The following is a 72089-nucleotide window of genomic DNA, read 5'->3' on the forward strand; positions in this document are numbered from 1 at the left end:
TTTGTCTCGATAAACTTCCATTGGTTTGTTTTCTTTTCCTTGCACTTTGATGAAAGGGACGATGCTCCGAGCTGGCAGGTTCCCCGGGCAGGGTGGGCAGAGCCCTACAGCGGAGCATTGTTTCAAAAACCAAGGTTGAAGTGGCAGGAAGGAGCGCCGTGTGCTTCCAGACACATCGAGGAAAGGACGGGGGAATCATTATTCATTGTCTCAGCCAGTAAGGTTGTGTCCTTTCCGTACACCCCTGGCAAATGGAGCTCTTCCTGCTGATCAGACTCACAGATTAATGTCTCATTTGAATTTTCCCCTCCAAAGCCCGAAGGCTGCCACATTTTATCAATGGCAAGGAAATAATGCAGGAGGAGTGTGTAGAAGTAAAATAGAGTAAAGTGAGGGGTATGGGCACTTTAAGGAGCTGCGACATGTAGAGTAACATTGAGCAAAAGAAACCTCTACCCATAGAATGGCATAATTGGACACCCCCTGCACTATAAATCGAATTATTATTATAACAAGATTGGGGGCATTCATTACAATTTAAATCACTTTAGAGTTCTAGACGTCTTGATTACTTTGATGATGGCTTGAGCTCACCTCCTGTTTCCAGGCAACATTTCAATGAGCCGGCATCAATTTAATATAGATGTTGAAATTTAGGAATTATTTACAATGCTAAGAAATGCCTACATACAGCACATACACCTCACATTATAATTCCTTAACAGCTACTGCTTGTTTGTCTGTGTGATTGATATTGTTATCAATTTGTTTGAAGACTGCTCATTGGGTTATACATCAAGCAGTTTAAGTTCATATGATACTATTCGAATTAAGCGCTAGTGCACGTGGACCTTAGCATTCGCTATATCTGACTTGTCCTACATGATAATCCACTCAAAATAAGCTTATTTCCTACAATCACACTTAAACCTTATAAGGATTCAACACCATCATGGGTCGAGGAGACACAAAATCTGGGGGAAGGACTGAGGGGCCACAGAAGATGGCCGGGATAGCCTTAAGACGTCTGGACAATGCACCACAAATCGCGACTGGCCTTAGTACTAAAACCTTACTACTAAAACCTGTAGGTCCTTAAAATCAGGCATAAAAACGATCAGAGGGTTCTAGTAAGATGCTGAAATTAGAAAATATGTTTTTTTTGTAAAATGTTACTAGTCTTCCGACACTGATAAAGCACTGCTGAGGGAAGTTGATTCTACCTGGCATTCTTGGGGGCAGATTTACAAGCCCCTTGCGTGACTTTTGCGCTGCAGTTGCGTCACTTTTTTGACGCAACAGCGGCGCAAACAATGCGGCCTATTTACAATGTGACGCATCTAGGGAGATGCGTCACGTTGTAAAGCCCTGCATCACATTATACCTGCGTCAGGTATAATGTATGCAGGGTGGGCGTTCCCACGCAGGAAGGCCTCGTAAAAGTGACTCAGTGAAATCTACAAGATTTCACTGCGCCACTTTTAGGACGTCACTGCGTCAAAACCTTACGCCTGCTTCAAGCAGGCGTAAGTAGTGACGCAGTGTAGTGGAAATAGGCCTCAACATGCATTGCTGGAGTTGCGTCGTGCTTGTGACACGACTCCAGCAATGCGTGACTTTTCCGCCAACTGATGCGTCAGAATTTCTGACGCATCTGTCAATCCTTGCGCCATAGTGCGCTGTATTGTAAATACGGCGCATCTATGGTGGCGCAAGGGTTTCTAAGGGTGGCGCAGAGAAAGTGACGCATCTGTACAGATGCGTCACCTTCTTGTAAATCTGCCCCTAAGTATCTTGACTTGAGGCACAAGAAAGTATTAATAAAGGCCACGCTGTGGATGACACAACAACGCTGACAAAACACTGAAGAAAAGCTCACACTGCACGAGTCTTCTAGTGCAGAGAAGATGCTGCTGGAACAAGTTATTACTACCTTGGACCACAGTACCTCTCCAAAAGCACTTATAGATGCATCTTTCATGATTATGATTATGTAAGGCTTACAAGACACTTCTGGAAATACCAGATTGCTCCTAGAGGCCTCAAGTGCTGACTAGACACTGCTGTGAGAAATGTGACGCTCACACTGATGGAGTCCTGCAGTACTGAGATGGTACTGCTGCATGAAGCTTTCTGTTCTGTAGTTCCCTATCAGAGAGACGGATTTGAGTTTACCCTACAAGTTACAGTGATTGTTTGAGTGCTGCGTTAACTAACCTCTGTAGCTGGTGTCTGTGTCACATGGGATTACAGTCTTATAACTCCATGCCCTGGGATTCTGTGGGTACACTGCAGAATCTTTAGCAGCAAATGGTGGTGCTGTTGGGTAAGAAGGCTAGGATGGCCTCTCGCTCCATGCTTTGGAGAACAGCACCGCTGTGACCCAAGTGTACCTCATGGTGTTGCTGGCCTGGCTTGCTTTTGATGTGGCTGCAGAGTGGGCCAGACTGGTGATAGGCTGGAAGCCGTTCCTGACAACCCAGACATCTGGCTTGCCAGGCGGCACATCCAGGTCCCAGGGATGCAGCTGAACATGTCTGACTGCAGTACTGCATAGGATACTGCGGAAATACATGTTCCTGTCCCTTTGTGGCTATGCTATTGTGTTTGGTGAGCTGTCCAACTAGGCCTCCCTTTTGCAAATGGTCATGGTCAGGACCCCAGGCGTAGATACTGGTATGGTGGCACTTTGAAGACTTGAGGCCAAGGATGCTTGAATGTGAGATGTACATCCTAAGAAGTGCTGCCCGGTTCTTCACTGCACCATGCGGCATTTGGTGCAATGACTTCACACGAACATTGATAACGTACAGTAGGTGGCTTTCAGGAGATAGAGTTATTTGGGATTCTGAAACAAATAATCTAGTGGGGCCTTTCATCAATGTTCTTATTGCAAGGATCCACTGTACTTACACTTTAAACAAAGTTTAAACAAATGCTCTCCTTACTTTTGCTAAGGAGCAAACTATTAGAATTAAATAATGTGAAACTAGATTGGCATGAACTGCACAGATCCTATGAAACTATCCTATTTATTCCAGACATCCAATACTGGCAGAGCTGAGATCCTTCCTATTTTCCCAAGATGTGACTTCATTTGCAGATACCTAACGATCCTTTGGTATATTATTAACTTCTGTTCTTTCCTTTAGTTTCTTGCACCACTGGACTATGAGCAATACAAATGACAACACAGAGATAATCAAATCAAACAAACAAATCAGATGGTTTTTGAAAGCAGTAGTTTATAAATATCAGCTCTAAATTGCAGCAAACACTTTCTCCAGGAGGCTTGGGAGGTACCTAAGAAACTTTGAAAACCGGGTGCCAAACAGGGCATTTTGATACACTATTTTCACATAAATTTGACATTCTAATGGGCTAATCATTACATTTCTCAAACCTTTCATAAGCCTGACACTGATTGGTTCATAGATGTTGGGTTGCCAGGGTTTGCAGCTGCGACCCCTGGCTTACCCTTGCAACCCCTGGCACTGCCTTTGCAACCCCTGGCGTCAGAGGTGGCCAAATCAGTGCAAAGCACACAGAAGGAGCCTCAGCATTCCTTATTGCCTGCCTGTTTTTCATTATACTAATAGTGAATAGCATTCTGTTTTTTACTATTATTGTAATAAAAAAATTAAGCACACTTAGTAGCTATGGTGGGAGCTGTTGGTGGTAAAAATGGTTTTGAAATGTATGTTTTATGCATTCTTGCAGATGAGAGTGTCTTTAAGTGAGAGGTAGCGTGCATATGTGAGTGAAAAAGGTTCTGTATTTTTAAGCATGTGTGTGTGTCAGTGAAAGTGGGTGAGTCAAGTGAAAGTTAGTGAGTGAGAGTGTGTAACATTGAGGCCCAGATTTAATATTCTTTGACGAAAGGAAACGCTGCACCAAAGTCGCTGTGTTGCCTTGCATCAAAGAGGGAGAGAAAAAGTTGTCATATCCAATAAAATATGTCACATTTTTTCTCTCCCTGTGTGCTTGCGCACATTTGGTATCCATGTGCTAACACTCATACCTTTGTGCCAGAGTGCAAGGTGGGAGCATTCTCTGAAACATAGGTTTTGTATTGGAAGGGATCCCTTTCAGTACAAAAACTATCCTTTAAGGCTTTTTGTCCACTTGTATGTGTGCTGTACAATGCAGCATACATTCAAATTTGATAAAACAAGAAGAAACAAGAACATTTCTCCTTGTTACGCCTGCCTTCAGGAGGCATAAGATTTTGGCGCAAATTTCTTGCTCCCAATGTTTGTAGATAGGGTTTACGTCAAAATCCATGGGTGGTTGCATGGGAACACCCAAGCACCACCCATGGAATGACCTCTGGATACAAATAATGCAAAATAGTGCATAGCACACCTTTGCATTACATATCGATACTATCCAACGCAAATCCTCAATTGTTGTGATGTTATGGTCATGTGACATGCCTTCCTCAAAACATCAGGGGTGATATGATGTCACTTTCGATGATGCCATTAATATCAAAGGATATGTGATGTTACTTCCACTGCCCCTGGCATTTTGGTGATTTGACGTCCATGGATTTGTCCAAAGAGTTTGACAGCAAACTTGTGGATTGTTGTAGCACAATCCCATATAAACTGTCTCAAATGTTTATGTAAATGAAGTTTCACATGGCTACTGCTTTTCGTAGCATTTTTCTTCATTTTACATTTCACTTCTTTTCGTTTTTCCATACTGCCGCTTTCATGTGGGTTCCCAGTTATAAGTGTGATTGAGAATTTTCTACAAAGGGGCATAGAGAAAAACTAAAACAAATTACACAAATTTCACAATCTTAGGCTGCTGAAAGAGAGTTACCAATTTTACATGCATGTTGGGCCCTTCCTCTCACTTACAGTGCGACTGACATTGCAGGGCCCGATTCAGCCACACTGTGAGTGCAATGCGGGACCTACTTGACTCATAGAAGTATTGTGGAATTTATCTTTGCTCTCAAACTCAAAAACACAGGCTGAGCATGAATGATAAGCCCTCATGCACATTGTGGGCCTGATTCTAAAAGTCCACTTTGTAGTGCGTTTTGTAGTTGTAGTAATACAAAGCGTGCTACAAAATCAAAATTTTACCCATACTTATGTGTGCGGAGACTTCAGCCCCGGATGTGGAGTGTCTGCCCATGTACTTGTTCTTTAGTTATTACTCATTTAACTTCCCACCCTATACCCCAACAAACCTAACACAAAATATAATGAGAATACATCAGTACTACTTAATTTACATATAATCAAATACAATGTATTCAATAATTCTTAAGATATTGGTGTGTAACAATATTTAATTTCTGATATTTCTGTCTCCCGATATTTTAAACTCAGTATTTTGTCCAAACATCGATCAACAAGCACATTTCAAAGTTCTCATGAGCTTTGCAAATAATTTACAGTCCAAACACAGCTTGGTATTAAAAAGATAGTACAGCTTTATTGCCCCATTGCTGCACGTTAGAGGGTGCAAATAGACGGCTTTTAATCAAATATGCATAATGCTCTAATGCAACACAAAAATCATTTTGTGAAAAATCCTTAACAATTTCACTCAACAGTCAAAAACTGTAACAATGGAAAACTCTTCTGAAAGTACTCTGTAAGATGCTTGAGAATCTTCTAGAGGTACTCATAAACACTGTATGTTCACGAAGACTGTAATGACCATGAAGTGATCAGGTAGAATGGAATATGGTTTTTGATTTGGGAAATTGTGAGTGGGGACAGCAATATTGCTTCTTGATGTAACAGTTAGCTAATGAACTCTTCTGGCATGGTAGTCAGTACTGTTATGTCTGGGAAGGGTGGTCATGCTCGAGATTGTAGGTGATTTGTTAGCTGGTTTCAGGGTCAAAGCAGGTTGTGTCAAGAGAGATGAGGACAAGAATTGGGTTTCAGGAAATGAGAGACCAATGTTGCCTAACAGCCTTTTATTCGCAATGGCCAGACATTATCATGGTCCTACTCATGTGGAAAGAGACGCAATGGTCCGGTTGTTCAGGCAGACTTGGTTCAAACCAAGGTTTAGATTGATGGCTGAAGCATTGTGCCACACATGTGTTGTGTGTCAACAGAATAATGTGGGAAAAAGGACCTAAGTAACACTGAGTCACATAGGGAGGTCAAGAGGTCCTTTCAACAGGATTCCGTTGGGTTTTATTGAGATGCCTGTGTGCAATGGATTGAGGTACGTGCAGGATGTTGTGTGTATCTTTTCACAGTGAGTTAAGACATAGCCCACACTATGGATCGATAGTCTCACAGTAGCAAAGCTTTTGTTGAGGAAGTTATACCCAGATTTAGCTTCCCAACTTCTTTGGAATCTGACCGAGGCACACACTTTAATAATGAATCCTGAGGATGCTGTGGCTGCTTTACAAGTTAAAGAGACTGCATTGTATCTGCAGACCTGAGGCTTTGGGTCTTGTGGAGCAGGTCAATAGGACTTTAAAATCCAGGCTTGCAAAAATGTGTGGCTCTACATCTTTGAAATGGCCTGATGCATTGCCACTTGTGTTGATGAGTATACGCAGCATAGCTGATAAAAGGACAGGATTGGCCCCCCAGAGATCATTATGGGTAGAGCAATGAGGTTGCTAGCCGTGCTTGCAAATGAGTTTGTGAGCATTACTGATGATCTTGATTACTGCAAAGCACTAGCTGGTGTGATGCATTCTGCTTCTCATCAGGTTGAAGCCGCTATAGCCCCATCTCTGCAGGAGCAGTGCCATGTCCTCAGCCCCAGTGACTGGGTCCTGGTGAAAAAACATGCACAAAAGAGTTGCCTGCAGCCTCATTGGCATAGGCTTGCCAGGAGATCCTTGTCACCATGACTGATGTGAAGTGCGTAGTTCTCCCTAACTGGCTGCATGCTGCCCACACTTACATAGTTCTGTGTCCCCTTGATGACATAACAGCACCTCTCCCAGAAGCAGTGGTGGTCGAGAGGCCACAGGAGCAGGTTAGTCAAGCTGTTAGGAACCAGCAAGAATCTGAAGCATCACTTGTTCTGCCTGAGAGGGGTCCTGGAGAGTTGGTTGTCGAAGTTGAAAACGAAGGGGCCAATCCTATGGTTGTGACTGAAAAAGAGCCTGGTGCTGTAGAATCATGAGTGGCTGCAAGAGAACGTTGGTTGAGAAGGCAGGAGAGGGGGAGACTAGACCTGCAGGGAGAAGATGACCTTCCAGTCATCCCAAAGGATTCCGAGCTGAGTGATGGAGAAGAAGAGGGAAATACACTCAGAAGGTCACAGCGGGCAAGAGTGACTTGTCGATGGTACTCTTCCCCTGAATGGACTTACTTCATAGCAAATGACAGGGAGAATGAGTTCTGGGAATTCTGGAATCATTGTGAAAATTCAACTGAAACTTCAGGGACTTGATCTTCAGTTTGATCTCACATTTGCAATTCATTTGTTTTGTGAAACTGAGTGCCTTCGAACATCTTATTCTGGATGTGGCTGAGTTTTCTTCCTTGGATGCGAATGAGTTCCTTGTGCTAGTTGATGAACTGAAACACTTCATTCTGGAACTGATTGTCAGTGAACTTGAACCACTTATCATTAGAGACATTTAAATAGAAGTTGTAGTGAAGAAAGAAGATTCACAAAGACTTTGTATATAATTTTACTGCATATCATTTGAACTTAGAGTTGTTGCTTGCACAGGTGGAAATCAACAACAAGCATTGGCATAGCCAATAGGTCTCGCCTTTGGGACCTTATAAGTGTTTACCCATGCAACAGTTGCATAACTAAATACTTATAAGGTCCCAAAAGCGAGACCCATTGGCTATGCCAAGTGGCCGTGCGGCCGCAAAAGTGAAAGTAATCGCAGAAAAGCGCAGCGCGCGCGCCCTCCGCACATGCACTGTAGGTCTAGGCTGGCCTGGTAGCACTTTTTGGAGCCCTCTCAAACAGTCTCGCCAGATCAGCGCATGCGCTGGGTCAGGCGAGACCTAAAAAAGACTCTTACTGTACGTTTCACCCAACGGTTTAGATTTTATCTAAGAAATGGAAGCCAATTCTAATACTAACAGGTGTAGATACATTATAGCAGGCTAATAGCAGCACTAATAGCTGTAGTTGTCATATTAATTATCGTGCTTATAAGATTATATTCAGGGACATACAATTTAGTAAAGCTAAGCCTACTGTTGTTCATACTACACCACATCCTGCTGATAATAGCTTACGGTTGTGGGGGATTAGGAAAGTGCCTATAGATCTATCAAAGTGAGATTATGCTTCAAGCACTTATTTTAGATTGCTGTATGAATATATTGACACTATTAATTTGAGAGATTGTTACATGTGCACTCAATTGCCTGTGTCATTTGCAGAGGGAATAACGTACCATCATATCCCTTTGACATATGGAATTTCCTGCAGCCTTTTATTGAGATTGTTCTATAGACAGGGCAGTTTTCAATATTATTGTTTTTTATTATTTTTCGAACTATGATTTAGTTCTTTCAGAAGTCCCTAAGTTCAAATATTTGAATAAGAATCCTTATTTCAAAGACGCTGACATTGCAGGCAAGCATTTCTCGTCTCTTAAGTCAACGGACATTGCATACAGCCATAGGCATAATTTGACCTGTTCCATGTCAGATATGGAGAAGAAATTCTTGAATTTGGTGGAGGACAGAAGGGGAGCTCTGGAGCTCAAACCTGAAACTGATAACGATCCTAAGAAACACCATAAGTGTAAAAGTGAATAAATTGAACATCAGGTGAAGGGAAATTTACCTGCCTTAACCTTAGATTGGCAACATAAGGGAAAGCGGTGAATTACATGTTGATGAAAGTTATATAGAGCCGTTATTTTCAGGACCAAGTCACTGTGAACATGTTTTTGAGGCGAAAGGGAAGAATGACATTTTCTTATAGGAACAGAACCCTGTGATTCCTGGAGTGTATTTTATTGTAGACAGTATGCATATATTTTAAATTACCCCATGAATGGCATGGTAGATGTTATCTTGGTATAGTTTTCCTGAACAATTCTCATGTGGAACATTTCAATGATCCTGAATGGGAAAAAAATATATAAAACTAGGCAAGGTGTTAGTGCAGCTGAAGTGTTAGGAGATCATTTTGGTGCAATAATCCCATCTGTAGGTGTGATTCTGAATGATCTCAAAATAGAAAGCTTTCTATAATTGTGGATAAAGTGGCAACTAGTACTGCAAATTCTTTACTGCTTGTAAATATTGAGATGTTTGCGATAAGGTCTATGTTTTTAAAGAACCGACTTGCTTTAGATCTTTTACTTGCAAAGGAGGGTACAGTCTGCAGGATGCACAAGGTACAGCAATGCTGTACTAATATCCCAGACAAAAGTCAGGATCTGGAGAAATATATCTGGAATATATCTAGGTTGACAAAAGATTTTAGGGGCATATCATCAAGGGCTGGTGATATAATTATCGCCGCTTTAGCGTCTGTTTTAGGGCGAAAAGCGGCGTTAATTATATCGCATTATTCGCAAGGACCTGCTAGCGCGTGTTTCCTTGATTCAGCTTCCGTTTTGTTCACGCCTCGTTTTGCATCTCTAATGAGATGCAAAGAAGGCGTGCCTGACAAAACACCATGGGAAAATATCGCTACCCCAGCTTCGTGATATCATCAACGAGGGGTAGCGATATTTTATATCTTGTTAACTATGCCTTACGTCTAACGTGCTAACGTGCTAACGTCTGTTAAATTCCTGACTAAGGCATAGCTAACATGGGAGGTGGATTATGGTGATACGACCACAGGGTCGTATCACCAAGGCTATCTCCGTTTTGGGGGCAATATCGCTGGTTTTCCAGCGATTTTGGCCCATTTCCCTGGTTAGCGCTGGAATTCTATCGCCCTGGAGTAACGCGTTGTTGATAACGCGCTAACCGGGCGATAAATTCCAGCGATAGACGGCGATAAATATAAAAGTGCTAAGTGCGCTTTGCGATATTTATCGCCGTCTGTTGCTGATATGCCCCTTAAACAGTTACAAGTGACAGGAGCTTCGGAAGCCATTGGAAATAAATTGCTTATGATAGGTAAAAGGTTTGGGAGCCTGGGAAGTGGAATCTTGGGTGCTATCTTGAAACACATTTCGATCATTGATCTTTGTGTAATATTCCTATTGTTAGAGTTAGAGGAGAGCCAGAGTAATTACTACAACAACATGAAACGTCTAGAGGATTCTAGGTGAAAGATGCTAAACACCACAAGGTTTTAGATGGTCCGTTTGATAACATCAGATTGTAATCTGTGATGACTTGATTCACCAGCAGAAGGCAGGACTGGAGCAGCGTAATTTTGGCTCCACCCTTTTATGTTTAATTAGGCCACATATAAGTGTAAGTATGGTCTCATGTACTCATGTGATGGAACCTTATTAATGCAGTGCACTTGAACAGTTACGGACAGTGCATCTACTGTGTAATCTTGACATTTATACAAGTGTGTACATTAACGTTTTCTTTACAGTAACCACAAGTTGCGGTTCTCACATATATCTATATCTGTTTGTATTGAATAACATTGTATTCCTTATATCTTCACTAATTTTTTTTATTAATGCTCTCTATTTATTTTATAACTGAAAATGTATCCATTTGAATAGTGCTCTACATCCATATTGTAACTGTATATGTATCTGTAATCATGCATTTAAAACTTTTACTGAAATCCTTGCTCTACTAAAGTTCACCAAACTCCTAAACCTTTGGATTTCGCAATGCTTAACTTTTAATGTGAAGGCTTGCTTTGGATGCAATGTTTTTCTTTCCTCTGCAGGTGCAGCTGCATTAGCTTGTGGTAGAATAAAGGCACATTGTGTGAACGAGATTATGAGGCTCAAAAGGAGTATCTCTTGGCAAGGAAATTGAAACTCCTTTAAGGGCTTACGACACAGGTCGACCCAGCCCCACTACCTTGCTACCAAAGCATCCCAACAGAATCGTTCCCAAACGATTGACCTCCTGCCCGCAAGCTCTTCCCCCTAAAATGGATATGGAAACTCTGTACCCCAGAGCAGCCAAACTAAGTCAGAGCATCCATAACTCCATTCTGGAACTAAAGAACCTGCTTGACATCACTGAACTCTCCTTCTCGAATTTCAAGCTCCCGCAGGACTCTACTCCCCCCTTTCACGAGCCCCTCCATCACCTGTTACCACTATCCCTGAGACACCTTCGCCCTCGCAAGCAGCCCTGCCACCTCTCAGAGGAGGAAATCCTAGCCCTCCTCCTTACTTACAAATCTGCCCCTGTAACCCCAAGTCCGCTAGACCTCACGGAGGAGAAATTCTAGCCCTACTTACAAATCTGCCCCGGTAACCCCAAGTCCACTAGACTTGAGTGACGAACACACTATCCGCACGGTTGAAATCAACACCAACAGATCAGCTACCCTCCGCAACAGAGGAGTTGTTGATAGCAACCTGGTGCTAGTACCCTTTTCCGCTCCAACTCACGACACTCACCCCGACACCCCTCTGTCTGGCCTCCTAATTAGCTGCCGCTCAGCAGTAAAGCATGCCGCTGATGTCGCCAATCTCATCCTGAGCCAAAAATCTGACTTAGCAATCCTGACCGAATCTTGGCTCAATGAATCCTCATCTCCCTGACTAGACCTCTTAGTCCCTCCCAACTATAATATTGCAAGGCTGGACAGGCAATCAAAAAAAGGGGGGGAGGAATTGCCTGCATCTACTGCTCTAACCTCCTTGTAACTGAACTTCTGGCAGAACCCACAGACTCCTGTGAATACCTTGCCCTTTCCATATGCAGCAACGCCACCCAACTGTGTAGACTGCACATCTTTTACCACCCCCTAGGCATGAATGACACCTTCACTGACCACCTCATAGAAATCATCACAGCCAAGGTTTTCTGGAGAGATTAACCAGAATTGAGGCTAATTTAGCGTTGACTAACACGTTATGGGAAAGGTAGTTATTGAGAGAATCAACTTCCCAGGTTTCCACCTCAATCTCACCTAACGAGCCATCAATGCCTCTCCATCGTCCTTCAAATAAACCTTATGAATCCCAGGCACTACAGGCCATCATATGAATCTCACTGCATACCCGATGACGAGGGATGCTACAAGGCCAACCCAATTTCTATCCCAGAGGAATATCTATCCGTCCTCCCCCTCGGTTACCACTCTACCCAAGGCCCCACAGTCACAGAGAACACTATGGGAATCAGACTTTTCTAACCTATCTTTGAGGGCGAATGTAATGTCGAACGGAATGGCCGAGAAGACCCACAAGGGTGCATTCCTGTTACGAGATTAGTCCTGCCACCAGTAGCGTACCCTTATGTGATCATTCTGGCTAATACTCCTGAGTTAAAAAGCAATCAAAAGGAATCAACTGATCAATTAATTTTCAAAACATGACATTATATTAATTAGCACATGAAGGGATGGGCGGAATTGTTTTCCAGTATTATAATAGCGAGAAGAGTGGGCTGGGTGGGAAATTCAGATACATTTTAAGTCGCACCTTATGGCACAGAGCCACTCAAGATTATTATCCAAGGGCCCAACCCCAGACACCCAGATGTTCACACTGCCGTTAGGCTTCTTCTACAAACCAGTAATCCAAAACCTTTGGTGACATGGGCCAAGAGATAATTTCCGTCCTCCGTACCCGAGGCAAGTAACCAATCCCCTGCCAACTAGCAACTGATTCACGGTATTGGCAGCTCTCGAAGCCTGCGATCGACAGAGAATCAATAGGATGATTCCCAACCCTGCATTTAGCTGTGTTATAGAAGATCCAAAGCATTATTTGCATAGTATGGTGATAAAAGACAGCTCAAGCTCATTGTAAGGAATACTGCAGAGTTAGGCTCAAAATTGACTGATCAAGAATGGATTAAGTGCATAACCGCTTATGATCTGATATGTCTACAAAAGACATGGCAAACAGGACCTATCCATTTAGATGGTTATTGTTCATTTTATACACCCGCCCTTCCATGAAAATCAGGTCATGCGAGAGGGGGCATTCTAACATTGATGAAAAACACCCTTACATTTGAAGTTTTGTCCACCCATAACAACTCCCCTTTTTATAACGTATTACATCTCAAAGGTCCAGAAGGCAACACTGTGCTCCTAATTTATTATTAAAATAATAATTTTGTGGGCTAAATGACTAATGTTGTCAACTTACTTGACGGAAAAATGTATGTGTTATTTAAGGACCTTGAGAAGATACCTAGCATTTTATGGTTGGGTGATTTTAATGCACACAGTTTGCTGTTTTTTAAATAAATCAATATGCGGATTAACCGATGAGGCAGGAGAGGCTATCCATCATTTTTCCTATAACCTTCATGGCCACTCTCATAACTGACTTCTCATTATTAAAGATCTAGAAATCATGAATCCTATTGCCATGAGCACAGGAATGCTACAAAACAACTTTGGTAATAATTGCCAGGGCACAAACATTGATTATTTGATAGCTTCTGTACCTCTGAAGAGCTCTATTCTTGATATCAAAATTAATATTTTACATTTTAGTGACCTTGCAGCCATATCCTGTCAACTGGTCTGGGAAGGCATTCATCCACAGCAGACAAGGCATATAAAACCCCACATTACAAGAAAAAAGGGGCTTGTCCTTAAGTGGGGCAAGATTAACAAGGAGTAAATGATTCCCCTGTTTGTTGCAAATTGCCTTCACATTAACATTGACCGAACTAGGGTGATGACAGTTTTTGAGATAATATTGGACGAAGTAAAGAACAATTTAATAATAAATGGCCCAGATATTATCTCCTCAGCCACTAGGTGGTTCGATCAAGCCTGCACTAGACCTTTATCAAATTTACATAAGGCCCTTAGGACCAACTCAAGAGCTGCTGATCAAGTCAAGCTCTTGCACCAACAGTACAAAGATGCTAGAAAGGCCAGAATAAAAACATGGATGGAGGAGGCCTGGGAACAACTCTATCAGCCTTTCACCACAAATAACTCTAAGGATTTCTGGACGGTAATTAACGCCCATTTTTTTAAAGCACCCCAGGACTGTAACTTAGATACTCATGTGGAAGAAGCATTCACATACTCCTCTATGCAGATGATGCAGTGCTTATTGCACATACCGGCCTAGAGCTTAGGAAACTCTTAGAGTTATTTGTGAATTTTATGCAAAAATTAGACTTACAAACCAATGAGGCAAAGTCTTTTGTTTTAGTCACTGGTCGTAAGGAGAAGAAGGCACCATCTTTCCAGATAGCATTCCAGAAAGTAGCATAGACGGACACCTTCTCTTATTTAAGTGTGATATTCGATAGAATGACAACATGGTTCCATATGATGACTAATAGGGGTCTAATGTTAGAAAAAAGTATCGCTGCCCTATACTCTTTTATCAAAAAGTTAGGTTTGAAGCTGTTAAAAAGTGTATATGGCTAAATCTATCTCAGTAGCTACCTACAGGGCAGGTGTATGGGGACATACTAACTCATCGGATCTCCAAATCATTGAAGACACCTTCTGGAAAAAACTGGGAGGTCTCCCCAAAAGCTGCTCAAACTTCAATTTATCTTTGAAACCCCAAGTAAATGCTCAACTATCTCAAAAAAAGCAATTAAAATTCAATTTTTCAATCAATGGCAAATGAAAATATAAAATTAACAGCACCAAACATATAGTACGATCCTATCTAGAAGGGCTGTTTCTCAATGTGGGGTCAACCTCATACTTACTCTCTGTGAAAAATCAATGCCATAGATTTATATTACTTTAGGTTCCGATTAAATCTTATCCCCTGCATGTTGGGTCACCCAGCGGGAATTTGTTTTTTACAAGCGCTTCCGCTTTGCCCATGTGACACTGTGTCATTGAAATCTAACCATGTTTTTCTTTGTACGTTTTATTCAGAACACTGTAAAAGATTCATATTCCCAATTGTGTGCAAATACAAATTTAGACATTGCTGCCCAGGAACGTTCTTTTTACAATTGTTGCCTGATCACTTTATTTGGTATTGTGTTGCATCCTTTCTATGTCTTTCTTTTAGGACTAGGAGAATTGTATACTAGTCTGGAATGAATTATAAGTTTTTATCTGTTTTTATGAATGTTTTTGTTTGTATATTTGAATTTTTATTAGCTTTAAGAATATGGATTGAATAAAGTGAATTGATTGATTGATTGACTACTTTCCAAGTGGAATAAGGGGAAGGGAAGAATCCAAGGACGTTGTATTGCAGCTACTGAATTCCTTATTTGCTTTCTGTTACTGAGAATCAATTTTATATGTTGTTTCGGATATACTTTAGTGATTCTGTATTTTTATACTATGTTTCTTTGACTGATTTATAGCCCACTTTGAATTTATAATAAATCCATACTTAAACCCATCAATCAAGTCTGAGCTTTACTGTGTGACCAAATGTGTTACACTGCAATTGGTAAATTGTAGTTGATCCTACCTCCTTTTATTTCTCAGGCACCTACAAACTTCCATTGTAGGGGGCCAAGAAGAAAAAGTCCACGTACTATGCATTCTAAGTATTTAGTACAAAGAACTGTCTTTTATCCCTATTAGCCATACCGCTATAACTTTTTAATCTCCACGGAGGGTGTGATTGGTTGATTTTTTAGTCAACTGAAATCAATAGTGCACAAAATGTCTTTGGCTGGTGAGTAAGATTTTCATGATGTTTAACCCCATTCAATTCCATGGGAGGCATTTGGGGGCATATTATCAACGGCCAGCGATAATTATCGCTGGCCATGCTTAGCGATAAACTTTTTTATTGCAGGCTATCTCTGGAATGTATTGCCCTGGTAGCGCGTTATTAACAACGCGTTTCTCCAGGGCGATAAAAATTCCAGAGATAGCGAGGTTATCTCCGTTTTTTAGGGAACATCGCTCGTTTTCCAGCGATTTTCCCTGCAAAACAGCGATAACCTTGCTGATACAACCCTGTGGTCATATCAGCATAATCCACTCCCTATGTAAAGCATAGGTAAGTCTGGATTTTAGCAGACGTTAGTTTTCGCCTAAATCTAAGGTGTGCTAAAATCCTGTGGGCTGCGTTGTAAATATCGCGATGTGAACATCAACGATATTTGCAAGGTTGTCCATCTGGGGAACGACAAGTGATGCCCACTTTGCATCTCATTAGAGATGCAAATGGAGGCGTTGGGAAAAAGGGTGCTAACATGCGATTATGCATGTTAGCACCCGCTTGTAAATAGGGCGATATTTTTATCTCTGCTTTTTTGGCTTTTTAAGCCAAAAAAGCGGAGGTAAAGCCCTTTTAAATATGCCCCATGGCTTGTTCATAGAGAGACTATGAGTATAAGGAGAGAAAACTTATTTCTTTATCACATGCATTTTAACTGTCAAGACTTGAGGCAGTTGATCCTCCATGAAAATTCCCCAGACTCTTATGTGAACTCTGAGCATTCAGAGCACAGAAGCAACATGTGATTCTAGGGCCTTCTCCTTCTGACCCCTAATGCTCTACATGCACCATGTTCAAGAAATCTCTTTCGCATAAATCTTGCCAACGAACCCTGGCGCAATGGTTTGGTACAATCATTAATATCACCAGCATGAATCTATCAAACATTTTTGTAGTCCTCTGAGGGTATATTATTAATGTAGATGCTTTCTATTTAATAAGCCACTTCCTTCTTTGGTAGCCAGAGACTTATAGTCCTCACATAAAAATTTTCACCGCTGAAGAGTGTGTTGTAAACGACTTCCGGGTTGAAGTAACCGATCTAGGTGTTTGCTCCATTCATTTGTGAGCCTTTCTCAATGCAGAGGAACACCATATACAGAGCTTTTGATTATTCAAACTGGAAATTTTAACAAATAGTTTTATACTGAATACCATAGGCACCCTAATATTCTTAGATTCCTCTGACCCTCTTAAACCCTCAAAACCAGGCATGGCTCTTTTCTATTTGTTCTAGGGAGCAGGGTCAATTATAGGGAGCATCCCTCTTGCCTTACGAGAGAATGTCTTCATTTTGAAAGTTTGCCAATTTCACCAGTTACTGAAAGTGTGCCAAAAGCACACTTTCAGTGGAGTGTATCCTCTCACTAAATAAGTGGGCTTTAACCTCTCACCAGGTCTGAGTAACAATAAGGGAATAGTGTCTTTTTTCAGGGGTATTTGAGCTCATGTCCCAAGAAGAGCCCTTTCCGTACTGCTTAAAAAGGCACCCTAGGAAATCTCACAATGGGAACCGACCTGGGGCAAATTATCACCTTAGAGGTAAATTATCACCTACAAAATGCCTGAAAAACAGATTCCGCCAAAGTCTGAAAATCAGGCTGTGTGTAGTCTCTTTCCTTCAGCACCTAACTCACAACTGCTCAAAAACCCATTATCCTCAGATTTCTAAGTCCTGACTGACTTGAATATCTGTCTTTACATCGCAGAGTTTACTCCGCGAGGCAAGCACAACGCGGTTGTTACAACGACCGCGTTGTCACAATGCCCTACCTTTACAACGCAAGTCGTTACAACGACTTGCCCTAGATGGCGCGCTGGACTTAGGTACAGTATGATTTACTATTCCAACTCCAGTGTGTGCAACACTAGGGAAAGTGCTCGAATAGTAAATCATACTATTCCTTATCCTAGAGCGTCATCTAGCGCAAGTCGTTGTAACGACTTGCGATGTAAAGGTAGTGCGTTGGGACAACGCGGTCGTTGTAACGACTGCGTTGTGTTTGCATCGTGGAGTAAAATCCATGATGTAAACATTGTTTCACGGATGACTTACCCTCCAAATAGCTTACAGCCATACAAACAATGGGAGAGCAAGACCATGCAGGCACACAACTATAATGATCACTGCTTTCACTAAATGCCATCCTCTTACTTCATAGAGATCTCTGTGGATAATTCAACATAAAATACTCCCTGAATCAGGACATATGGAGTGTATTAATATAGCCTTATAGCCCGCCGTAGCGGGCTATACCGGCTCTTAAAGCCCTGCTGCAGCGTTAAAGGCCCGAGCCGAAGGCGAGGGACTTTAACAAAAGCAGCGGGACTTTAATAGCGGTATAGCCCTGCTACGAAGGGCTATAAGGCTATTAGCACATTCTGCCACTAGAGGGCAGAATGTTCTAACAAATTAAACAAAGGCTTCTCGAAGCTCGAGGAGATTTAAATCCCCTTGAGCTTCGAGAGGCTTTTGTAAAACATTGGAATGTTGCTCTGCGGGCCTTTACCGGCCCGTAGAAGCACGGAGCACTCCATTGTCTACAATGGAGTGCTCCACATTACAATGTTCTAATATAGATTAGAACATTGGAATGTTGGAAGCTCCATTGAAAACAATGGAGTGCTCCGTGTTTATAATGGCTGGTATAAGCCCGGTGCTCCAACATTCCAATGTTTCTTTGTTCACAGCTCTGGCTGTGAACAAAGGCTTCAGGGAGCCTGAGGGGATTTGAATCCCCTCGCGCTCCCTGAAGGCTTTGTTTTATTTGTTAGAACATTCTGCCCTCTAGTGGCATAATGTTCTAATAGCCTTATAGCCCTTCGTAGCAGGGCTATACCGGCTACTAAAGTCCCTCTGCTTTGTTGAAGTCCCTCGCCTTCGGCTCGGGCCTTTAACGATGCAGCAGGCCTTTAATAGCCGGTATAGCCCGCTACGGCGGGCTATACGGCTATAGTGACCTATGATCAGTAGTCTCTCGCAGGTATTCCAGTTCATCTTGTCATACCAGAGCTCAGTCAGACAAATTCACCTCTTTTTGTACTGTTTCCACACCCCATGTATCAAATGTGTGCATCTGTCTTGCACATTTCCATCAATTGTATGATCCTGAAGTATGCTCAGAATATAGACATCTTCTTAGGTTATGTGAGTTCTGTGATTATTATTTGCTGGATTCAAACTAGTTTGTTGATGTTGTGTTTGGTTGCATTTGGACAATGGCCAAAAACTTGGACTAGATTAATGTATTGTTTAGTGATTCATGATATTGGATATTGGTCAGGTAGATCCTGTTATGGATCTGCAATTAGGCATATGAATGTGAGCACCAAAGAGCATTGCTGTCAGTTTTATTCTGCTCATTTGTAAATCTGCAAAATACATGTTTAGAAATGGCTTTGACTACTGGAGGTAAGCAATTTTCACTATCCACTTTCTTGCTAATATCCTTTTAGTAAAGTTTTCTCAAAGATCAACACTAAGAGGGTGCTCTTAAGAGAAACTAGCTTATTAAACTAAATGGCAAATGTCTCATGTTTTGCACCTGGACTAATTGCGTCAATTCCACATGGTGTGCACCGGATAGTGTGACGGACAGGAGCTCAGCGAGTACTTAGGTAACAACAATAAACCGCCCGCTCCCAACCCTCAGCAGGACTCAAAAATCACATCTCAGGATCTAAATATCTGCCTGACAGAACAAAAACAGCTCAGGCTGGAGTATAAAGAAACTGCGCCTTTAAGGCTGTTGCACATTAACTAAATAATATATCAGATGCTTATGTCAAACATGCCAGCGGTACTGAAAGTGTGCAAAGTTTCCACTAAGGGTTTTTGTTACTTAATTTTCCTCTGGAGATTAGAGGAAGCCAGATATTCTGTTCCTTGCTGGAACTTGGCTGGTAGCCATCTCGTTTTCTCTCACACACACATACACATACACACACTCTCATCCCAACCCACCCTTCTTCTCGGCTGTAAATCACGTGGACGCACATTCGCTCCTATTTCTCATGTCGAGCAGGCTGAGGGGCTGGGAAGGGAGGCAGGTTCAGGGCCGCAGAACGATATAAAACAGGACTGCTCGTTTCCAGTGGCCGCAGCGCCCCTTTGCCCGAGGTTAAGGTGTCGTTGTGTCCTGTTTAACATCAAGCCTGTCAAAAATACTGCACATTAGACCCTTTAAAAGCAGTTAATAGCAGTGAGACAGAAACAGTGGGCGTGGCCTAACTATTGTGTCCACTTATTTAAAGGGGGCGTTCTCCCCAAGCATGCATTGTGCTCCAAGTAATGTTAACAATGTAATATGTGCCTTTCTTTCGCTTGAAAAGTGTCAGGGAACAGAAAAAAGCCAGAAAGATAGAGGCTGTCAAGTAGTAAGTGTCAACAGATAATTTTTGAAAAAAGTAAGAGAACTTACTGTGAGAAAAAACAAAGTGACAACATGATAGTTTTTGGGAGTTTGTATTTTGGGCTGGTCATTGACCAAAATGTAAAGGGTGGAACTTTCCCTTTAAGGAGTTTGCATAATGCAACATATGGCAGCACCTTGTGCTAGAGGGGATCCTTACGAATGCTGGAAATTGCCATAGCACCGTGGGGGCTGCAGGTGATGTCATAAACCAACACATTAAGTCGGGATTTTCAAATCTAGAGATTTGCTCCCAGATATCGACCCTGACTCCTGACTGATGCTTCCCCAGCCCAAATGGCCTTTTAAAGACATTGGCCTGGTGTCTTATCTACTGATTCCCCTCCAGCCGAGCCCATCTCTCAATAATTAAAATCTTACTTTTAAAATATCACATCTCCTCAGTGCAGATCATAATGCCTCTGAAAAGCAGAGTTGGAACTCATTTATCTTAAATTTCTTCCCGACAAACCATTTTGAAAATCAGCTTGAAAATCTGCAATCCCGCCTATTCGCCACACATTGATATAGTAGATCTGTTTAACTAGGTTCCCTACTGCAGGGCAATATCCTACTCCAAAAGATCAAAAGATCAAATAGTATGTGTTGTTAATCATTTTCAGCTAAATTACTAAATCAGAATCATCATAACCAAAAACTGGAAAATTCTTAATGCACATGGAGATGAGGATCTGAAATTACCCTTAGTAGCCTATAGGAGAAACAAAAATCTCAGTGACATGCTTGTACACACAAGACAAGAAGCCCGTAACCCATACCAGCAGACTACTCTTACGGGCCTCCCCTCCATTTTAGGAAATCACAGATGTGGCTCCTGCCATACGTGTGATACAGCTATAGTTACTAACATCCTGTCCTATAAAGGGAAAAACATTAATCTTAGAGATCTCAGTAACTGTAGGAGTCACAGTGTCATATATATCATCCTATGTCCATGTGAGTTGGCCTACATAGGGGAAACGAGTCGTGAGTTTCGCACTAGATACAGTGAGCACAAATCGGCCATTCGAACAAATAAACTTTCGGCTCCGATTGTTGCACACTGTTCAGAAATGGGCCATGGGGAAAATGATCTGCATTGGTGCATCCTTGAAAAGGTTAAACCCAAGCCAGGACTATCTACCGAAATAATCAGTAAAAGGAGGGAAACCTTCTGGATTTTTACAATCAACAAGGGTAAAGGAGAGACTAAATGAAGAGATTATTTGGAACATTACTAAGCGTTATGCATAGTCCTGACACCTCTGTAACATCCATGGTGTGTCTACAGGTTCTTATTTCCTGCAAGTGTTTTCTTTACATGTCTTCTCCAGGAATAATAAACACAGCAAGGTCATGTTTTGTATAAATGCTCCAGAAAGGACATGCGGATTGGCTTCCAAGTCCTTTATTTGCTGTACAGTGTTCAATTTTTATTGCACACCAGTGACTATTGTTGTCACTTCTATGATGAAATTCTGGCATAGTTTTATCCTATTTTCATGTAAGTAACCCACACTAATAGGCTCCACATTGTGATATGGAGAGCCAAATATTGAAAAGTCATTTTTTACCTACTTCGACTGTTTAGCTGTATCCGCATCCTGTGCTATGATTCGTGACTGCCTCTCTATTCTCCAAAGGTCAGCTTTACTCCATACTCGATTAGCGTCTTGCAGAAATATGGCAACTGTGGTGGGCAATTCCTACATCGCGGCTTGCAGATTACAGCCGTAGTTGACCCAAAATGGCGCTCAGGAACAGCTATGAAACTGTTAACAAATTAAGTTTAGTATCATAGGAACATAGATTATCAGTGACACCCTAGTGTCTAGTATGTTACCGTGCTGATTGACAGTGCGCGTCACACAGCAAACTATATAAGATAATATTAAGTGTCAGTTTTTCACGTGTCTTTTAACAAGTGAAATATTTTCCCTTGTTAGTATCACATACCTGGGAGTATTGCGATTTTTCACCTCTGTTATTCTCATCCTGGTGTAGAGTTATCTTAAGCAATCCTCTTACACATTCGGTTACACACCATACTAAGATGGCGCAGATACTAATGATGAAACTGCCGTGACTTTGCCGTGTGTAACTCCCACATTCATACGCATCATTATGCGGCACGTTCTGCACATACGCAGTCTACTATTTAAAGATCGATCCCACAACTGCCAGGTTCTGCAGCAATGGAGGAACGCGGAGCTGTTAGAAGGACCCATTTGTAAAAATTGGTGAGGAACCGGCCAGAGATCTGGTTAGCATTATTCGCTCCCTATTTTTAGGTCTCGCCTGAGCCAGCGCATGCGGTGTCCTGGCGCGACATTTAGTGAGTGGGCTTTAAAAAGCCGACCACAGCTTTTTGTGTTACGAGCAGAGGCGCCATCTGGCTTTCCTCTCTCGTCATGGCTCATTAAGTGCATCGCTCGCGGGCACCCTTACACCCCGTGATCACTTTTACTTTGGCGGCCGCATCACTTTGACGGCCGCGCGGCCAATGCATGTTTTACCTGTCGCATGCTTCCCTCTGCCTTTCCCTTTTTCTCTTCTCTTTCTCCTGTGTTCTGTTGCTTCCATCCTCTGTCGCTCTTGTTCTTGCTCTATTACCCTCTCGCCTCACTCTTTTTGACATCTCTCCTTGTTTCTCTCTCCCACAGCCATTCTTCTCTCTCTCTTTCTCGTCCCCTCCTCTTTCCCTTTCTCTGTTTCTTCCCCCCTCTGTACGTACATGCGGCTTGTGATAAACAGGCGGATGGACCGCAGCTTCTGTTGCTTGGTCGGGGGCAGAGTCAGAGACACCGTCGTGTCTCGGTGACATTCCGCAGGACAGACTCAGCCTCGCTCCTAAGGCTGACATAAACTGCTCCAGCGCACACTGGCGCTCAGACATCAGAAGAATGGGTCTTAACGCTGAGTACCGTTTTCAGATGTTCCTCAGTTTGTGCGCTACTGTTTTTTTGTTTCACAAACGGTGAAACAAATTATGTTTATTTGCTATATAGATGAACATGCAGGCACCAGTGACCCTCTTGTTGCGCTAGGGAAATCGCAAGACAGTTCAGAGGTATATTATTCAAGTAATGGTGAGAATGGCAGTGCTAATATAAGAACTGAGAAGGATAGTAATGTAGCAATAAGAAGTGCATGATGGTGTTAGTATAGCGCTGCTATTCTTATATTATTGTCTCTCCTCTTGTTATGCTATATAGTACATGCTCTTATTAATTATTGTGGTTATTAGCATGACTATTTTGCTAATAATAATAAAAATAATAAAAAAATGTATTATACTATCAATAATACCCCGCGTATTGCAGAATACTAGTTAATAGCCAATAAACAAATATTTCCATTCCAAATTAGATACTGACGCTCAGTCGTGTGGTTCGTATTAGTCAAAGGTTGACATGGATATTTGGCACCTGGACATAAACCGGGCAGGTAGGCACTGTCGGGTGAGTGGAGAGAGGAATGGCCTTTGTCCTCAGGGCTGTGGTAAGTAAGCTCAGGCGTGCACCCATTGCCCCGGCCTTCAAGCTGCGCGCTGGTCCTCGGGCTTCCGGCACAACACAGCCCCTTCTGCCTCTTTCTAAGTTTGGTCGGACCAGTGATGCTCGTGTTTCAATCAATAGTACCATAAAATAATCCAGAAAGCTTCCTTCGTGCGCAGAAATTGTTTTCCTCAAATTTGTGGGTCCGTCTGAGACTGACTAATAAACCTAGAATTGGTGTACAACTCCTACCTTGAAATGATGAATTCAAACAAAAAGTTTGTATTTGCAAACATGTCTCGTATTTCTGTTTGTGTCTCTTTGAGGCTTACGCAAGTGCTGTGCCTTGTGCTGTTTGAACACTGTATGCATGTATGTGATGCGCATTCTGGGTGGCCCTATGCGTGCGTGGACTACTTGAGGGTAGGTGCGCATGATGTATGTTATGTGTTTGTGCTGCATATCTGATGCTCATGTGTGTATTCTGGGGCGTGTTGTTTGGTCTGTGTCTGGCTGGGAAGAGCGGTGTGTTTGTGTGTGTGGTATATGTGGTGCGCGTAGGTGCTGCACGCTGTGTTTTTATGTGTCATGCGCTTAGTGTATTAGTTTGATTAGTGTCAGATGTGGGGAGAGGAATGTGAAGCGTGCGCTGCTTGCTGTGTGTAACATCTATGCTATGTGACATGCTTACAAATAAGTCTGTGTAGTATGTGCGATGGATTTAGTGTGACCAATGTAAAGTGTGCCTTTGTGGAATGAACTTCATATGGCCTGCTGTCCTTGTATGTGGCGTGTGTTAAAGTATGTCGCATTCACTCTGTGTATAATTTTTTATATCTGCAGTGTGGAGTGATTTTCATGTGTGGTATGCGATGTCGCATTTGCCTTCTATGCTGTGTGTGTAGTTCGTATGTGGGTAATGTTGGTATGTACGTGCATGCCACATTTGCTTTGTGTAGTCTGCATTTTGTCTGGATGTGGGGGTAGGCCGTTTATGTGTGTCACTTTTGCTTTGCATGATGTACTGTATGTGGGGTTTGTATCTCTGTGTAGGGAGCGTCGGGGGTGTGCATCTTTGTGTAGTTGTGCATGGCACATTTGCTTTGTTTAGTCGATGTTGTGTCTCTCGATGTAAGGTAGGCCTGTCTCACTGTCACTTTTTCTTCGTGTGGCATATAGTCAGTGGGGTTTGTCTCTCTGTGTGGGGTATGTCGGGGTGTGCGTGTTTGTGTACTTGTGCATTCCACGTTTGCTTTGTGTGATGTGGTTTTCGTGTTGACGTGAGGTAAGTTGCTGTGTATTTACCTATCTATGCGAGCCAAGTTTGCTTCCTGCTGTGCACGTAGTTTGCGTCTGTGCCGTGTGTGTCTGCGGGCGCGCACATACGTGCACGGCAGAGTCTGCGGGCTGGGGGTTGGCGTATCTCTCGGCCGCAGTCTCATTCTTGCAGTTCGTTCTCCTTGAGGGCCTGTTCTTTGTCTGCGAATGCCCCCAGCCGGCAGATGATTTGAAGTATATTTTAGGGGAAACAAATCTGCTTTTAAATATCTATTGACCTACGGTTGGAAAGGAGGACAATGCGTAGGCGGGGCGCGGAGTAAAGCGGCCCTGCCCTGCTATCACACTGCATCACTCAGCGCCACCACAGCATCACTCAGCGCCACCACAGCATCGCTCAGTGCCACAACAATATCACTCAGCACCACCGCAGCATCACTCAGCATCACCACAGCATCACTTAACACCACCACAGCATCACTCAGCGTCACCACTACATCACTCAGTGTGACCACAGCATCACTCAGCGCCACAACAGCATCACTCAGCGCCACCACAGCATCCCTCAGTGCCACCACAGCATCACTCAGCGCCACAACAGCATCACTCAGCGCCACCACAGCATCACTCAGCACCACCACAGCATCACTCAGTGCCACAACAATATCACTCAGCACCACCACAGCATCACTCAGCACAACATGAGTATCATTCAGCATCACCTCAGCATCGTCTCCACACCAGTCACCACCACCACCACCACTACCACTTCAGCATCACTCAGCACCACCTCAGCCTGCTCTCGGAATCTGGCTAGTGTTATAATACAGGTACTAGTTCCCAACCTTCACCCTCCGATTGTTTATGCCCCCTCAAAAAAAAAGCTTTAGCAAACAACCATTGGAATAGGCAGAAACAAGTTGCCAGCATTGCAAGAACAAAAGGAAAATGAGGAATATTTTTATTGTAAATACTTTTTTTAATACGGTTGTTCAGTTGTACATAATGCCTTCTTGGTCATATATAAGGTAACAAAAATGCTTCTGACACTTTTTTATTATAACTTTTCAGCATGCTGCACAGCAGCCACACTTCCCTACAGCACAGCGTGAAGACATTGGTAAAGTCAATAGCTCTGGATAAACACTTATAATGCCCCAAAGGTGAGAACTATTGGCTATGCCGGTGCTTGTTTAATATTAGTGGGTGTAGGGCCGGCTTACTCATTGCGTGTTGTAACAACCAGCAGGAACCACGGGAGGACATGTTCCCTTAGTACACCTTGGTATATAGTATACGTTCCCAGAAGTTAGATACAGGAAGGTCATTTCACCATCTGTGAACGTGCGTAATATACTAATTTGCCTCAAACACAAGGGTACCTCTGTAAGTTGATATCTGACTACTATGTTGCCTAGTGTGGGTGCCCGTCGGGGAGTTTCTGTTAGCTTTTAAATTACAGGCCTCATTTGTATATGGTATGTGTTACCACCCATGAGGGCACATCTTCACAGGCCATTACCACCTTTTTTAACGACTATCTTGCCTTTAGGAATTGTTCCGGGAGGCTACACCTACTGAGTATTTTGGACCACACTGTGGGGTTATCTCCTCTCACGGTGGCTGACTACGTCTCTTATTTAGAGACCAGATAATATACAGAAGACATAAGACCCGGCAATATATGCAATCATGTGAGTATGAGAGCATAACAACCGTAAATACAGTAGGTCAGCGTAGGATAAGGAATTGTTTTCACATCTATGAATAATTTTTTCTCTAGAACATTCGTGATTTAACCTCTGCCTTGGTCCTGCACTGACTTAGATAAGAAACACTGAAGGTGACACGTACATTTTATTACGTGGTACAGTTTCATCAATATGTTAGCATTTAGAACATATTGACCTTGCAGATTAATCTATAGTAACTTGACACCTGCCATTCTATTCATTATAGAAAACAAAGTATTGTGACATTCACTCTCGATAAAGACTCCATTGTTCCATTCTTCAACTTGGAATTCACAACACAAGAAACTTGTAAGTCAAGCCCTGGTTCGCCCTATAATACACAGAGAATAAGAGGTGTTATCGCACCATGGGAGCTTTGCAGGTTTCGTATGCGGGTTCCCACAGTCAGCTATACTGATTTCTTGCGTTTTACTTTCATGCACAATATATCGTTTCCTCACTACTTGGAACCCCTCAAAGTAAGTATGAGAGGCTCCAAGAAGATATTAGAGCTCGCACCTATCAATCAATCAATTCATTTGTAGAGCGCACTACTCACCCGTGAGGGTCTCAAGGCGCTGGGGGGTGGGTGTGCTGCTACTGCTCGAACAGCCAGGTCTTAAAGAGTCTCCTGAAGGCAAGTAGGTCTTGGGTCTGTCGCAGGCGGGTGGGGAGGGTGTTCCAGGTTTTTGCGGCCAGGTGGGAGAATGATCTGCCCCCGGCGGTTGCTCTTCTGATGCTGGAGACGGTGGCGAGGTCAGCAGAGCGGAGCTGGCAGTTCGGGGTGTAGAAGGTGAGTCTTTCATTGAGGTATGCTGGTCTGGTGTTGTGCATTGCTTTGTGGGCGTGAGTGAGGAGCTTGAAGGGGATCCTCTTGTTGACGGGGAGCCAGTGCAGGTCTTTTAGGTGGGCTGCGATGTGGCTGTGGTGGGGGATGTCGAGGATGAGGCGTGCAGAGGCGTTCTGTATGCGTTGTAGTCGTTTCTGGAGTTCGACCGAGGTTCCTGCGTAGAGAGCGTTGCCGTAGTCCAGCCTACTGCTGACGAGGGCCTGGGTGACCGTCCTTCTGGTTCCGGTGGGGATCCATTTGTAGATCTTGTGGAGCATGCAGAGGGTGTTGAAGCAGGAGGAGGAGACGGTGTTTACTTGCTGGGTCATAGACAGCGCAGAGTCCAGGATGACCCCCAGGTTGCTTGCGTGGTCAGTGGGAGTTGGTGCAGTTCCTAGTATGGCTGGCCACCATGAGTTGTCCCAGGTGGAGGGGGTGGATCCGATGATGAGGACCTCCATCTTGTCCGAGTTCAGTTTAAGGTGGCTGTTCATCATCCATTCGGCGATGGCCTTCATTCCTTCGCGGAGGTTGGATTTGGCGGTGGTGGCGGCCTTGGTAAGGGAGAGGATCAGCTGGGTGTCGTCAGTGTATGAGATGATGTTCAGGTTGTGCGATCGGACAATGTTGGCGAGCGGTGCCATGTAGACGTTGAAGAGTGTTGGGCTGAGGGACGATCCTTGGGGTACGCTGCAGATGATCTTGGTGTCTATGGAACGAAAAGGGGGAGGCAGACACTCTGGGTTCTGCCGGTGAGGAAGGAGGTGGTCCAGTCCAGGGCTTTGTCGTGGATCCCTGCGTCATGGAAGCGTGTGTGGAGGGTGTGGTGGCAGACGGTGTTGAAGGCGGGTGACAGGTCCAGGAGGATGAGGGCCGCGGTTTCTCCATTGTCCAGCATGGCCCTGATGTCGTCGGTGGCAGCGATGAGGGCTGTTTCGGTGCTGTGGTTGCTGCGGAATCCAGATTGGGACGAGTCCAGGATGTTGTTCTCTTTGAGGATGGAGGTCAGTTGCCTGTTGACAATCTTTTTGATTACTTTTGCCGGGAACTGGAGGAGGGAGATGGGCCTGAAGTTCTTCAGGTCCTTGGGGTTCGCCTTGGGTTTCTTGAGTAAGGCGTTGATCTCAGCGTGCTAACAGCTCTCCGGGAAACTGGCAGTCTCGTGGGAGCTGTTGAGGATCTTGCTGAGATGGGGTGCGATGGTGGAGCTAGCTTTGTTGAAGATGTGGTGCGGGCATGGGTCAGATGGTGAGCCGGAGTGGATGGTGTACATGATTTTGATGGTGTCGTCGTCATTGACATGGGTCCAGGAAGACATGGGGACGATGTGGATGGGGAGCTTTGGGTCTGAAGTGTCGGTGTCTGTCCGGGGGGCCTGGTTGCTGAAGATGTCGTGGATGTCTGCGATCTTGCGGTGGAAGAAGGTGGCTAGGGCATCGCAGAGGTCTTGTGATGGCGGGATGTCATTGGAGTTGGAGCTGGGTTGGAGAGTTCCTTCACAACATTGAAGAGCTCTTTGCTGTTGTGTGCGTTATTGTTGATGTGCTCCTTGAAGGAGGTCCTCTTGGCGGATCGGATGAGTTGGTGGTGTCTGCGGATGGCACTCTTGTAGGGTGTGTTGCTGTCTGGTGTCTGTTTGTGGTGCCACTTCTTCTCGAGCCTACAGCAGGATTGCTTGGATGCCGGGAGGTCGGCGGTGAACCAGATGGCTTTTCTGTTGGTGCGTCAGTTTGAGGGTTTCTGTCGTCGATCCAGCGCCTGAGGTTGCGGGCGGCGGAGTCGGTGTCGGTGGTGTCCGTTGGTGGGTTTTGGGCGAGGGTGGTGACTAGCTGGTCTTCGGTGACTTTGCTCCAGCTGAGGTGGGGGGCCCATTGTATGAGGTGGTGCGTGGTAGGCTTCTCGAAGGTGAAGTGGACGCAGTGGTGGTTGGTCCAGTGGAGAACGGTGGTGTGGCTGAAGGTGACGTGGTTGCTGGTGGAGAAGATGGGGTTGAGCGTGTGTCTGGTGGAGTGGGTGGGAGTCGTGACGAGCTGTTTGAGTCTGAGGTTGGTGAGGTTGTCGAGCAGGGTGGTGGAGTTGCCGTCGTTGGTGTTCTTGAGGTGGAAGTTCAGGTCTCCGAGGAGGATGTAGTCCGTGGAGGTAACAAAGTCGGCGATGGAGTCACTGAATTGCGGTCGGGGGCTGGGGGGTCTGTAGATGAGGGTTCCTCTGAGGGTGTGGATCTGGAAGTGCAGGTGTTCAGTGGCGCTCAGAGTGTCGTCGGTGCTGGTCGAGATTCTGAGGGTGTTTCTGTGGATGATGGCGATTCCTCCTCCTGTTCTGTTGGTGCGGTCTCTGCGGGTAATCTTGTAGCTGTCAGGGATGGCGATGGCGATGTCAGGTGCCGAGGTGGGGTTCATCCAGGTCTCCGTCAGGAAGGCGACGTCCGGGGAGGAAGAGTCGAGTAGGTCCCAGAGTTCGATGGCGTGCTTGCGGGCGGAACGGGTGTTGAGTAGAATGCATCGGAGGTTGTTACGTCCTGCTCCGGTGGACGCGGTGGTGGTTTGGAGGCTGGTGTAGCTGCAGTACCGGCAGGAGAAGGGTCCTTGGGTGCGCTTCAGGGTGGCCCGGGAAGCAGGTGTGTAGTCGGCTGGCGTTGAGAGCGTGGAGGGTGCTGGCGTCGTAGCGGTGTCGGGCGTTGTGACGTTCGCGGGTGCCAGGGGGTCTGGCTCTGGGCACGGTCCAGGAGTGGACGGGCACAGACGGGCTTGCCTTTGACGCGCCTTTGCCACGTCAGCAGCGTGGCCGTGCTGCAGCCGCCGTAAGAAGGGGAGGTGGGAGGGAGGAGCAGCTGGGAGGCGGGAGCGGATCGAATGGGTGAGCGTGGGGCGGGACCGCAGGGGACGCAGCAGCGGGAAATGGGAGAGCAGAACGGGCGGAGAAAAACAGGGTCACAAACAATGCAAAGGAAATACAAGGAATAAAAACAGAATACAAGCAGAATAAAACAGAATACAATAAAGGACAGAGTGCAGAGTCAAAACAGAAGGCAGACAGGAAAACGGGGCAGATCGAGCGCACAGATAGCTACGGCTGACCACTGGCCACCAGGGATGAGGCACAGGTGGTAGCCTGCGGGTAGAGGAGGGCTTCGAACTCACGGCAGTGGCAGCAGCAGTGAGCTCAGGGACACGGGCACAACAGGTGGTGATGTTGCGGCGTGGGGAGTGACCTGCCTGGAACAGGGTCAAGGGTTGCCCTCCTCACTGCGCAGCGGGCGCCATGAGAAGGGGAGGTGGGAGGGTGGAGCAGCTGGGAGGAGGGAGCGGGACGAGTGGGCGAGCGGGGGCGGGGTCGTAAGGGACGCAGCGGCGGGAAATGGGAGAGCAGAACGGGTGGAGAAAAACAGGGGCACAAACAATGCAAAGGAAATACAAGGAATAAAAACAGAATACAAGCAGAATAAAACAGAATACAATAAAATACAGAGTGCAGAGTCAAAACAGAAGGCAGACAGGAAAACGGGGCATATCTACGGCCTACCATTGGCCACCAGGGATGAGACGCAGGTGGTAGTCTGCGGGTGGAGGAGGGCCTCGAACTCACGGCAGTGGCAGCAGCAGCGAGCTCAGGGACACGGGCACAACAGGTGGTGCTGTTGCGGCGTGGGGAGCGACCTGCCTGGAACAGGGTCAAGGGTCACTCCTATGAGAGTGAAGTTTACACATTATATCAGCACGATCATGGTGATGGGGCTCTAGTTTGTCTAGCTCTGTGATGTTGACACTGTTGTGCAACGAATTGGTCTGATAAAGTATATAGTCTTTACAATGTCTTTTAGTGTATGGGTTAACAAAGACCATTATTTATTGCTCCCCAGGTTCCCCCTGTTCATTTGCCTGTGTGACACTGTACCCAATTTGGACAAGGTCCTGATGAAGGTGGTTCACGTGTTGTGTTAATCCACCAAAACGCGTGTCGACCTCGTGTGTCCAGACCTTATTGTTTTGTTGTCATCTTGGTGGAAACGGTTTACATCTTGTGTTTCCCTCTAAATCTAGATGTGAATAAATGTCTTGTATGATTGTGAACTATTGTGAGGAATGAATGAGTTGAACAGAAGATTGATTATTTAATTGGGGGGTCAACAAAATTGTATTTAGCCTTCATTAAACAAATTGATTTCATGTACATATACTATTAAAAAAATGGAATTTTTTTATTTATCTTTTCAAACAAATTGCATTTAATGCATCGGTAAAGTAAAGAAGAAATTAATCAGAATAATAAATACAACTTCAAAAAGCAAAATATGTTTTTCTATGTTATAAATATTTAATGTTTGGTATATATTGATACCCATACCAGATTTAATTTTTGAAAAAGAAATATAGGTCATAGGGGAGTTTTTCTTGTTTCATATTGGTCTTGGTCTGTTCAGTTCCCCTCTTACTCCCAGACCTTACTTGCCATTTAGAGGGGTTCCCTCGCTCTCTGATTGTAACTAAGTTCATAATTCTGAATAATTTATTGAATTACTTTCTGAAGGAATCAATTTATTTTGTCACTAATTGATTTATTTTGATCATATGTTGGTAGTATGTAGTACAAATCAGTGTGTGGCAAAACAATTTTTTTTTTCACATTATAGGGCAAGAATCGTAAGTTAAACAAAGATGTGTAGTTCTGGGATGGTGTTCAGAATGCTGTCAATGTCTGCCTTCTTTGCTTTGAGGCAAGTACAATTTGCTTTTTGTCTGTAGAGTCCTGGTGAATGTGCTAACTGTCTGCAACATTAACAGATGGGCTTGATATTTTTAAATTGTCCTATGGTCGCACTTTCAATGTTTTCCCAATACACACGCCTCACTTCTCATCCCCACCTAATGACAACATGACGTCTCTTCCAGGCAGCGCCTATTTAGAGGGGAAGATTTTCACCAGAAAGAAAGTAGTAAATATTGGTTTTGTAGTCTCATTCTGTCCTTTTTTTGGGTGGTTGCCCAACAACACTTTATTACTATAGCATAACTGACAATGTAGTACCTTGTCCCTGTTTAGGAAAAGAATCAAAACGTGGCTGTTCCCCAGGAACTGATTCTGTTATCTCTGAGTAATGTTCATCTTAGGCTCTATCTTTCTCGCTCCCTGCTGGTCTGTGTTCACGTATCTTCAGCGCCAGGGTACTCGTAGGGTGCCTGTCGCGCTCTATAAATGTTATATACAATACAATACAATACAATACAAGGTATGTTACTGACCGACCAACCAACACTGCCTGCTTCTCAGAAGTAAAGCAATCCAGTCATCCCATATTTGGGAAAAAAGCTAAAAAAGTAGACTAAGTGCCTGCTACTATGTACCCTATGAGTGCCAACAGTAATGCCACACGCTTACTAATGCAGTGTCTTTGTGAACATGGGATGCCACATTCAATAAACACACACAAACACAACCACAACAAATGTTTGGTTGATCTGTGCTCCTTTTGCTAGTAAAATCTCCCCTTCAGACTGTAATTTACTGTCTTGTGAAGACAGGTTACAGTCTGGCACCTTAAATCACTAGATTTTCTTCTGCAGGCCCTGTCTCCCAACCAGCCTAATATTTCTACTTGATTAACAGCATGTCCTGGACATTGGCAAAAGCCCTGCTTGTATTTTCTCTCCCCCAGCATAAATATAAGGTTCCCCCAGTGGCTGACAGCGTTTGAGGAGTTTAGTGCGCTCTGGAGTTTGTGTTCCTCAGAGCTATTTGAGAACGTGATTTTTTTTTTTTAATTATGTTAGTTTTATCTTTGAACCCAGCTCCCTCGCTCCACAATATCTTGTCTCACATAAAGGCCACTGTGCAAGCCAAGTATACGGCAATGCTGTTATGGACTAGGTTCCACTAAACGGTTATTAAGTATTAAAAATAATAATTCTTCATTCTCCATTCATTCGACTTATTTGGATGGAGTCGATATTAAAAACTTGGCTGATATTTCGAATGCACAGTTCAAATTGGTTATTATTATACCTCTCTACGTCAGTAGTATCTCCAACGAAATCCTGCTTCTCTGCCTGTCTCTGTTTTCTACTTATATCTTCGATTTTCCATTTTCTTTTTCATTTATGAGTGGTATTTCGCCTGTGTTGGGCATTCTGCTTTGCTATTTGTTTTTGGTTTTGGATTAAAACGTATGTGAATGTTTCGAAAGCCAATATATTTTAACCCCTTCGCTGCTGCAGATTTTCCACCCCCACCCCCAATACTGAGCCATCTTTTGTTCATGTTTGGGGCAATTTGAGCTTAGACCTTCATAACTTTTCCCCGACAAACAAGGCCGGCTTTAGTGCTGGTGGCACTCAGTGTAACAATACTTTTTAGCGCACCCCACTCGCCACGTGACCTCCTTTTCGGATTCTCTCACAGCTCCCACTGCCATCAGGCAAAAGTACGCCTCATCTCTCTTTGGACTGTAGAATGTGCTATTGCTCCAGCCTCCTTCACTGACTACTCCCTCATTTTGCTTGCCCTCATGCTCCTCCCACTTTTGTTGTAATGCTGCTCCTTCCTTTTCAACACCTCCCTCAGTATGCCTTCCCTCGCCTTTTCCCTACTTCCTCCTCGGACGTCCCTCGTGTTGCTTAGCCCTCGCACTCATCCTGCTGTCCATTATATTGCTCCCCCACCACACTTCCCCTTGCCACCTCCAACCCTCCCATCCACCACAAAAACATTAACAAAGCCAAATAGCACTCACATATGCAAGAGTTAATTGGCTCCGTCAATGTTTTTTAGACATAGCGCACAGCAGTTCAGGATGCTGTGCAACATGGCTTAGATACAAAATAGCAATATGTCGCAGTTAACACTGGCCGCATCATATTACTTTATTTTCTTTACTTTAAGGCACATTGCTCCACTGCCCCCGTTGCTGGGCAACATGTCTCAAAAACATTGGCATAGCCAAAGCCTATTGGCTTTGCCAATGCTTGTTGCAGTTTTTTGTGGTTTCAACTTACTTTCAGTTTGTGGTGGAAACAGGTGTGAAACCCACTGGTAAACCCAGAAAGATATAAATTGCTGAAAACAAGCCAAAATTCTGAATTCTGCAGGGGATCATTTGTGTAGATTGCTCGTTGTTTTCCAAAAGAAACTAATTATTAAAGTACAAAAATGATGACAATAAGTAAGAAAAATTAGGAATTGGTGACAAGGTTTCCATCTGTAATCTTTTACAAAAGTAACACACTGTGATGTCTCTCAGACCCTTTTGGCCAAAGGGATATATACTGTTTGTTAGTTATCCAAAACCTTGTGGTATCCAGAGCCAACAACTGAGCTGCAGCGTGTAATATTACAGTCAGTACTGACCATACAACAATCTATGCAGTTGAATCTAATGAATGAAAAATTGATATGAACCTTGCATTTTTTAAATTGCACAAGATACTGAGTTTAGGAATATTGGGCATTTGTTAACCTTGGAATTTGGGGTTACCATAATTATACGATTTAAAGGGATTTTTGAAAAACTCGTTCTTTATTGCACACTGTTTTTTTTTTTTGTTTTTTTTTTTAGCGAGTTTATACCGCGCTGGAATTGACTCCCAAAGGAGTATCTCCGCGCCTTTGGCCAACCATAATACAAGAAAAGAGTCCAAGCAGTATATCATGTTAGTTTTGAAATTGGAAAGTTGCATTTGAAAGCCAAAAATGGAGAGAAACACAATGGGTAATAAAACAATTTCTAATATTTTGTGTTCCCACACTTCTACCGATAAAAATGGTACTGCCCTTGTGTTGGTGGGTCAATTCCCCAAGACAGGAAACGCCCCAAAGCAGAATGCTGAGTTTTGGGCAATAAAAATGACCCCTGGTGATGTGGGTAGCTGGAGATTTCGGCCAGGGCTCAGCTGCCATGCAAGGAAACCTACCAAAGTCAGACATTTCTCAAACCTCAATCTCCAGAGTAGTCCAGGTGGCATCACTTGTGTGAATCCCACTATGCGTTTTACCCAGAATGCCCTACAAACCTCAAACTTTGGCTAAAAACATACATTTTCATCACATTTCAACGATGAAAGATATGGAATCTGCAGGGATGCCCAAGATTTCTACCACCCAGCATGTCCACACTTTTCCCAATAAAAACAATACTTATCTTGTGTGGATTCAGCCTAGTGCCTGTGACAGAAAATGCCCGAAAACATGATGAGGTGCCATAACATTTCTGGCATGCAAAACCACCCTTATTGGTGACATGGGTAGCTGTTGAATAAGGGCCTGGGCTTGACCAATACAATACCCAGGACAACCTACTAAACCCAGACATTTCTGAAAACTAGACACTCTGGGGAGTCCAGGGTGGTGTGGCTTGCATTTATCCCACTATATTTTCTTCAATGTCCTGCAAACCGTAAACTTTGACTAAAATCACACATTGTTCTGATATTTTTGTGGGGAAAAGTTATGGAATCTGTGGGAATCCACAAAATTCCTACCATCCTAACACCCAGTTTCTCATACTTCTCCCCAAACAAATTATACCCCTTTGAGTGGTTGGGCCAAAAAAAGTTTTTTCTAAGAACTACAGGGCATATTATCAAGAAACGGCGTTCCAATTATCGCTGCTTTAGCCTCAGAAAACTGCCGCTAAAGCGGCGATAATGGGCTTGATAATATGCCCTGGAGAATTCCAATAGAAGTTTTCTGTCGCTAAAGCAGCAATAATATTAACGCCGTGCTTGATAATATGCCCCTAAAAGTATATCTCTCATGTCTAGTGGGCTTTCGGCACTCCATCACTGCAGGCATATCTGTGGAAACTCCAAATCTGAAAGACTGTTGGGCTCATTCTAGTGTGTGGCAAAGTCCGAGTTTTTCGTGACCATCAGAAAGCTGGCACTCGAGTAGTCTACTCAAGCGACAGCAAAATCAGCTTGAGAAGGTGCACCCTCTAGCATGCCACGTGGTGCCGTTCACGCTGGTTTTTCAGCGTGGAATTAGCTCCTGGTGCTCAATCACCGAGCAACTTGCCTATTTCTGCTTGTTCGTGGATTTCTGTGGTATCCAACTGAGTTTTTTTGCAACTCCACGGAATTCAGCAGAGTGAAACTCTACAAGTTCTGCCCAGACAAACCCTTCCCTTTTGTCTTGACGTTGGTTTTAGAAAAGGAATTGCTTCTTGTTATTTAACATTAAGCATTTTCTTATCTTGTGCAACCATTGAAATATTCCTCACGGCTGCACTGTAAAGGTAGTTTGACAATCTGGCACACATCAATGGCTGAACTAAAGAAGTTGAATTGAGTTAGTTCTGACATTCAATGCATTTTGCACAACTCATTCTTCTGATCTCCGTTAAATCTAAACCATACATTCAACTCATCCTCATTTGGTGAGTGTCACCCTCTTTCCACCGATCACTTCTAAACAAGCACAATGCCTCCCTTGGACTTCAGTGGAATCACCAGCCCTGAAAACCTCCCTCATCCTTCAACAAATGCTTTCAACCATTGATTTCATTTTCATAGCATAAAAAAACACTCAATCGCCACCTCATTGGACACTCAAAAGTTTGGATACACATACTCCATAAGTGTTTACAACATATATCAATCTGTGTTTACTGATGCTGACCTCCCAGTAACCTTGGCCTGAGCCCTAGGTTGCTGCATTATTCCCTTAAGACTGGTACCCTGTCCTGCTACCACCAGTCCTGCATTAGGCTCCCATTCGTGACATCCATTTCATGTAACATTATATCTCTAACTAACAGTGCAAAGCAAGCAAGGGTTTCCATTGGCTTTAGAATTTACGTCTGCAGACATGAGTCCTCTACTTGTAATATCCTCCTTATCCTGCTGTCACCACTATTCTCCTTTATCAGCAGTGTAACCTGTTCTGGAAACCAAAGGTCTCGGGGGTTTATACACTATGTAGATCTGACACATTTCTACTGGAGACCACTGCTTTCAACAAAAACATATGCTCAATAGTTCGTTCTCTGGTTATGCGCCAAACCTTTGGAACTCTTTCTCCTCGTTTACTTGCACCTTTCCCTCTATTTCCTTTTTCAAGAAAGAGACAAAGAAATTGCCTTTTTATCTGTCATGCTTATCTTCCCTCTAGCTTACCCAAAATACCACTTGTTCTGCTTCTGCATTGGATATTTTAGGCTATCTATATAGAAGGCCAGCTAGGTCAACAGATCTAGCTTGTGGTCTCACAAATGTATATAATTTGTGTTTTGCATACAGTCAGCCTTCAACATGCTTGCCATTCTGTGTATGTTTATGTTTTATACAGTTCATAACCATACAGTCAATTTCAATTTCCATCCATGTTCTTGATCTTTAAGGCTCTATTGCACTGTTCATCTATGTGAAGACTTCTGACAAATCTAATGACAACAATAATTACAATAAAATAATCACTTGCTCCTATTGGTTGTGACTACTTTTCTGAATCTCAATTACGCAGCTTGGGCCCTAGTCTGCCTTTCTCACTAAAATCATGGGCTAGCCATTTCCCACATCAGTACATGGTCATCTCCCTATCAATCCCTTGTCCATGCTCTATCATCCCCACTACCACTAGTACAAAATGTGCCATGGAGCAGAACGTGATCAAATTGACCTGTGGGGCAATCAAGCAATGCCCGATGGACTGGTTTAACAGGTTAGTGTGTGGGCCACTTTTCTGGCTGTTTTTTGGTCTGTTTTATGGTCTGGTTGGCTGTTTTTATTGCTATTTTACATGATAATAAAACACAAATTGGCTGCAGCAAGCTAAAATCTATCAGTCTTCGTTACCTTGCAAAACACTTATACAGTGTTGCTTTACAAGTTCAAAACTGCCTCAAATTGAAACATGGGCCACTTTTTCTAACCACCTGACTCGCTAATGAGGGTCACTTTTATTTGAGTGCCTATTTTCTGTCCCTAAAGCCACACAAATGATGAACGGAATGCGGAACAAATACATCATTCAACCCCAGTCAAGAGATCTGGATGAAATCCATCGTCCTTTTGCTCACCATGCCACCCAAGTGTGGACCGTGCCATATGCAAATCAGTCTTGACCCATCTCCTCATGAGAATAATCCAGCCCGAGCAAACAGGCTAAGCCAGGTCCTCCCTGCACCAGAAACAAGCATCCTGGGACCGGTTTCGGGGTATCACCCCTCATCAGTCAAGCTAGCTTGAAGCAAGTGATACAGGGACCTACATCTGGGCATAGCCGGCACACTTGGGCAAAAAAGCAAAAGACACACAAATGATGGACGGAATGCAGAACAAATCAAACATTCATCCCCAGTCATGAGATCTGGGTTAAATCTATTCTTCTTTTGCTCACCATGCCACCCCAGTTTAGATCCAGTCATATGTAAATCAGTCTTGACCCTGCTCCTAATGGGAACAGTCCAGCCCAAACTGCCAATCCAGGTCCTCCCCGGACCAGAAACAAGCATCCTGGGATGAGTGGTCGAAAAGTTTCAGCACTCCAGCCACCATATTGTTGTGTTTGCTATTTTCTGTCCCAGTCTGACCCTGGGGTAGGTTGTTCATATAAGGAATGCAAGGCAATAAATCACTACACAACTTGTTACCACAGACTTTGGATGTGATTTCCTTTCTTTGTTGTGTGACAAAATATTCTGAATGTTTGCAAGTGATTAGGCCAAATGAGGACACAATGGTAACTATCAGATCATCATGAAACTAAACTCTGAGGGACCAAAGCAGACTACCCTTTAGCGGGGGTAACACAAAGTATACAGCAGTGATGGACCAACTTATATGTCTAAATTGTGTGGTAAAGAAAGCCAAATTATTCAACATGTTATTTAATTAAAAATAAATCATTTGAGGAATTTCACCTTTATCATGGTACAGTCATCAGAGAAAATGAGCACATGTACATGCTTCGTTTAATAAAAGATGTTTCACTTTTATTCTGTAAAGCCCAGTTATATTTTAATTCTTTTCTTGAGTTCTGGTCTTACTTCATTCTCATACTGTATCACCTCTGCAGGCATCTCCTTCTAATTAAAATCAACACTGCTTGCACTGAACTACATTGTATATGCACTATATTTGTGTATTCCTAATAGGCACTTTAAGCATCAAGATATGAAACCTTAAACAAAATAACTTGGGGGATTTTTCTAAACTCAGAGTGCCCATGTGCAATAGATGTTGGCCCCAATTCACAAAGGTAAACTTACATTTTTATGTAAGTTTACTACTTTTACGTATTCACAAAGGTAAACTTAGATCAAAAGTCTAAAAGTTTATGACTTTTGGTATTCAATTTTTTTTTTTACGAGAATTATCTGTACTTCTGCACTCGGAAAACAATGCCCACCTGCCATGAGACTTTCCGTCCATGGCTAGGTGGACATCAAGCACTTTTTTGTGCCCCTTGCCCCCAGGTTTCTCCTGGCAGAGACAGGCATTGGAAGACAGCTACATATCCACCCATCTAAATTAGATGGGTGGATATATAGGCAAATCGCACATGGCCATTACTCCGTCAGGCTGTCGGAGAAGTTTGACCCCTGCGGAGACAGAGTAGTCTCTGCTGTTGTCAAACTCTGGTCCACCCCAATCAAAATCGGACAACACAACCATAATGTTGCAATGGAGTTCTCTTTCTATCAACATTTAAATCGAGCCTTAGTGCCAATAAGACCACAATATTTTATCATCATATTTCGCATGCATCAATCAATCAATCAGGATTTGCATAGCGTGGCTGCATCATCCGTGAGGGTCTCGAGGAACATGCATGTTTTGTGGGAAATATTTTTATGAATGTGCACTCAGTTTTCTGATGTGTGAAACTGCAACTTGTGACAGGATATTGGCAATTAGTGGGCCTTCTTCCCATGCCCCTTAATTGGACTTTAAATTCATGAATTCCAGTGGTGTTTGTTGACCCTTAAAAGTGGCGGAGCGTTGAGCCAGTGCAGATGAGGGGGGCTGTGCCCGCTCTCCACCCAGCTGTCTAAGAAAGCTAGGTGGGGAGGTTTACACTCTGCATGTCAGGCTGGCCATCCATCGCAAGTCAGCTGCATGGAAAGCCGGTCGCAAGTCAGCTGGCCAAAAAATGCAAACTGGTGGAGTGAGCACCACTCCTTGCTGCCAGTCAGCAGCAGCCCCGCCCCCAAACATTGCTCGGGTTGGGAGCAGTGAAAAATAAAATGGTATTTCATTTTATTACCATTTTTTCACTTTTGCTGTACTTGCAGCAGGGGGCAACGCTCCTCTGCCCTAATTGGGGAGGGGGAGGGGGGGCGCTGCTGATGAATTTGCAGAATCAAGGTTGACTACATTTTAAGTTTGCAAAGTGCATTTGCAAATGCAGAAATTCCGTAACCAATGTTTACATTTTGGAAAAATGGATGTAAAACAAAGCACAGATAAATTCAATTACAGTGTTACAATTAAAATGAAGAGTCAATATTACAGAGAAGATATTGTACACGTCATGCTCTATTATTCCAGTATGGTGGCGTGTCCACATTCACAAGCTTAGGTATATGGGAGGTATGTGTAAACACAGGGAACACCCACACACTCATAGATTTGTGGGCTTTCGCCTACCGCGTGCAAGTAGTGATCATTCCTGGACACATATGCAAAGTTCCTCCTGTTAAATTCAGGAGTGGTTTCAGGGTGGTAATACTGAAGGAACGAACCCTACTTTCTTTTGTAATGGGGGAGTAGAGGCATGAGGCTAAAACTAAACAAAAAAGTTTACAGTGCAAATGCACATTTATGTCAGTTTAAAGTTTTACATGTTTCCACCGGATGCAAAATCCTACATTTCACATATGTATAATCTTCTGTGAATTCCATGAAAGTCAGAAAGCTACTCCAAATATATTAATAAACGTAAACCTGCAGAAGATTTCCGATTTCTTAAAGTGGTCCTCAGTGAACCCTGTGTCTCTTTCACTGTCCCGTGATATGAAGGAGCCATCTTTCAAATGTATACTAGCCGCGAAGTGCCTCACGTTCACGACCTCCCCACTTAAACGTTTCTCATGCACCGTAACGAAAGTGTTAAACCTTCCATAAAGCACTTGGCTCGTGCAAAAGTTCTTATCAACCTCAGTTTTCTTGAATCAATCCTTTCAATTAAGCTAGCTGGGGGGAAATAATGATGTTTTTATTTGCAATTACAGCCTCAAATTAGGATCAATAGAGCAGCAACAGCCAAACCGCGCTCTAACAACCCAAGGTGGGAAACGAGGCCCTGTGTGAACCACTCAGCAAAAATAAAACCATCCGAATTCCATCACAAAAACAATAGAAGCTTCTGAGGAAGCCAGATTGGAAAATTAAGCAAGAGAGAGAGAGAGTGGGGAGGGGGGGAGTAGCGAGAGCGCCAAATATGTTTTACGTCGCCCTTCCCCCACACGCACTCACGTTCTGTCGCTCGCTCACTGCGTCGCGCTCGTGCTCTCTCCATTTTCTAGGCTCCCAGCCAGCAGGTCATCTCCCCCAGTGGTTGCCTGGATACCGCTCCAGAGCTTTGCCATGTTCACATCTGGAATAAAGGTGGATGGGCTCGGTTCCAGGGCCAGCTCCAGAAGTATCAGTGAAACTAACACAAACAAACCTCTTCCAATTCGGCCACTGCCTGGGACAAAGCAGGGAAGCAGCTAAAGCTGGGACATCAGCAAATACGTGTCTTGGGAAAAGATAAGAGGCAAAATGTTTGCAGTGCAACAAAGGCAGTCAGTGCACTAGGGACCTGTGGGAAGAATGGCTCGAGCTTGGGCTGATGTAGTGTTCATTGAAGATCAAAGTTCATCATTTTTAGCCAGTGGAGGCTAGCATAAATATAAAATGGTAGGCATGAAGGCGCACAACTCACCATAAATTCGGGAGCACGACTGCTGCGGTAGCACTTCTCTTTTCTCTCTAAGCTCAGGAAAAGGAAGGACTTCCTTCCTGCTTGTGGAACACAACTCCAACCAATCCTGGAGATGTTCTCATGCTGTTTTCAGCATGAAAGCAGCTCCAGGATTGGTGGGATCAGGCTCACCCAGCACTCATTATGGAGCTGGAGCCAGGCTGTTTTACTGCCTTTGGATTGCTGGGTCTACAGTGCGCATGTCGGGCTGGCCATCGAAAGATGGCCGGACAATCCGACATGCACAATGTAGACTAGTGCTGTCATCCTGAATTTGCAGAATTTAGCCCTGTCCCCACCCTCACTCTGTACAGAACGCGAGCGGGTGTGGTCGTAAATAAATATAACGGCATTGATGTGCCATTTTATTTATTTGTGTTTGCCTGCTATGCTTGCAGTAGGTGGGGCAACGCTCCTCTGCTCCTGAGGAGGAGCCAACCCTGTTTTGAGCTTGTGCTTACCTGATGGAGTTCCTTGCTACTTATGGGTGACACTGAAAATCTTCAGTATCTTATACCAATGGAAGTTGTAGACAAAATTATACTTTTTAATAACCTAGAGTGGAACTGTAAATTATAAAGAGGTAGAGCGGGTGTGGTTTCTAGGAAGGGGTATTCGTCAACACATATAACGAGTAGTGTGTTAAGATTCCAAAAAAGACAAAAACCTGGACATGCCACTGGCAGCAATAGTGAGGCATTGATAATTTGATTGAGAGAGCACTCCAATCTAGAACAAGCATTGGCAATGCAATAGGTCTCGCATTTTTTTGAGTTAGAGCTATTGGCATTGTAATTTAAAAGTTTTTAATTTATGTGTTTTTGAGGAAGTGGATGTATGTGATGGCATTTATGTGGACAATTATACACACAAATTAAACTTGATAAGCTAAATATCAGGCCAAGAGATATTTTTTTAATGGGGCCTGATTTTAAAAGGTGGTTATGGAATTACATTCTAAAATTTGTTTCAGAATGCATAATCCCCTTGTTCTAATGTGTCTTGAATGCACACTGTTGCCCAAATAGTCCATTAAAGATATCATGGAAAGTTTGCCGCACTAATTCGATATGTACTTTGATTTAAACGTAAAAAGGGCAAAATATTCACTAAATGAAACACAAGCATGAAATTATACAATATGATAATACTGATGACAGTGTATATTGCTAACAATTGGGTGCATGACAAAGGAATACAATTCCAGCGACCAAACGACAACCTGTGAGAGAGAAAAAGACTACAGAAAGGACAGACTGGGGGCCATATTCACAAGAATGTGCGATAACTATCGCCAGAGTAAATTATCGGCAAAAAGTTAGCACTGCCTAACCCCGATTTTTTTCGCCGTGCCAGCGTGGAATTTACAAGCCCGCGCTACATGGCGATAATTATAGTGAACGGCAGAGAAAACAGGCGACAACAACATCGCAATAGTTATTTCTGCGTTAGCAGGTGGTAGCTGTGGATCGGCACATCACCGCCAGATAACTCACCTTTCTCAGGCAGGTAATTAAAAAAAACATGGTGGGGGGGCTGGGGGTGGTGGCAGTGGGTGTTGTGATCCTCATGGGTATCGGAGCTGCATGATCCTTGCCTCCATGGCATCTGTGGGTCTTCAGGTGTGGCTCTTGGCTGGGCTCCCTTCCATGCTGTGGGTGTTCGTTCTGCTTAGCACCAGCAAAGGGCAGGTGTAAAATCCCTGGTGCTATAACAGGTTATCCCCTGTTTTTGCTTCGCTTTGCAGATCTGGCAGTTCGTTGTGAATGTGGTGTTGTGATTTTCTCATGTGTTTTTGCACGGGGACGCCTACTCTGCATCTCATTAGTGTTAGTTGGTGGTGTCCACCGTGGAGATAAATTTGAGGGCAGTTAATCCGGGAATACTGGTGTTGTCTGCAGTTTGCACCAGCTTGTGAATGGGGTGTTAAATCTATCTCCACTTTTGCTGCGTTAAGGTGGAGATAAATCTGAGTTCACTCCTTGTGAATATGCCCTTGGGTCTGTCACCCTTCCAAGAATGTCCACCAACACATCACCAGCTCCACAAGACTAATCTACTAAGATTGAGGTTAGGGAAGACAAATAGGGCTGACTTGGTATTTTATCCCTGCAAAGTCAATTAAAAGTGTCAATTAATCAGTGCATACATTATAATTACTGAACAAGCAAAGGGATTGCGGGAGGTAAGGTGTAAGAATAGAACCATTCATTTTAGAAGAAAATCACATCCCAACTCGTACATAAATTTAGGGAAACATATGTGCAAAATCATAACACAAAAGTGAAGCTCATGCTTTCCTGGTATTCACACACCACCACCCAGGGCAAGATAGTCAGAACTGGAGAGACTCCAGTTCAGCAAACTGATAAACACAGAAATTCCGAAGCAGTCAAAGAAGTCCAATCATTATATAGTATGACCAATAAAGAATTGTCGCAAGCTCAGAGTTGTGTTGGTTTGGATTTATTCTTTTCATGATTATTCTAGAGCCAGAGAACCAGGCCAGCAGAGCTGCTGTAGAGCCATAGAACCAGGTCAGCAGAGCTGCTCTAGAGGCAGAGAACCAGGTCAGCAGAGCTGTTTTAGATCGAGAGAACCAGGTCAGCAGAGCTGGTTTAGAGCCAGAGAACAAGGCCAGCAGAGGTGCTTTAGAGCCAGAGAACCAGGTCAGCAGAGCTGCTTTAGAGTCAGAGAACCAGGTCAGCAGAGCTGCTCTAGCTGAAACTGACTGACCGACTGACACTGACTGATTGACACTGACTGACACTGATTGGCTGACGCTGACTGACACTGACATTGACTGACTGACAATGACTGACACTGATTGACTGACACTGACTGACTGACACTGACTGATTGACTGACACTGACTGACACTGATTGACTGACACTGATTGACTGACTCTGACTGACTGACTGACACTGACTGACTGACACTGACTGACTACTCTCTACTACTCACTCTCTACTACTCTCTACTACTCACTCTCTACTACTCTCTACTATTCACTCTCTACTACTCACTCTCTACTACTCTCTCTCTACTACTTACTCTCTACTACTCTCTACTATTCACTCTCTACTACTCACTCTCTACTACTCTCTCGCTACTACTCTCTCTCTTCTATTCACTCTCTACTACTCGCTCTCTACTACTCTTTACTACTCTCTACTACAACTCTCTACTAATCACTCTCTACTACTCACCCTCTACTACTCTCTACTACTCTCTCTACTACTCTCTACTACTCTCTACTTCTCACTCTACTACTCACTCTCTACTACTCTCTACTACTCACTCTCTACTACACTACTCTCTACTACTCACTCGCTACTACTCACTCTCTACTACTCTGCTACTCTCTACTACTCGCTCTCTACTACTCACTCTCTACTACTCACTCTCTACTACTCTCTCTCTACTATTCACTCTCTACTACTCACTTTCTACTACTCTCTACTACTCACTCTCTACTACTTTCTCTCTACTACTCTCTACTACTCACTCTCTACTACTCACTCTACTACTCCCTCTACTACTCACTCTCTAATACTCACTCTCTACTACTCTCTACTACTCACTCTACTACTCACCACTACTACTCTCTACTACTCTCTCTCTGCTACTCACTCTCTACTACTCACTCTCTACTACTCACTCTCTACAACTCTCTACTACTCTCTACTACTCACTCTACTACTCATTCTCTACTACTCTCTACTACTCTCTCTACTACTCTCTACTACTATCTACTTCTCACTCTACTACTCACTCTCTACTACTCTCTACTACTCACTCTCAACTACTACACTACTCCCTACTACTCACTTGCTACTACTCACTCTCTACTACTCTACTACTCTCTACTACTCTCTCTCTACTACTCACTCTCCACTACTCACTCTCTACTACTCTCTCTCTACTACTCACTCTCTACTACTCACTCTCTACTACTCTCTACTACTCCCTCTCTACTACTTTCTCTCTACTACTCTCTACTACTCACTCTCTTCTCACTCTCTACTACTCACTCTCTACTACTCACTCTCTACTACTCACTCTACTACTCTCTACTACTCACTCTCTGCTACTCTCTCTATTACTCTCTACTACTCTCTACTACTCACTCTCTACTCTCTAGTAATCACTCTCTACTCTCTACCTCTTTACCTCTCTCTACCTCTCTCTCTACTACTCTCTACCTCTCTACCTCTACCTCTCTACCTCTACCTCTCTACCTCTACCTCTCTACCTCTACACCTCTACCTCTCTAGCTCTCTCTACACGCACACATATGCACATATATATGCACATATATATGCATTTTTATATACGTATGTGTGTATATATATATATATATTCACTGAAAAAACCATAGGTTTGAGGCACGTTATAGTTAGGAATTAGCATTTAAAAAACATTAGAAATTCACTGAAAAAACCATAGGTTTCAGGGGCGTTATAGTTAGCTGGACTTTTCACTTGTACAAAACCATTGAAATTCCCCTGTTATAGGTAGTTCAGCTAACTATAACTCGCGTGCCTGCAATGCACTGCTGATGACGTCACATATTACATCACTCATGACATGTCAGTGACATCACTGATGACATCACTGAACAGAGGTAAGTACACATTTAAATAAATAAAACGAATTTCGTTGCGCGCGCAGCATCGCATTTTGCGATGCAGCGCACGCAAAGGAATTTGTTTTATTTATTTAAATGTGTTCTTACCTTCGTCCATCCATATTCCGGTGTTTACATTCCCCCACCATGCCCCTCCCCCGCCCCGCCTCCCCGCCCCACGGAACTCCCTCCACGGACCGCTACTGCTGCCACACCCTTCTGCCCTCCCTGGTCTGTTGCGCTGCAACTGCTCCTCCTGCCTGCCCCGCGTGGTCTGTTGTGAGGCCCCTTCCCCTGAACTGTCTTGTCTGTGCTCAGGTCCTGACCCTCCCTTCTATCCTCCATGGTCCTTTGTACATGCCCCTGCACCCTCCTTCTTGCCCATCATTGCCATTGTGCTACCACTAACCCTCCCGCTTGCCATGCATGGTCTTCTGTGCTGCCATGGCCCCTCCCACCTTCCCTGTGTGGTCAGCTAGCTGCCCCTGACCCCCTCCCACCTTCCCTCCATGGTCTGTGTGTATGCCATCATAGTCTCATTGTTGCTCTCCATGGTGTGTCTTGTTTCTAGTGCCCATCCTGCCTGACCTTCATGGTCATCTTGCTGCTCCTGCCCTGCCCCCTTGCCCCCAGCCCTCTGTTTCCATGTGCAGACCCCTATTCCCTCCCTCCTGGCTTGCCTGTTCCATTGTAATGCCCCTGATCTGTCCCTCCTGCCCTTTATGGTCTGTTATGCTGCAGCTTTCTCTCCTGTCTGTCCATTATGGTCAGCTAGCTACCATTGCCTATTTCCCCTCTGTTCTCTGTTGTCCATGTGCATGGTCTTGTCCCCTCCCTATTGCTTTCTATGGATTGTTGTGCTGCAATCCCGTCCCTCATGCGCTGTGTGGTGTATTGTGCTGCTGCAAACCGTGATGCCTGCCCTGTAGGGTCAGTTTGGTGCACCTCTCCATGTCCCTCCTGTCCTCTGTTATCCGAGTCCATGTCCCTACCCCAATTCCTCCTGCCTACCATGATCCAATGTACCAGACTTGCGAACATTTTGAACTTGGTAATAGGGAGATTTTGAAAAAAAACTGGGGTATCGATTTTCCCCTTTGAGTTACATTGAAAAAGAGGAGATTGTAGACAGGAGACAAATCAAATAAAGCCTATTTGAGCTTAAAGACAGTAGACGTTTCCTGGCTGAAACGGGTCTGTTGGCATGTATGGTTGTACTACTACTGCCTCTTCCTTCTGCCCACAATGGTCTATTATATTGCCACAGCCTCTCTTGCCAGTCCTGTATTGTTGGTTTGTTGCCCCTGCCCCCCTTTCCACTGCCCTCCATAGTCTGTTGTGCTGCCACTGCCCTTCCTGCCTGCCCAGTGTGGTCAAATAGTTGCATCTGCACTCTCCTACCTGCCTTCAATTTTCAGAGTCCGTGCCCCTGGCCTCTGCCTCTCAACAGTATCCCAATGAACAACTAGATTGCTAACATTCTATATTTATTACAAAAGTGTGTAACGCCTGATGTCATCTTGATGTAATCAAAACTGTAATACCTAGAGTATTTTCTTTAGAAATTACATATATGAGAGGGTCTTATTTGCATCAAAATTATGGTTAGTGCTCTAAAAAACTAAAATGAGGACATATTTTCTGAGTTTTCAAATAGCGACAAAGAACTTTTAAATTATTTGTAATCTTTATGTTTTTTTATCCAGTTGACCACTTGATTAAATGTTGCACCTGGGGGAGAGGATGTGGTGTTACTTCCAGAGCTGCAGACTTTGCAACTGGGGAACCAGGTTGGAGTTTCTGCTTCAGCTCAACTTCTGTGATTCTGGTCAAATCACTTAATCTCCCCATGTCTACAAACAAAATGAATTTGATCTTGTGTGATGTAACCAATGCTCATGTAAAGCACTCCAATACCTGACAAGTCTGCACTATATAAAACTGCAAATACACAAAAATAAGTGTTTTGCACACTTCTGTCATTGGGCTACATATGGGCTACATCTGGGTGATATTTGTGCTGCATTTGGGCTCTTTTGTCTCTGGTGGCCATCTTGGGAGATTTATTTGTTATGAAGTTTCCTAATTTCCTCATTTACTGCAGTCTCCTCAGTAGGAAATGCTTTCAGTTTTTTACTTTGATTCCATCAAGAAGGTATACAGATATGTCACACATTTGCCATAAATTCTGAATGTTAGCACTCTAGTTGCTCATTAGATCACTGTAGTAAAGCTACTGCTCACAACGGAAGTCTGCTGCTGGTATTAAGAGTGCATGTTTCAGTCTGCATATCAGAATTTTTTAATGAAATAGAAGAGGATTTGAGAAGTCACTCAAAATGTGCCCTAATTTTTCTTTCTTCAGCACTAATCATAATTTCTATGGCAAAATGAACCCCCTCATTGTGTTTCTTTTTAAATTAAATGTTTTAAGTGTTACCAGTTTATTCCAATCAAGATGGCTTCAGGTGTGCCATACTTTTGTCATAAGTAAGACAGAAAGCGCTCTAGTTATTCTTAAGAACACTCTGGGACATTCTGTCATTGGGCTATACTTGGGCTACATCTGGGTGATATTTGGGCTACATTTGGGCTCTTTTGTCTCTGGTCGCCATCTTGGGAGATTTACTTGTTATGAAGTTTCCTAATTTCCTGCAGTCTCCTCAGTGGGAAATACTTTCAGTTTTTTACTTCAGTTCCATCAAGAAGGCATTCAGATGTGTCACACATTTGCCATAAATTCTGATTGTTAGCACTCTAGTTGCTCATTAGATCACTGTAGTAAAGCTACTGCTCAACAGGGAAGTCTGCTGCCGGTATTCAAAGTGCATGTTTCAGTCTGCATGTCAGAATTCTTTTATGAAATAGATGAGAATTTGAGAAGTCAAAATGTGCCCTAATTTTTCTTTCTGTAGCACTAATCATACTTTCTATGGCAAAATGAACCCCCTCATTTTGTTCCTTTTTAAATTAAATGTTTTAAGAGTTACCACTTTATTCCAACCAAGATGGCTTCAGGTGTGCCATACGTTTGTCATAAGTAGGACTGTTAGCGCTCTAGTTGTTCTTTAGAACACTCTGGGAAGCTGCAGTAGAACACAAAGGAATCAACTGACAGTCTCTGCCCTTGTTGGATGTACATGTTTTACTGAGAATGTCAGGCTTCATTCTCACATGACTGAGAAAGATAATGTGAATATACAGAAAATATGCTCTCAGTTTAGCTTATAGATCACCTTCCAAACTTCTGTGGGAAAAGAATGAGAAAATAGTTTTCTCTCAAACATGATTCATGATATCACAGCAGAAGGCTTTTTCACATGGTAAAATCACCTTAGAACACACCACAATTCCTAAAATGAGTATGGTACCATCAATAAATGATTTATAATGTAACTAAAGTCTTAAAACCTTCTATTAACTGCAATGCTTTTTAATGAGGTGATATCATGTATATTGGTCCCAAAATGGCTGCCAACACTTCTTGGATGAAGTGCTGACAGCCAATCAGATCTCACGATGAGATGTGTGGTTAGGCTCCGCCCAGATATATATGTGATTTTACTTTTGATTTTCTCAGGAACTACTGAATGGATTTACACCATTTTAGCAAAAGGCACGAGTCTGAACTGAGGACTACCTCTTTGCCAAATTTGGTGTAATTCCGTTCAGCACTTCGGGCTGTAGCTGCGTCAACAGGTCCTCTGTCAAAATGCATGGGGAAAACGTGTTTTGGGACCCCCTTTTTTCTCAGCTTCCGCTTGACGAATCACCGTGAAATTTTCAGGATAGGAGCGGATCGGAGCTGGCCAAAAGTTTGGAAAATTTCGCGAAGATTCATCAATCGACGCCAACGTTATTCCAAATAGAATGTTGCGGATTTCCTATGGAAAATAGGTCCTAACTATAACTACCTAATGGCGACTGCCAGTAGGTAATATATATATACACACATATATCAACATATATATAATCTGCATATCTATATAAATAAAATATAAATGCATGCTTACATATACATATAAATATATGCATACATATGCATGTTATGTACATGAAAGTTTGAAAAACACTAATACAAGCAAAGCTAAAAAGCCACCTAATTACATACAGAATTGCTTTAACTTAAACGAGGGCGAGACCTATTGCATTTTCAATGCTTGTTTACTTTGGTTCCATCAAGAAGGCATTCAGGTGTGTCACACATTTGCCATAAATTCTGAATGGTAGCACTCTAGTTGCTCATTAGATCTCTGTAGTAAAGCTACTGCTCACCAAGGAAGTCTGCTGCTGGTATTCAAAGTGCATGTTTCAGTCTGCATGTCAGACTTTGTTAATGAAATAGAAGAGGATTTGAGAAGTCAAATGTGCCCTAATTTTTCTTTCTGCAGCACCAAACATAATTTCTATAGCAAAATGAACCCCTCATTTTGTTCCTTTGCAAATTAAATGTTTTAAGTGTTACCACTTTATTCCAATCAAGATGGCTTCAGGTGTGCCATACTTTTGTCATAAGTAAGACTGTTAGCGCTCTTGTTGTTCTTTAGAACACTCTGGGACATTTTGACATTGGGCTATACTTGGGCTACATCTGGGTGACATTTGTGCTACGTTGGGCTCTTTTGTCTCTGGTGGCTATCTTGGGAGACTTATTTGTTATGAAGTTTCCTAATTTCCTCATTTACTACAGTCTCATCAGTCGGAAATACATTCAGTTTTTACTTTGATTCCATCAAGAAGGCATTCAGATGTGTCACACATTTGCCATAAATTCGGAATGTTAGCACATTAGTTGCTCATTAGATCACCATAGTAAAGCTACTGCTCACCAGGGAAGTCTGCTGCTGGTATTGAAAGTGCATGTTTCAGTCTGCATGTCTGAATATTTTAATGAAATAGAAGAGGATTTGAGAAGTCACTCAAAATGTGCCCTAATTTTAATTTTTTCTGCACTAATCATAATTTCTATGGCAAAATGACCCCCCCCCCATTGTGTTCCTTTTAAATTAAACTACTCACTGTCTACTACTCACTCGCTACTACTCACTCTCTACTACTCACTCTCTACTACTATCTACTACTCTCTACTACTCAATCTCTACTACTCACTCTCTACTACTCTCTACAACTCACTCTACTACTCTCTACTACTCTCTACCACTCACTCTCTACTACTCACTCACTACTACTCTCGACTACTCTCTCTCTAGTACTCCCTCTCTACTACTCACTCTACTACTCTCTACTATTCAATCTCTACTACTCACTCTAAGATTCACTCTCTACTACTCACTCTCTTCTACTCTCTACTACTCACTCTCTACTGCTCTACTACTCTCTACTACTCTCTCTACTACTCACTCTCTACTACTCACTTTCTACTATTCACTCTCTACTATTCACTCTACTACTCTCTAATACTCACTCTCTACTACTCACTCTCTACTATTCACTCTCTATTACTTGCTCTCTACTACTCTCTACTACTCACTCTCTACTACTCTACTACTCTCTACTACTCATTCTCTATTACACACTCTCTACTACTCTCTACTACTCACTCTACTACTCTCTACTAATCTCTACCACTCACACTCTACTACTCTACTACTCACTCTCTACTACTCTCTACTACTCACTATCATCTACTCACTCTACTACTCTTTACTACTCACTCTCTACTACTCTCTCTCTACTACTCACTCTCTACTACTCTCTACTACTCACTCTCTACTACCCACTCTCTACTGCTCGCTCTCTACTACTCTCTACTTCTCACTCTCCACTACTCACTCTCTACTACTCGCTCTCAACTACTTGCTCTCTTCTATTCCCTTCTACTCACTCTGCTACTCACTCTCTACTACTCCCTACTACTCACTCTACTACTCACTCTCTGCTACTCTCTACGACTCACTCTCTACTACTTCACTACTCTCTACTATTTACTCTCTACTACTCACCCTCTTCTACTATCTCTCTACTACTCTCTCTCTAGTACTCCCTCTCTACTACTCACTCTACTACTCTCTACTATTCAATCTCTACTACTCACTCTACTATTCACTCTCTACTACTCACTCTCTACTACTCTCTACTACTCACTCTCTACTGCTCTACTACTCTCTATTACTCTCTCTACTACTCACTCTCTACTACTCACTTTCTACTATTCACTCTCTACTATTCACTCTACTACTCTCTAATACTCACTCTCTACTACTCACTCTCTACTATTCACTCTTTACTACTCGCTCTCTACTACTCTCTACTACTCACTCTCTACTACTCTACTACTCTCTACTACTTACTCTCTATTACACACTCTCTACTACTCTCTACTACTCACTCTACTACGCTCGACTACTCTCTACCACTCACTCTCTACTACTCTACTACTCACTCACTACTACTCTCTACTACTCTCTCTCTAGTACTCCCTCTCTACTACTCACTCTACTACTCTCTACTACTCACTCTCTACTACTCACCATCTACTATTCACTCTCTACTACTCACTCTCTACTACTCTCTACTACTCACTCTCCACTACTCACTCTCTACTACTCGGTCCCTACTACTCTCTACTACTCACACTCTACTACTCTACTACTCTCTACTACTCTCTCTATTGATCAGTCTCTAATACTTTCTACTACTCACTCTACTACTCTCTACTACTCTCTACCACTCACTCTCCACTACTCTACTACTCACTCTCTACTACTCTCTACTACTCACTATCACCTACTCACTCTACTACTCTTTACTACTCACTCTCTACTACTCTCTCTCTACTACTCACTCTCTACTACTCTCTACTACTCACTCTCTACTACTCACTCTCTACTGCTCGCTCTCTACTACTCTCTACTTCTCACTCTCCACTACTCACTCTCTACTACTCGCTCTCAACTACTTGCTCTCTTCTATTCCCTTCTACTCACTCTGCTACTCACTCTTTACTACTCCCTACTACTCACTCTACTACTCACTCTCTGCTACTCTCTACGACTCACTCTCTACTACTTCACTACTCTCTACTATTTACTCTCTACTACTCACTCTCTACTACTATCTCTCTACTACTCACTCTCTACTACTCTCTACTAATCACTCTCTACTACTCTCTCTACTTCTCACTCTCTACTACTCTCTCTACTACTCACTCTCTACTATTCTCTACTACTCAATCTCTAATATACACTCTCTACTATTTGCTCTCTACTTCTCTCTACTACTCACTCTCTACTACTCACTCTCTACTACTCTCTACTACTCACTCTCCACTACTCACTCGCTACTACTCGCTGTCTCCTACTCTCTACTACTCAGTCTACTACTCACTCTCTACTACTATACTACTCTACTACTTTCCCTACTACTCTCTCTCTACTGCTCACTCTCTACTACTCTCTCTCTACTACACACTCTCTACTACTTGCTCTCTACTATTCCTTTCTACTCACTCTACTACTCACTGTCTACTACTCCCTACTACTCACTCTACTACTCAATCTCTACTACTCTCTACTACTCACTCTCTACTACTTCACTACCCTTCCTATTTACTCTCTACTTCTCACAATCTACTACAATCTCTCTACTACTCACTCTTTACTACTCTCTACTACTCACTCTCTACTATTCTCTACTGCTCACTCTCCACTACTCACTCTCTACTACTCGCTCTCAACTACTCTCTACTACTCACTCTACTACTCACTCTCTACTACTCTCTCTACTTCTCACTTTCTACTACTCTCTCTACTACTCACTCTCTAATACTCTCTACTACTCAATCTCAACTATACACTCTCTACTACTTGCTCTCTGCTACTCGCTCTCTACTACTCTCTACTACTCTATCTACTACCCTCTACTACTCTCTACTACTATCTACTACTCACTCTACTACTCACTCTCTACTACTCCACTACCCTCCACTACTCACTCTCTACTACTCACTCACTACTACTCTACTACTCTCTACTACTCACTCTCTACTACTCTACTACTCTCTACTAGTCTCTCTCAACTACTCACTCTCTACTACTCAATCTCTACTACTCTCTACTACTCACTCTCTACTACTCTCTCTCTACTACTCACTCTACTGCTCACTCTCTACTACTCTCTACTACTCACTCTACTACTCTCTCTCTCTTCTACTCTCTACTACGCACTCTCTACTACCCTACTACTCACTCTCTACTACTCTCTCTCTACTACTCTCCACTACTCACTCTACTACTCACCACTACTACTCTATACTACTCTCTCTCTGCTACTCACTCCCTACTACTCACTCTCTACTACTCACTCTCTACTACTCTCTACTACTCAGTATCTACTACTCTCTACTATTCACTCTACTACTAACTCTCTACTACTCTCTACTACTCTACTACTCACTCTCAAATACTCACACTCTTCCACTCACTCTCTGCTACTCTCTATTACTCACTCTCTACAACTCACTCTCTACTATTCACTCTCTACTACTCTTCTACTCTCTACTACTCTCTCTACTACTCACTCTTTACTACTCTCTATTACACACTCTACTACTCTCTACTGCTCTCTACCACTCACTCTCTAGTACTCTACTACTCACTCTCTTCTAATCTCAACTACTCTTTCTCTACTACTCACTCTACTTCTCTCTACTACTCACTCTCTACTACTCACTCTCTACTACTCTCTAGAACTCACTCTACTACTCACTCTCTACAACTCTCTACTACTCACTATCACCTACTCACTCTACTACTCTTTACTACTCACTCTCTACTACTCTCTCTCTACTACTCACTCTCTACTACTCTCTACTACTCACTCTCTACTACTCACTCTCTACTGCTCGCTCTCTACTACTCTCTACTTCTCACTCTCCACTACTCACTCTCTACTACTCGCTCTCAACTACTTGCTCTCTTCTATTCCCTTCTACTCACTCTGCTACTCACTCTTTACTACTCCCTACTACTCACTCTACTACTCACTCTCTGCTACTCTCTACGACTCACTCTCTACTACTTCACTACTCTCTACTATTTACTCTCTACTACTCACTCTCTACTACTATCTCTCTACTACTCACTCTCTACTACTCTCTACTAATCACTCTCTACTACTCTCTCTACTTCTCACTCTCTACTACTCTCTCTACTACTCACTCTCTACTATTCTCTACTACTCAATCTCTAATATACACTCTCTACTATTTGCTCTCTACTTCTCTCTACTACTCACTCTCTACTACTCACTCTCTACTACTCTCTACTACTCACTCTCCACTACTCACTCGCTACTACTCGCTGTCTCCTACTCTCTACTACTCAGTCTACTACTCACTCTCTACTACTATACTACTCTACTACTTTCCCTACTACTCTCTCTCTACTGCTCACTCTCTACTACTCTCTCTCTACTACACACTCTCTACTACTTGCTCTCTACTATTCCTTTCTACTCACTCTACTACTCACTGTCTACTACTCCCTACTACTCACTCTACTACTCAATCTCTACTACTCTCTACTACTCACTCTCTACTACTTCACTACCCTTCCTATTTACTCTCTACTTCTCACAATCTACTACAATCTCTCTACTACTCACTCTTTACTACTCTCTACTACTCACTCTCTACTATTCTCTACTGCTCACTCTCCACTACTCACTCTCTACTACTCGCTCTCAACTACTCTCTACTACTCACTCTACTACTCACTCTCTACTACTCTCTCTACTTCTCACTTTCTACTACTCTCTCTACTACTCACTCTCTAATACTCTCTACTACTCAATCTCAACTATACACTCTCTACTACTTGCTCTCTGCTACTCGCTCTCTACTACTCTCTACTACTCTATCTACTACCCTCTACTACTCTCTACTACTATCTACTACTCACTCTACTACTCACTCTCTACTACTCCACTACCCTCCACTACTCACTCTCTACTACTCACTCACTACTACTCTACTACTCTCTACTACTCACTCTCTACTACTCTACTACTCTCTACTAGTCTCTCTCAACTACTCACTCTCTACTACTCAATCTCTACTACTCTCTACTACTCACTCTCTACTACTCTCTCTCTACTACTCACTCTACTGCTCACTCTCTACTACTCTCTACTACTCACTCTACTACTCTCTCTCTCTTCTACTCTCTACTACGCACTCTCTACTACCCTACTACTCACTCTCTACTACTCTCTCTCTACTACTCTCCACTACTCACTCTACTACTCACCACTACTACTCTATACTACTCTCTCTCTGCTACTCACTCCCTACTACTCACTCTCTACTACTCACTCTCTACTACTCTCTACTACTCAGTATCTACTACTCTCTACTATTCACTCTACTACTAACTCTCTACTACTCTCTACTACTCTACTACTCACTCTCAAATACTCACACTCTTCCACTCACTCTCTGCTACTCTCTATTACTCACTCTCTACAACTCACTCTCTACTATTCACTCTCTACTACTCTTCTACTCTCTACTACTCTCTCTACTACTCACTCTTTACTACTCTCTATTACACACTCTACTACTCTCTACTGCTCTCTACCACTCACTCTCTAGTACTCTACTACTCACTCTCTTCTAATCTCAACAACTCTTTCTCTACTACTCACTCTACTTCTCTCTACTACTCACTCTCTACTACTCACTCTCTACTACTCTCTAGAACTCACTCTACTACTCACTCTCTACAACTCTCCTACTCTCTCCTACTCTCTCTACTACTCTCTCTACTACTCTCTCTACTACTCTCACTCTACTACTCACTCTCTACTACTCTCTACTACTCACTCTCTACTACACACTCTCTACTACTTGCTCTCTACTTCTTGCTCTCTACTATTCTCTACTACTCACTCTACTACTCACTCCCTACTACTCCCTACTAATCATTCTACTCCTCACTCTCTACTACTATCTACTACTCTCTACTACGCACTCTCGACTACTCAATCTCTACTACTCTCTACTGCTCACTCTACTACTCCTACTACTCTACAACTCACTCTCTACTACTCTACTACTCACTCACTACTACTCTCTACTACTCTCTCTCTACCACTCCCTCTCTACTACTCACTCTACTACTCTCTACTACTCACTCTCTACTACTCTCTCCCTACTACTCACTCTCCACTATTCACTCTCTACTACTCACTCTCTACTACTCACTCTCTACTACTATCTCCTACTCACTCTCCACTACTCACTCTCTACTACTCGCTCTCTACTACTCTCTCCTACTCACTCTCTACTACTCACTCTCTACTACTCGGTGTCTACTACTCTCTACTACTCACTCTACTACTCTACTACTCACTCTCTACTACTCACACTCTTCTACTCACTCTCTACTACTCTCTATTACTCACTCTCTACTACTCACTCTCTACTACTCACTCTACTACTCTCTACTACTCACTCTCTACTACTCTACTACTCTCTACTACTCTCTCTACTACTCACTCTCTACTACTTGCTCTCTGCTACTCGCTCTCCACTATTCTCTGCTACTCACTCTACTACTCACTCTCTACTACTCCCTACTGCTCACTCTACTACTCACTCTCCACTACTATCTACTACTCTCTACCACTCACTCTCTACTATTCACTCTCTTCTACTCTACTACTCTCTACTAGTCGTTCTACTACTCACTCTCTACTACTCTCTACTACTCACTCTACTACTCTCTACCACTCACTCTCTACTGCTCTACTACTCACTCTCTTCTACTCTCTCTCTACTTCTCACTCTCTACTGCTCACTCTACTACTCTCTACTACTCACTCTATACCACTCTTTACTACTCATTCTCTACTTCTCTCTACTACTCACTCTATACTACTCACTCTCTACTACTCTCTACTACTCACTCTCCACTACTCACTCTCTACTACTCGCGCTCTACTACTCTCTAGTACTTACTCTACTACTCACTCTCTACTACTCTAGTACTCTCTCTACTACTCTCTCTCTACTACTCACTCTCTACTTCTCTCTACTACTTGCTCTCTACTACTCGCTCTCTACTATTCTCTACTACTCACTCTACTACTCACTCTCTACTACTCCCCACTACTCACTCTACTACTCACTCTCTACTACTATCTACTACTCTCTACTTCTCACTCTCTACTACTCTCTACTTCTCACTCTACTACTCTCTACTGCTCTCTACCACTCACTCTCTACTACTCTACTACTCACTCACTACTACTCTCTACTACTCTCTCTCTACTACTCCCTCTCTACTACTCACTCTACTACTCTCTACTAATCACTCTCTACTATTCTCTCTCTACAACTCACTCTCTACTATTCACTCTCTACTACTCACTCTCCACTACTCACTCTCTACTACTCGCTCTCTACTTCTCTCTCCTACTCACTGTCTACTACTTACTCTCTCCTACTCTACTACTCTCTACTACTCTCTCTACTACTCACTCTCTACTATTCACTCTCTACTACTCTGCTACTCTCCACTACTCTCTCTTCTACTCACTCTCTACTACTCTCTACTACTCACTCTACTACTCTCTACCACTCACTCCCTACTACTCTACTACTCACTCTCTTCTACTCTCTACTACTCTCTCTCTACTACTCACTCTCTACTACTCACTCTACTACTCTCTACTACTCACTCTCTACTACTCTGTCTCTACTACTCACTCTCTACTTCTCTCTACTACTATCTGCTACTCTCTACTACTCACTCTCTACTACTCACTCTCTACTACTCCCTACTACTCACTCTACTACTCACTCTCTACTACGATCTACTACTCTCTACTACTCACTCTCTACTATTCACTCTCTACTACTCACTCTACTACTCTCTACTGTGCGCTACCACTCACTCTCTACTACTCTACTACTCACTCACTACTACTCTCTACTACTCTCTCTCTACTACTCCCTCTCTACTACTCACTCTGCTACTCTCTACTACTTACTCTCTACTACTCTCTCTCTACAACTCACTCTCTACTATTCACTCTCTACTACTCACTCTTTACTACTCACTCTCTACTACTCTCTACTACTCACTCTCCACGACTCACTCTCTACTACTCGCTCTCTACTACTCTCTCCTACTCATTGTCTACTACTTACTCTCTCCTACTCTACTACTCTCTACTACTCTCTCTACTACTATCTCTCTACTACTCACTCTCTACTACTCACTCTCTACTACACAATCTCTACTACTTGCTCTCTACTACTCGCTCTCTACTATTCTCTACTACTCACTCTAATATTCACTCAATACTACTCCCTTACTACTCACTTTACTACTCACTCGCTACTACTATCTACTACTCTCTACTGCTCACTCTCTACTATTCACTCTGTACTACTCTACTACTCACTCTCTTCTACTCTCTACAACTCCCTCTCTACTACTAACTCTCTACTACTCACTCTACTACTCTCTACTACTCACTCTCTACTACTCTCTCTCTACTACTCACACTCTACTACTAACTCACTACTACTCACTCTACTACTCTCTACTACTCACTCTCTACTACTCTCTCTCTACTACTCACTCTCTACTTCTCTCTACGACTCACTCTTTACTACTCTCTACTACTCACTCTCCACTACTCACTCGCTACTACTCGCTCTCTACTACTCTCGACTACTCAGTCTACTACTCACTCTCTACTACTCTACTACTCTCTACTACTCTCTCTACTGCTCTCTCTCTACTACTCACTCTCTACTACTCTCTCTCTCTGCTACACACTCTCTACTACTTGCTCTCTACTACTTGCTCTCTACTATTCCCTTCTACTCACTCGACTACTCACTCTCTACTACTCCCTACTACTCACTCTACTACTCACTCTCTACTACTCTCTACTACTCACTCTCTACTACTTCACTACCCTCACTATTTACTCTCTACTTCTCACTCTCTACTACTATCTCTCTACTACTCACTCTCTACTACTCTCTACTACTCACTCTCTACTACTCACTCTCTACTACTCACTCTCTACTACTCTCTACTGCTTACTCTGCACTCCTCACTCGCTAATACTCGCTCTCATCTACTCTCTACTGCTCACTCTACTACTCACTCTCTACTACTCTCTCTCTACTTCTCACTTTCTACTGCTGTCTCTACTACTCACTCTCTACTACTCTCTACTACTCAATCTCTACTATACACTCTCTACTACTTGCTCTCTGCTACTCGCTCTCTACTACTCTCTCTACTACTCTCTACTACTCACTCTACTACTCACTCTCTACTACTCTCTACTACTCACTCTCTACTACTCCACTACTCTCTACTACTCTCTCTCTACTACTCACTCTCTACTACTCAATTCTACTACTCTCTACTACTCACTCTCTACTACTCTCTCTCTACTGCTCACTCTCTACTACTCACTCTCTACTACTCTCTACTACTCCTTCTCTACTACTCTCTCTCTACTACTCTCTACTACTCTCTACTACTCACTCTCTGCTACTCACTCTACTACTCACTCTACTACTCACTCTCTACTATTCACTCTCTACTACCCTACTACTCACTCTCTACTACTCTTTCTCTACTACTCTCTACTACTCACTCTACTACTCACTCTCTACTACTATCTACTAATCTCTACTACTCACTCTCTACTATTCACTCTCTACTACTCTCTACTACTCACTCTACTACTCTCTACTGCACGCTACCACTCACTCTCTACTACTCTACTACTCACTCACCACTACTCTCTACTACTCTCTCTCTACTACTCCCTCTCTACTACTCACTCTGCTACTCTCTACTACTCACTCTCTACTACTCTCTCTCTACAACACACTCTCTACTATTCACTCTCTACTACTCACTCTCTACTACTCACTCTCTACTACTATCTACTACTCACTCTCCATGACTCACTCTCTACTACTCGCTATCTACTACTCTCTCCTACTCATTGTCTACTACTTACTCTCTCCTACTCTACTACTCTCTACTACTCTCTCTACTACTATCTCTCTACTACTCACTCTCTACTACTCACTCTCTACTACACAATCTCTACTACTTGCTCTCTACTACTCCCTCTCTACTATTCTCTACTATTCACTCTAATACTCACTCAATACTACTCCCTTACTACTCACTTTACTTCTCACTCTCTACTACTATCTACTACTCTCTACTGCTCACTCTCTACTATTCACTCTACTACTCTACTACTCACTCTCTTCTACTCTCTACTACTCTCTCTCTACTCCTAACTCTCTACTACTAACTCTCTACTACTCACTCTCTACTACTCTCTACTACTCACTCTCCACTACTCACTCTCTACTACTCACTCTCTACTACTAACTCTCTACTACTCACTCTCTACTACTCTCTACTACTCACTCTCCACTACTCACTCGCTACTACTCGCTCTCTACTACTCTCGACTACTCAGTCTACTACTCACTCTCTACTAATCTACTACTCTCTACTACTCTCTCTACTGCTCTCGCTCTACTACTCACTCTCTACTACTCTCTCTCTGCTACACACTCTCTACTACTTGCTCTCTACTACTTGCTCTCTACTATTCCCTTCTACTCACTCGACTACTCACTCTCTACTACTCCCTACTACTCACTCTACTACTCACTCTCTACTACTCTCTACTACTCACTCTCTACTACTTCACCACCCTCACTATTTACTCTCTACTTCTCACTCTCTACTACTATCTCTCTACTACTCACTCTCTACTACTCTCTACTACTCACTCTCTACTACTCACCCTCTACTACTCACTCTCTACTACTCTCTACTGCTTACTCTGCACTCCTCACTCGCTACTACTCGCTCTCATCTACTCTCTACTACTCACTCTACTACTCACTCTCTACTACTCTCTCTCTACTTCTCACTTTCTACTACTGTCTCTACTACTCACTCTCTACTACTCTCTACTACTCAATCTCTACTATACACTCTCTACTACTTGCTCTCTGCTACTCGCTCTCTACTACTCTCTCTACTACTCTCTACTACTCTCTACTACTCACTCTACTACTCACTCTCTACTACTCACTCTCTACTACTCACTCTCTAAAACTCTACTACTCTCTACTACTCTCTCTCTACTTCTCACTTTCTACTACTGTCTCTACTACTCACTCTCTACTACTCTCTACTACTCAATCTCTACTATACACTCTCTACTACTTGCTCTCTGCTACTCGTTCTCTACTACTCTCTACTACTCTCTCTACTACTCTCTACTACTCACTCTACTACTCACTCTCTACTACTCTTTACTACTCACTCTCTACTACTCCACTACTCTCTATTACTCACTCTCTACTACTCTACTACTCTCTACTACTCTCTCTCTACTACTCACTCTCTACTACTCAATTCTACTACTCTCTACTACTCACTCTCTACTACTCTCTCTCTACTGCTCACTCTCTACTACTCACTCTCTACTCTCTACTACTCCTTCTCTACTACTCTCTCTCTACTACTCTCTACTACTCTCTACTACTCACTCTCTTCTACTCTCTACTACTCTCTCTCTACTACTAACTCTCTACTACTCACTCTACTACTCTCTACTACTCACTCTCTACTACTCTCTCTCTACTACTCACTCTCTACTACTAACTCTCTACTACTCACTCTCCACTACTCACTCGCTACTACTCGCTCTCTACTACTCTCGACTACTCAGTCTACTACTCACTCTCTACTACTCTACTACTCTCTACTACTCTCTCTACTGCTCTCGCTCTACTACTCACTCTCTACTACACTCTCTCTGCTACACACTCTCTACTACTTGCTCTCTACTACTTGCTCTCTACTATTTCCTTCTACTCACTCGACTACTCACTCTCTACTACTCCCTACTACTCACTCTACTACTCACTCTCTACTACTCTCTACTACTCACTCTCTACTACTTCACCACCCTCACTATTTACTCTCTCCTTCTCACTCTCTACTACTATCTCTCTACTACTCACTCTCTACTACTCTCTACTACTCACTCTCTACTACTCACTCTCTACTACTCACTCTACTACTCTCTACTGCTTACTCTGCACTCCTCACTCGCTACTACTCGCTCTCATCTACTCTCTACTACTCAGTCTACTACTCACTCTCTACTACTCTCTCTCTACTTCTCACTTTCTACTACTGTCTCTACTACTCACTCTCTACTACTCTCTACTACTCAATCTCTACTATACACTCTCCACTACTTGCTCTCTGCTACTCGCTCTCTACTACTCTCTCTACTACTCTCTACTACTCTCTACTACTCACTCTACTACTCACTCTCTACTACTCACTCTCTACTACTCACTCTCTAAAACTCTACTACTCTCTACTACTCTCTCTCTACTTCTCACTTTCTACTACTGTCTCTACTACTCACTCTCTACTACTCTCTACTACTCAATCTCTACTATACACTCTCTACTACTTGCTCTCTGCTACTCGTTCTCTACTACTCTCTACTACTCTCTCTACTACTCTCTACTACTCACTCTACTACTCACTCTCTACTACTCTCTACTACTCACTCTCTACTACTCCACTACTCTCTACTACCCACTCTCTACTACTCTACTACTCTCTACTACTCTCTCTCTACTACTCACTCTCTACTACTCAATTCTACTACTCTCTACTACTCACTCTCTACTACTCTCTCTCTACTGCTCACTCTCTACTACTCTCTCTCTTCTACTCTCTACTACTCACTCTCTGCTACTCACTCTACTACTCACTCTACTACTCACTCTCTACTATTCACTCTCTACTACCCTACTACTCACTCTCTACTACTCTCTCTCTACTACTCTCTACTACTCACTCTACTACTCACCAATACTTCTCTCTACTACACACTCTACTACTCACTCTCTACTACTATCTACTAATCTCTACTACTCACTCTCTACTATTCACTCTCTACTACTCTCTACTACTCACTCTACTACTCTCTACTGCACGCTACCACTCACTCTCTACTACTCTACTACTCACTCACTACTACTCTCTACTACTCTCTCTCTACTACTCCCTCTCTACTACTCACTCTGCTACTCTCTACTACTCACTCTCTACTACTCTCTCTCTACAACTCACTCTCTACTATTCACTCTCTACTACTCACTCTCTACTACTCACTCTCTACTACTCTCTACTACTCACTCTCCATGACTCACTCTCTACTACTCGCTCTCTACTACTCTCTCCTACTCATTGTCTACTACTTACTCTCTCCTACTCTACTACTCTCTACTACTCTCTCTACTACTATCTCTCTACTACTCACTCTCTACTACTCACTCTCTACTACACAATCTCTACTACTTGCTCTCTACTACTCGCTCTCTACTATTCTCTACTACTCACTCTAATACTCACTCAATACTACTCCCTTACTACTCACTTTACTTCTCACTCTCTACTACTATATACTACTCTTTACTGCTCACTCTCTACTATTCACTCTCTACTACTCTACTACTCACTCTCTTCTACTCTCTACTACTCTCTCTCTACTACTAACTCTCTACTACTCACTCTACTACTCTCTACTACTCACTCTCTACTACTCTCTCTCTACTACTCACTCTCTACTACTAACTCTCTACTACTCACTCTCTACTACTCTCTACTACTCACTCTCCACTACTCACTCGCTACTACTTGCTCTCTACTACTCTCGACTACTCAGTCTACTACTCACTCTCTACTACTCTACTACTCTCTACTACTCTCTCTACTGCTCTCGCTCTACTACTCACTCTCTACTACTCACTCTCTACTACACACTCTCTACTACTTGCTCTCTACTTCTTGCTCTCTACTATTCTCTACTACTCACTCTACTACTCACTCCCTACTACTCCCTACTAATCATTCTACTCCTCACTCTCTACTACTATCTACTACTCTCTACTACGCACTCTCGACTACTCAATCTCTACTACCCTCTGCTGCTCACTCTACTACTCCTACTACTCTACAACTCACTCTCTACTACTCTACTACTCACTCACTACTACTCTCTACTACTCTCTCTCTACCACTCCCTCTCTACTACTCACTCTACTACTCTCTACTACTCACTCTCTACTACTCTCTCCCTACTACTCACTCTCCACTATTCACTCTCTACTACTCACTCTCTACTACTCACTCTCTACTACTATCTCCTACTCACTCTCCACTACTCACTCTCTACTACTCGCTCTCTACTACTCTCTCCTACTCACTCTCTACTACTCACTCTCTACTACTCGGTGTCTACTACTCTCTACTACTCACTCTACTACTCTACTACTCACTCTCTACTACTCACACTCTTCTACTCACTCTCTACTACTCTCTATTACTCACTCTCTACTACTCACTCTCTACTACTCACTCTACTACTCTCTACTACTCACTCTCTACTACTCTATTACTCTCTACTACTCTCTCTACTACTCACTCTCTACTACTTGCTCTCTGCTACTCGCTCTCCACTATTCTCTACTACTCACTCTACTACTCACTCTCTACTACTCACTCTCTACTACTCACTCTCTAAAACTCTACTACTCTCTACTACTCTCTCTCTACTTCTCACTTTCTACTACTGTCTCTACTACTCACTCTCTACTACTCTCTACTACTCAATCTCTACTATACACTCTCTACTACTTGCTCTCTGCTACTCGTTCTCTACTACTCTCTACTACTCTCTCTACTACTCTCTACTACTCACTCTACTACTCACTCTCTACTACTCTTTACTACTCACTCTCTACTACTCCACTACTCTCTATTACTCACTCTCTACTACTCTACTACTCTCTACTACTCTCTCTCTACTACTCACTCTCTACTACTCAATTCTACTACTCTCTACTACTCACTCTCTACTACTCTCTCTCTACTGCTCACTCTCTACTACTCACTCTCTACTCTCTACTACTCCTTCTCTACTACTCTCTCTCTACTACTCTCTACTACTCTCTACTACTCACTCTCTTCTACTCTCTACTACTCTCTCTCTACTACTAACTCTCTACTACTCACTCTACTACTCTCTACTACTCACTCTCTACTACTCTCTCTCTACTACTCACTCTCTACTACTAACTCTCTACTACTCACTCTCCACTACTCACTCGCTACTACTCGCTCTCTACTACTCTCGACTACTCAGTCTACTACTCACTCTCTACTACTCTACTACTCTCTACTACTCTCTCTACTGCTCTCGCTCTACTACTCACTCTCTACTACACTCTCTCTGCTACACACTCTCTACTACTTGCTCTCTACTACTTGCTCTCTACTATTTCCTTCTACTCACTCGACTACTCACTCTCTACTACTCCCTACTACTCACTCTACTACTCACTCTCTACTACTCTCTACTACTCACTCTCTACTACTTCACCACCCTCACTATTTACTCTCTCCTTCTCACTCTCTACTACTATCTCTCTACTACTCACTCTCTACTACTCTCTACTACTCACTCTCTACTACTCACTCTCTACTACTCACTCTACTACTCTCTACTGCTTACTCTGCACTCCTCACTCGCTACTACTCGCTCTCATCTACTCTCTACTACTCAGTCTACTACTCACTCTCTACTACTCTCTCTCTACTTCTCACTTTCTACTACTGTCTCTACTACTCACTCTCTACTACTCTCTACTACTCAATCTCTACTATACACTCTCCACTACTTGCTCTCTGCTACTCGCTCTCTACTACTCTCTCTACTACTCTCTACTACTCTCTACTACTCACTCTACTACTCACTCTCTACTACTCACTCTCTACTACTCACTCTCTAAAACTCTACTACTCTCTACTACTCTCTCTCTACTTCTCACTTTCTACTACTGTCTCTACTACTCACTCTCTACTACTCTCTACTACTCAATCTCTACTATACACTCTCTACTACTTGCTCTCTGCTACTCGTTCTCTACTACTCTCTACTACTCTCTCTACTACTCTCTACTACTCACTCTACTACTCACTCTCTACTACTCTCTACTACTCACTCTCTACTACTCCACTACTCTCTACTACCCACTCTCTACTACTCTACTACTCTCTACTACTCTCTCTCTACTACTCACTCTCTACTACTCAATTCTACTACTCTCTACTACTCACTCTCTACTACTCTCTCTCTACTGCTCACTCTCTACTACTCTCTCTCTTCTACTCTCTACTACTCACTCTCTGCTACTCACTCTACTACTCACTCTACTACTCACTCTCTACTATTCACTCTCTACTACCCTACTACTCACTCTCTACTACTCTCTCTCTACTACTCTCTACTACTCACTCTACTACTCACCAATACTTCTCTCTACTACACACTCTACTACTCACTCTCTACTACTATCTACTAATCTCTACTACTCACTCTCTACTATTCACTCTCTACTACTCTCTACTACTCACTCTACTACTCTCTACTGCACGCTACCACTCACTCTCTACTACTCTACTACTCACTCACTACTACTCTCTACTACTCTCTCTCTACTACTCCCTCTCTACTACTCACTCTGCTACTCTCTACTACTCACTCTCTACTACTCTCTCTCTACAACTCACTCTCTACTATTCACTCTCTACTACTCACTCTCTACTACTCACTCTCTACTACTCTCTACTACTCACTCTCCATGACTCACTCTCTACTACTCGCTCTCTACTACTCTCTCCTACTCATTGTCTACTACTTACTCTCTCCTACTCTACTACTCTCTACTACTCTCTCTACTACTATCTCTCTACTACTCACTCTCTACTACTCACTCTCTACTACACAATCTCTACTACTTGCTCTCTACTACTCGCTCTCTACTATTCTCTACTACTCACTCTAATACTCACTCAATACTACTCCCTTACTACTCACTTTACTTCTCACTCTCTACTACTATATACTACTCTTTACTGCTCACTCTCTACTATTCACTCTCTACTACTCTACTACTCACTCTCTTCTACTCTCTACTACTCTCTCTCTACTACTAACTCTCTACTACTCACTCTACTACTCTCTACTACTCACTCTCTACTACTCTCTCTCTACTACTCACTCTCTACTACTAACTCTCTACTACTCACTCTCTACTACTCTCTACTACTCACTCTCCACTACTCACTCGCTACTACTTGCTCTCTACTACTCTCGACTACTCAGTCTACTACTCACTCTCTACTACTCTACTACTCTCTACTACTCTCTCTACTGCTCTCGCTCTACTACTCACTCTCTACTACTCACTCTCTACTACACACTCTCTACTACTTGCTCTCTACTTCTTGCTCTCTACTATTCTCTACTACTCACTCTACTACTCACTCCCTACTACTCCCTACTAATCATTCTACTCCTCACTCTCTACTACTATCTACTACTCTCTACTACGCACTCTCGACTACTCAATCTCTACTACCCTCTGCTGCTCACTCTACTACTCCTACTACTCTACAACTCACTCTCTACTACTCTACTACTCACTCACTACTACTCTCTACTACTCTCTCTCTACCACTCCCTCTCTACTACTCACTCTACTACTCTCTACTACTCACTCTCTACTACTCTCTCCCTACTACTCACTCTCCACTATTCACTCTCTACTACTCACTCTCTACTACTCACTCTCTACTACTATCTCCTACTCACTCTCCACTACTCACTCTCTACTACTCGCTCTCTACTACTCTCTCCTACTCACTCTCTACTACTCACTCTCTACTACTCGGTGTCTACTACTCTCTACTACTCACTCTACTACTCTACTACTCACTCTCTACTACTCACACTCTTCTACTCACTCTCTACTACTCTCTATTACTCACTCTCTACTACTCACTCTCTACTACTCACTCTACTACTCTCTACTACTCACTCTCTACTACTCTATTACTCTCTACTACTCTCTCTACTACTCACTCTCTACTACTTGCTCTCTGCTACTCGCTCTCCACTATTCTCTACTACTCACTCTACTACTCACTCTCTACTACTCCCTACTGCTCACTCTACTACTCACTCTCCACTACTATCTACTACTCTCTACCACTCACTCTCTACTATTCACTCTCTTCTACTCTACTACTCTCTACTAGTCTTTCTACTACTCACTCTCTACTACTCTCTACTACTCACTCTACTACTCTCTACCACTCACTCTCTACTGCTCTACTACTCACTCTCTTCTACTCTCTCTCTACTTCTCACTCTCTACTGCTCACTCTACTACTCTCTACTACTCACTCTATACCACTCTTTACTACTCATTCTCTACTTCTCTCTACTACTCACTCTATACTACTCACTCTCTACTACTCTCTACTACTCACTCTCCACTACTCACTCTCTACTACTCGCGCTCTACTACTCTCTAGTACTTACTCAACTACTCACTCTCTACTACTCTAGTACTCTCTCTACTACTCTCTCTCTACTACTCACTCTCTACTTCTCTCTACTACTTGCTCTCTACTACTCGCTCTCTACTATTCTCTACTACTCACTCTACTACTCACTCTCTACTACTCCCCACTACTCACTGTACTACTCACTCTCTACTACTATCTACTACTCTCTACTTCTCACTCTCTACTACTCTCTACTTCTCACTCTACTACTCTCTACTGCTCTCTACCACTCACTCTCTACTACTCTACTACTCACTCACTACTACTCTCTACTACTCTCTCTCTACTACTCCCTCTCTACTACTCACTCTACTACTCTCTACTAATCACTCTCTACTACTCTCTCTCTACAACTCACTCTCTACTATTCACTCTCTACTACTCACTCTCTACTACTCACTCTCTACTACTCTCTACTACTCACTCTCCATGACTCACTCTCTACTACTCGCTCTCTACTACTCTCTCCTACTCATTGTCTACTACTTACTCTCTCCTACTCTACTACTCTCTACTACTCTCTCTACTACTATCTCTCTACTACTCACTCTCTACTACTCACTCTCTACTACACAATCTCTACTACTTGCTCTCTACTACTCGCTCTCTACTATTCTCTACTACTCACTCTAATACTCACTCAATACTACTCCCTTACTACTCACTTTACTTCTCACTCTACTACTCTCTACTACTCACTCTCTACTACTCTCTCCCTACTACTCACTCTCCACTATTCACTCTCTACTACTCACTCTCTACTACTCACTCTCTACTACTATCTCCTACTCACTCTCCACTACTCACTCTCTACTACTCGCTCTCTACTACTCTCTCCTACTCACTCTCTACTACTCGGTGTCTACTACTCTCTACTACTCACTCTACTACTCTACTACTCACTCTCTACTACTCACACTCTTCTACTCACTCTCTACTACTCTCTATTACTCACTCTCTACTACTCACTCTCTACCACTCACTCTACTACTCTCTACTACTCACACTCTTCTACTCTACTACTCTCTACTACTCTCTCTACTACTCACTCTCTACTACTTGCTCTCTGCTACTCGCTCTCCACTATTCTCTACTACTCACTCTACTACTCACTCTCTACTACTCCCTACTGCACACTCTACTACTCACTCTCCACTACTATCTACTACTCTCTACCACTCACTCTCTACTATTCACTCTCTTCTACTCTACTACTCTCTACTAGTCTTTCTACTACTCACTCTCTACTACTCTCTACTACTCACTCTACTACTCTCTACCACTCACTCTCTACTGCTCTACTACTCACTCTCTTCTACTCTCTCTCTACTTCTCACTCTCTACTGCTCACTCTACTACTCTCTACTACTCACTCTATACCACTCTTTACTACTCATTCTCTATTTCTCTCTACTACTCACTCTATACTACTCACTCTCTACTACTCTCTACTACTCACTCTCCACTACTCACTCTCTACTACTCGCGCTCTACTACTCTCTAGTACTTACTCTACTACTCACTCTCTACTACTCTAGTACTCTCTC

This window comes from Triturus cristatus, chromosome 7, assembly GCF_964204655.1.
Source record: "Triturus cristatus chromosome 7, aTriCri1.1, whole genome shotgun sequence".
Lineage (NCBI taxonomy): Eukaryota > Metazoa > Chordata > Amphibia > Caudata > Salamandridae > Triturus > Triturus cristatus.